The sequence below is a fragment of the Halichoerus grypus genome, chromosome 15 (assembly GCF_964656455.1).
Source record: "Halichoerus grypus chromosome 15, mHalGry1.hap1.1, whole genome shotgun sequence".
NCBI lineage: Eukaryota > Metazoa > Chordata > Mammalia > Carnivora > Phocidae > Halichoerus > Halichoerus grypus.
The window spans coordinates 25693365-25754312 of NC_135726.1; the positions used below are offsets into that span (position 1 = coordinate 25693365).

General features: G+C 44.9%; 1 protein-coding gene, 1 non-coding gene and 1 pseudogene across 5 annotated transcripts; 2 read left to right on the top strand and 1 right to left on the bottom strand.

The window, feature by feature from the left end:
* Positions 1-36519: 36519 nt before the first annotated feature.
* GINS3 (GINS complex subunit 3) lies at positions 36520-53773 on the bottom strand. 4 transcript variants are annotated; one of them, XM_078063817.1, is made up of 6 exons: positions 53714-53773; positions 50622-50731; positions 48692-48733; positions 45945-46198; positions 39618-39851; positions 36520-38017 (listed from the first exon to the last, which is right to left on the bottom strand). In XM_078063817.1, the coding sequence occupies exons 4-6, from the start codon at positions 46128-46130 to the stop codon at positions 37787-37789; spliced, it is 651 nt and encodes a 216-aa protein (XP_077919943.1). In that variant the 5' UTR covers positions 46131-46198; positions 48692-48733; positions 50622-50731; positions 53714-53773; the 3' UTR covers positions 36520-37786. The 4 variants fall into 4 exon arrangements, with proteins under 4 accessions (XP_077919943.1, XP_077919946.1, XP_077919944.1 ...); XM_078063820.1 differs by lacking the exon at positions 50622-50731 and having other exon boundaries at positions 53714-53771; XM_078063818.1 differs by lacking the exon at positions 53714-53773 and having other exon boundaries at positions 50622-50785.
* LOC118555879 (U6 spliceosomal RNA) lies at positions 53465-53564 on the top strand. The gene has a single exon (XR_004927195.1). It is a non-coding gene; the product is annotated as a U6 spliceosomal RNA (small nuclear RNA).
* Positions 53774-59732: 5959 nt separating the features above from the next.
* On the top strand, positions 59733-60531 carry LOC118555852 (transmembrane protein 126A pseudogene; annotated as a pseudogene).
* Positions 60532-60948: the final 417 nt, after the last annotated feature.

The following is a 60948-nucleotide window of genomic DNA, read 5'->3' on the forward strand; positions in this document are numbered from 1 at the left end:
TGTTCCTATTATGTTTTTCATGCAACAAATATGGATTGAGTTTTGCCCAGTGCCAGGCAATGCTCTAGGCTCATAGGATTCAGGAATGAATGGGGATGGATCCCTAGCCTTGAGCAGGTCCTAGTCTTGGAAGGAGACAGTTGTGCCAACAGCAGCTGGTAGGATAAGTGTTCTGGGAAGGCATCAGGAAAGCTCAAACGAGGCAGTCCTTTTCTCTGCCTGAGAAAATCAAGGGAGGTTTCAAAGAGGAGGTGACTGACACTCAGAATAGTTTAGCAGGAGGAGAAGGTGGGAAGATAATCCAGACAAAGGGAAGAGGATGTGCAGGGTCACCTGGTTATATGAGGGGATGGTAGGAAAGCTAGAATTGTGTTCACAAAATAGCCAGTTGCTGACTGTGATCACAATGTAGGGTAGTAGTATGTGTTTGGATGCACTAGTTGGATGGCAAAGAGCCTTGGGTGACAGGCTAAGAAGTTTATCTGGTTGGAGATGGGGAGCTGTTAAAAAGTTTTAAGCAGCAAAATGGCTTAAATATTTGCTTTTTAGAATGGCTGCTCAGTGGATGTGGAGGTCCACATGGGAGACAGAAACCACATCAGTTATTTGAATAGAAAGAATTTAAGAAAAGAATTAACTAGGTGTATCTAGCTATCCATCCATCCATCCATCTAGCCTGCCTTCTTCCTTCCATCCTTCCATCCATTCTTCCTTCCATCCATTCATCCTTCCATCATCCTTCCATCCATCTATCCATCCTTCCATCTATCCATCCTTCCATCCATCTAGCTATCCATCCATCCTTCCATCCATCCTTCCAGCCATCCATCCTTCCTTCCATCCATCTTTCCTTCCATCCATCCATCTAGCTATCCATCCATCCATCTAGCTATCCTTCCTTTCTTCCTTCCTTCCTTCCATCCTTCCTTCCGTCCATCCATCCATCCACCCATCTAGTTATCCATCCATCCATCCATCTAGCCATCCATCCATGTTCTTTCTTTACTGTCCTTCAAGGGAAACTGTGGGCATCAGTGTGATCCCCTTCACACTGCCGCATGCATGTCATTAATTACACTTCACTTTTTTTCCTGGTTTTTTAATGTAAACTTTACAATGAAATGCAAAAATGTTCAGCATATGTTTGCTGAATTTTGACAGATGATACACTTGTGTAACCCCAATTGCTGTCAAAATACAAGACATTATCATCAGCCTAGAAAATTCCTTCATGCCCAGCCTCAGGCAATCCCTGTCTCCATCTCCCAGAGACAACCACTGTTCTGATTTTGAATTCAGTTGAGGCTTCTCAACCTCAGGGCCATTGAGATTTTGGTCCAAGTAACTCTGTTATTGGAGGTTGTCCTGTGCTTTATCTAGCCTCTCTGAGACCTTCATGTCATTGGAATATATTCTTTTTCTTTTGGCTTCTTCCATTTAACATGTTTATGAGATTCATCCACATTGTTCTGTGCATCACTGTTTGTGCCTCTTTTATTGCTGAGCAGTATCCCATTGTCTGGCTACCCCACACTCAATCCACTCTCCTGTTGATGGATACTTGGGCCATTTCCAGTTTTGGGGTTATTATGAAGAAAGCTGCTTCATAATAACAATTGTACAATTTTGTGAGCATGTCTTCATTTCTCTTGGCTAAGTAGCTAAGAGGAATTGCTGAGTCATAGAGTAGGTACATAATTAGGTTTTTAAGACACCATCTCATTCTGTTTTCCTAAGTGGTTGAACCACTTTACATTCCCGCAAACTAGTCATCAGAGCCATGCTAGCTCCACATCCTTGCCAACATTTGGTCTTGTCAGTCTTTTGAATTTTAGCCTTTTTGGCAAGGATTAGCTTTTTGCTGTGGTTTGAATGTGCATGACCCTGATGAATGATGATGCTGAGCACTTGTACTGTTGGCCATTTGTGCATCTTCTTTTGCAAAGGCTCTGTTCAAGTCTTTTGCCTATTTCACATGGGACCATCTGTCTATGACTTCCTGCCTGCCTGAGAAAGGAGCCACCATGAGCTGGCCTGGGATTGAGCTGAGGTGGTGAGAGTTTCCCGAGGGCTTCGCAGTATGCTGTTGAAGCCCCGGGCACCCTGGGCCAGGGGAGGCTTTGCTCTGCCTCACCTCTGACCCCCCCCCCAATACCATGTACCTCCCTGGAGAGCAGTGATCTGTCTCCTGGGCCACCTTTGTGTCCTTTGTTATGGGCTGGATTGTGTCCTCCCCAAAATTCATATGTTAAAGTCCTAACCCCCAGGACCTCAGAATGTGAGTGTCTTTAAAGAAGTGATTAAGGGGTGCCTGGGCAGCTCAGTTGGTTAAATATCTGCCCCCAGCTCAGGTCATGATCGCAGGGTCCTGGGACCGAATCCCACTTCGGGCTCCTGGCTTGGCAGAGAGCCTGCTTCTCCCTCTGCCTTCTGCTCCCCCTGGTTGTGCTCACTCTCTCTCTCTCTGTCAAATAAATAAAATCTTAAAAAAAAATAAAGAAGAGGGCGCCTGGGTGGCTCAGTTGGTTAAGCGACTGCCTTCGGCTCAGGTCATGATCCTGGAGTCCTGGGATCGAGTCCCGCATCGGGCTCCCTGCTCGGCAGGGAGTCTGCTTCTCCCTCTGACCCTCCCCCCTCTCATGTGTTCTCTCTCATTCTCTCTCTCTCAAATAAATAAATAAAATCTTAAAAAAAAAAAAAATAAAGAAGTGATTAAGTTAAAATGAGGTCATTAGAGTGGGCTCTAATCCAGTAAGGGTGGGGTCCTTATAAGAAGAGGACATGTGGACAAAGGCAGAAGGAAGATGGTGTGAGGACACAGGGAGGAGGCGGCTGTTTACAAGCCAAGGAGAGAGGCCTCAGGAGAAACCAAACTTGCAGATGCCTGGATTTTGGACTTCCAGCCTCCAGCACTGTAAGAAGTAAATCTCTGTTGTTTAAGCCCTTGGGTCTGTGGTACTGGCTCTGGCAGCTTTGACACACAGATATGGCCTCTCCGGAGAGAGGCGGGCCTCTGCTGCCGCCACCGTCCACCTTGGCGGGTGCTGTTCTCGGGCGCTCGCCTCGGCGACAGAATCAGGATACCCCCCTCGAACGAGTGCAGGGCTGAATGATGATCCTTCCTATTTTATGATTAAGCCTCAGGTGCATCTGTTCCACTTTCTGATCCGTCTTGGTGTGAGCCAGATCCAGGGGCAGAGGGGCCTCCTGGGTGGGCATGTAGGTGCCTTCCAGCCCCCATCGCCCATCCCCTGTCCCCAGAGCCGCACAGGAGGCTTTGCCTCAGGATGCTCTCAGGCAGGGCCATGGTCTTCCTGCTTCCGCTTCCGCTTCCCCATCAGTGAAGTAGGATTAACCATAGAGCCAACCCGGAAGGTGGCGGGGAGGCCTCATGAGGTAAGGCTGTGCGGCTCTGGGCTCTGGCTCACAGCACTCCCCAGCGTGTGGCCCGTTTACTGCCTCCTTGAGGAGGTCCTGCATCCCGGGTGGGGTTACCGTTGTCAGTTCCTGGTACAAGTGAGGAAACCCACACCCAGAGACGTGGGGCTGAACTTCAAAGTGTAGAGGGGAAAAAATCTTTGTAAAACGCTGTGCTGTATCATCCCACAGGCTCTCCTTGCTCCCCAGAATGCCACGGACAAATTAAGCCTGGAAGAATATTTGAGGTTTGACTCCATAGGCAAAAGAAACCAAGCCAGAATCAGAGACATGGTTTCCTGCAGCAAGAGGAGAGATTCCCCATGAATGAGAAAGGCCCTGGAGGAGCGGACAGACGGGGTCAGGGACAAACCAAGGCTGGTGGTCCCAGGCCTCTTGCAACTCAGAGATGTGCTTATTTATTCCTGCAGTGTTTACTTAAAAAAAAAAATTGCAAACGTTTAAAAATCCTAGATTCTCTCTCCTTCTCTCTCTCTCTTACACACACACACACACCCACCCACCCACCACGGGGTCTAGGTATCTATCGGTCTTCTCCTGAAGGCTCAGAAGATCGGGCAATACTGGGTAGCCACTGGCTGGGCCTGAAAGCAACTGGCCTTTGTGGGGCATGAGTCCCATAGCCCCACCCTTGCTGTCCTTCACACTTGGCTCATTTCCCTCACCAACGTCGCCTGCCTGCCCCTCAAAGGCACTGGGTTTGGGATCTCTGACTCTCAGGTATTAACGCTGCCTTTTACATTTGAGGGGGCGGTTCTCAGATAGGATTCTCAATCTGGCAGCCCTGGGTCAAATTCATGGGGCCTGTGAATTTGGATGGGTGTATTAGTGAGGTATTCCTGATGTTTTAACATCTGGGGACTTGCTGAGCTTCTAGAGAGACTGCCCCTCCCAGGGCTAGCTAATTCCTAGAGATGGTAAATATGTGGCCTGTGAGTACATCTTTCAATCGAAAACCACCTAAATCTAAAACTATACCCAACCACCTCTTTCTTGGGTTCTTGCCCTCTGGGTCACTATTCCCATGCCTTCATTTCCCCAGGCCAGGCAGACAACTAGAGACGGCTCCTACAGCTCAGAGCTGCTGAAATGACTCAAACCAGCTGATCGTAAGCCTGTCTACACTGCCTCACTGCCTCCTTCCACCGAAACCACAACACAGGCTCTTGACTACAGTTTCGTCCTGCTCCCTCTGCCTCCCGACTGACCCCAGTGCCTCCCCGTGTGACCCCTCCTCTTGAAATCTGGAACAAACTACCCCTCCAGGGGCCATCATCTCGTAATCTTTTGGCTTTATTATACTGAATAATAAAGTCTACATTTTAAGCCAATGAGCAAAAAAGATTACACCTTTCTTTTCACGAACCTCTAAGTGCAACTGATTGTAGGCACACACCCCGTGTCAAGAGCACCAACACCTCTGTTCCAGGGACAACAGACATTTTCATACCACATTACGGTTGTTATAGATGATTTGAAATATTGTTTTTGTTCATCGCTACTTTGAAATAATGGTAGCTAATAAGGCTGTAGCAAGATGGGGAGCTGGACAGGAGGGCTCTGAGCGACCCAGCCTGGACTCCAAGCCCCGGCCGGCTGCCTGTGAATCAAGCAGAGAAATCGAGGACCAGGACCTCAACCTAAAGAGGGAGGAGACAGTCCTGAAGGGCAGCCCAGAGGGGCGGCAGGACGGATCACTAGAGCATCGGGAGGTCCCAGCCTGGAGACCGCAAGCCACGGATTTGCCGTGTCCTCCATTCCCGTGCTTCTATGTCCCCACAGCCCACAGCACACACCTCGTAGGACGCACAAGATGTACAAGATGGTTTTAAGCGGCGCTAAATCTCATGGGAAGTTACTCTTTTCAGTGCTGATCATACAAAGAGAAAGTCTGTTTGGTGCTGGTGGTCTTTAAAACCTCTCTAGCTTGTCAATCGTTCTTAATAAAGAGACTGGCCCTTGGCTTAGAATTATTGCCTCCGTGTTGTATAGGCACTTGCCATAGCACATTTAAGTTTTAAAAAGCGGGTTACTTGAAACAAAACTGGTGGCATGCAAATGTGGCAAAAAATCTGAATGAGAAATTTGAGACACACTAGGCCAAATGATGTCCCAAGGTCTTTTGAGGTCTTGGGAAATTCCCTGTATAATAACCACCTCCACACTCCGCTCTGCTGGGAGGTCTGCTCGCTCATTCATTCATTTCTTTGGAAATACCAGTTTAAGGAGCACCTGCGGGTGCCAGGCCCCGTGAGTTGACAGAGATCGAGCAGCTTCCTGCCACTCCCCATCTGGACACAGAATCCCTTTTGCTGCTTTGCTAGCTTCCCTCTAAAAATGTACCTCTCCTGGTCCCTCTCTTGATCTGAGAATCCCATTCCCGGACAAGTAGAATATGTTAATCCTGGGGTCAGTGAGCCTGCCTGGAGCTGGGACCATCCCAGGCTATTGGGGTGGGGGCTGCAGGTAGCCATGGAGGAACCAGTCCGCCTGGGAGGGCCCCTCACCAGAGGGGAAAAGGTCAGGCTTTCGCTGGTATCCACAGACCACTTAGGTGAGCAGCTTTTCTGCCGACCTCAGATATTCTCCAAGCTGATCCCAAACCACTAGTCCCCACCAACCCCGAGGCATCAGGCACAACCTGGAATACTGTGGTCTTGTCCGTACTACAATTTTAGAAATCTGCGATTGGTTTGGGTACGTGTATGTGTTACAACAGTTCTATGTGACAGAAACCTAACAAATGGGCCTCTAAAAAATAATTTAAGGGGCGCCTGGGCAGCTCAGTTGGTTAAGTGTCTGGCTCTGGATTTCGGCTCAGGTCATGATCTTGGGGTCGTGAGATCGAGCCCTGCGTTGGGCTCTGCGCTCAGCGGGGTGTCTGCTAGAGATTCTCGCTCTCTAAAATAAATAAATCTTTAAAAATAACTTAAAGAAGCCATTATTCTGCTCATTGAGCTGGGAGGTGGGGGTGCCGCTTGCCCAGGCCCGGCTAACCTGGGGCCATCAGGCCTTGGTTTCTCCTCCTCTCTAGCTCTCACTTCTCCTGTGTTCACTTTCCTTCTGGGTTTTGTTTAGTGGCCAGATGGACACAGGAGTTCTGGCCCCTACCTCCTCTCTGGTCTCAGGTCCGGCAGGAACTCGGCACACCCAGGGCTGCATCCAGGGCTCAGACTCGGCTGTGCACCCGCTCCTGTCATGGTTAGGGGACTGGGAGGCGTGGACTGGTTTGGGCCAAGGAGGATCCTGTGCTCTTCCCTGGAACTGGGCTCAAAATAGGCTTCTCTGGGACCATGGGAGTCAAAGGGGTGGTTTCCCGGAGGGCAACAGAGGTAGAGAATGGTGACAGAAAACAACGGATGTTCTTGGCTTCTCGTGGATGGTAAGTCAGGGAGTGAGGCTTAGCATCCCAGAGCCCCTCTGTTCCCCCACCGCCCCCTGCCTGGCAAAGAGCCACCACTTAACCCCTGCACAGTGAGTACCTTCCCTGTGGCCATACTCTGCTCCCCTGCCTGGTGGGAGACCCTCTTTCTATGGACAGCCACCCAATGCCTGGCTTCTCACCTTCTAGAAATGGGTTCTGTCCTAAAGGTGAGTCCCTCTCAACTTCCCTGCTGCTTTTGTAGCAAAGCTTGGTCTGGAGTTAAATGTCAGGAAAAGAACCCAGCCTCTTGTGTTATGGGGGGACGGACACACACACACACACACACCCCTGCAGGTTCTAAACATCCTTTAGACTTCGGCGGGGGGAGCAGTGGGAAGGGCCTGGGGGTGGTGCCAGATCCCTGGGCGCCCTGCAGCAGGCTTCCCCTGGAGCAGGGCTCGTCGGAACAGTAACCTGGCACCAAGCCCACCCGCTCAGGGCCATGCACAGGGAATCGGATGCCAAGTGGCAGGTGAGCTGGGTGCTCAGGTTGGAGTGCAGAGGGGCCTGCGGTGCCAGTCACGGGCCCCGGGGAAACACGGACAGCGGTTGCAGCTCCCTGGCTGACCGGTACCCAGTCCTGAACCTACTGGAAGAAATGAGCCAGAGGCTGTGGAAGTGCGTGCTGTCCCCATGCCTGGAGCAGGGCCAGCGTAGCGCAGGCTGCCGTAGCAAAATACCGGAGACCGGGCGGCTTCAACAGAAGTGTACATTCTGCCACGTCTGGAGGCCAGAAGTCCAAGATCAAGGTCCTGGCCGGGTAGGTTTCATTCTGAGACCTCTCCTCTGGGCTTGGAGGTGGCCACCGTTTTGCTGCGGGCTCACAGATCCTCTTCTTTGAGTGCGCGTGAAGAGGGAGGGAGGAGGGAAGCGAAGAGAGACACAAGCTCTAGCTTCCATTAGGGCACAAATCTCATCACGAGGGCCGCCCTCATGACCTCCTCAAAACCTAACTACCTCCCACGGACCCCACCTCCAAATGCCATCGCACTGGGGGGCAGCACTTTGACATATGAACTTAGGGGACGCTTTCAGTCCGTGTGCATGCGGAGTTCCTCCTGTCCCTTGTCCAGCCTCGCCTGCACGGCCCCCTGCGCTATTTTGCAGACGGGGTTGCTAAAACCCAGAGGGGCTCGGGATAGGCCCGGAGCTCAGAGCCTGTGCTGACAGAGCCAGGATTCGAACCTGGGCTCACCTGGCTGCAAGCCCACACATTGAGTTCTTGGGCTCTGCAGTCCTTCCTCCGAGGGCCAGAAATCCGCACAGACGGTGGTGGCTTGTGGAAGCCAGACCTGCCGCAGGGAAGCAAGACTGGGGCCAAGGGCCACCATCACCTTACTGTCTGTCTGAGACGGGAAAACACGCAGCAGGGACTCCAAACTTAAAGAAAAAAAAAAAAAGAGAGAGAAATGCTTTGATCTCCTTTGTTGGTGACAGGCCTAGGGGTTCCTGCCCTGGATCATTGCATTTCTAGTGACTCTCAGCATGAGGCACAGGCTCGGAGCTTGGTGGATGTGGGGGAGGAGAAGGGAAGGGCGGGGAGCACCTCTGATTTGGACAAACCCTTTAATGTTCCCTGGGCCCAGCCGAGAGTCCTTTAACTCATGCTTAAGGTCCAGACAGTTGTTTTTCTTTTCTTTTTTTTTTTTCTTTTAACCTTTTCTTCCCACATTCAATTCAAACACTTGCGGACCATGGCTGTTAGCCTTTGCAGTTGTTTTTCCTTCCAGTCTTGCTTTCTTAAAATTATAAAAGCAGCAGGTAAGCATTAACATAGGTATTCTACATATGCTCCACGTTTGAAGATAAGTTGTCATTTGCAGTGATGGTCTTTTAATTCGGTACATCTCGTCCAGGGTCAAGTGCAGGGCTTTGTCCTCACATCCTGAGTCTGCTTCTCTGCGACATGCAGCGGGGCAGAGAGAGCGGAAGCCCAGGTCCTGGGAGCAGCCGGGGTCCCAGGGGTAAACACAAGGGGGCAACTCATGCTCTTTGGGTTCCGATCCTCATTTTACAGATTAGGAAAGTGAGGCTCAGACGAGTGAAGGGCTATGTTCCGGGCGCTCCATCTGGTTTTACACTGCAATGCTATGTGCCCGATGCTGGCCCGGGACTTGGTGGTTCTTCATTTGCCTCTCCAGACCTGCTGTCCTCCGCTCCCCAGCTTGCTCTGCGCCCTGGCCGGCAGACCCCTGCATCCTCCACCACCCAGCTTCCCTTGCTCTGTGGTTACAGCCAACAGGAAGGCTGGCAGGGGAGTGGAGGGAGGACGCAGAGGGAGGTGGGACTCTCCTCCTGATGCCTTGCCTTCCAGGTCTTGGTTTGGCGGGGCCGAGTCCTCTCCTGCAGGGCTTCCTGGTTCCGGGTCTGGGGTCCGCTCCTTGACCTTTCAGCCAGGAGAGGTACTGGCGTCCCGGTGGGGCTAATCCTGGCTGCATCCCCATGCCCACACCTCTGTAGGGCCCCTCACCAATTCCCTGCCCTCGCCCCTTTGGGTGGGCCAGGTCTGGGTGCAGCCGACTGCAGTACAGGCTAAGTACGGCCCCTCTTGCTCCTTGCCTGGGCTGCCATTGTATTCGCTTCCCGCCCTGATCACTCTCTGAAATTAACTTAGGTGCTTACTCTTTGAGTTCTTGCTCCTCCCCATGGACCGTGAGCTCCCTGAGGCCAGGGACCTTGTCTGCTGTGTTCACCACCATAGCTCCTGCAGAGGGGTAACCCAATCCAGAATCATTGGATGATTATGTAATATAATGGCAAAGTCATTGAACTTGAGTCTTGCCACTACTAATTCAGCGTTCTTCCACCTCCTTATGTTCTAGAAGGGAAATGAACCAGAGAGTCTGAAATCAGACCTGTCCTGAGGTTTATTATTCTAGTAGAATATAATGACTATACAATCATAATGTCAAGATACTTACCATTTACTAGCTGCTGGTCTAGTTCCAGCTACTAACCCCCCTTTTCCATCTCCTGTGGACCTTCATGACCACACTAGGAGATGGGGACTGTTGTGATCCCTATTGACAGAGGAGGAACTGAGCCTGAGGATCAGGGACTTGCTTGCTCTTCCTGGCCAGGTCGGCTGCAGGCTCAAGGGCCTCAACAGCAGTGAGAGGAAAAGCTCTAGGAAGGAGGAGCTCTCCCGTCCACCGCTGTGGCCCACAGCAGAGCCTAGTGCATGCCTGGCTGGCTCCCACTTAGCATGGGATAGATGAATGAATGTTCAATGGATGGAGAAACCAAGAAATTACTATACTGGCAGGTGGGGGGAAGCCCTATGAGTTTGTATAGGTCCTTCTACAGCCATTTTGGTAAAGCAGCAGAGGATTTCTCCTTCTCTGTAGGCTGCTTGAGCCCCCAAACTCTGGTCATGTCTTGGCACATCTGTGTGCTGGTTGGGGGTATGGGTGCTGCAAACAGTGGCGAGGGTGAGCTGCGTCCAAGGCCAGTCTGGCCAGCCTGGCTCACTTGTCTGAGGTCACAAGGCCAATACCAAAGAAGAACCAGGACTCGAACCTAGGGTGGATTGTAGAGCCCTGATCCTTACCTACCCTTGCTTCAGAATAGACACAACCAGGGGCCTCTGGGTAGCACAGTAATTATGAAAACTGTCACTTATTTGTAATCTCATGCTTATGGCCCCTGAGAAGGACCCACTCAGACTTCCTTCCTTCCTCCTGGCCATTGTGGCCCTTGTGGTCCATGGAGTACTGGGGGGGGGGGGTGAGGGTGTCTGCCATTCTGAGGTCAAATGGAGAAAGGCACAAGGCTAGGAGCATGTTAGGCTGGCTTTCCTGTGAAGCTTTGCCATATAAATCACATCTTAGGCCCTGAAGTTGAGTCATTTTTTTTTTTTTTTATATATAGAAGCTTTTACCTACTCTATTATTTATGATGTTGCCTCTATTAGCTTCCTTTCTCTGAGATTTAAGGGGCCAAATCTACCTGCTCTTTCCTTACTCCAAAAGCACACGGAATTGAAATGGCAACAAAGAACTCGTCAGTAGTGTGATGCAGGAGATTCTAATATTTCACTGTATATTTAGACAACATGGAGTTTAGGAGGAATCAAAGTCAAGTCCTGCCCCAAAGTCAAAAAACAGACCAAGGACTCAAGAACGGGACAGAAGAGATGTGACGAAGTTTTACGTGTTCAGTTCATTTCCAGCTTGATGAGCATCATTTAATATGAGATTTCCAGATGTGCCGATCAAATCTAGCAAAATGCTTACTTTGCTCCAGTCAGCAGGGTCTGGAGTGATGGGTCATTCTGGGATTGACTTGTGTTTTTTTTTTGGATTGACATTTTGAGAAGGACACAGATACCTTAGGAATTATCTGGAAGGCAGGGCCTGGAATGGAAACCATGGGTACATGAAGGACGATAAATGAATGGAAAAATGACCTTTTTTTTTTTTTTTAAGATTTTATTTATTTATTTGACAGAGAGAGCGAGAGCAGGAATACAAGCAGGGGGAGTGGGAGAGGGAGAAGCAGGCTTCCCGACGAGCAGGGAGCCCAATGTGGGACTCGATCCCAGGACCCCGGGACCATGACCCGAGCCGAAGGCAGACGCTTAACGACTGAGCCACCCAGGCACCCAAAAATGACTTTATCTTTTGAACCAGCAAGGTCGTTTCAGGTCTCCTGTTGAATTATTTTCTCATTGCTGCTATAACAAATTACTACAAACTAGGTCGATTAAAACAATACCTATTAAGAGGACTCTGGAAAGATGGTGGAGAAGGAAGCACCTGAAGTAGGTCTTCCCACCTAGACAACAGTGGCCTTGGCAGAATCTGTCTGATGTGTTTTGGAACTCTGGAGACTATTGAAGGCTTGTAACTTCCAGGGGACATGTTTGGACAGGTAAATTGCAGTTAATTTGGTCAGTTTCAGCTCTGAGCTCAGAAGCACCCATCCCCTATCTGCACGGTAGACCATTGTGCCCATATTGCGGGAATAGTTTATATAAGCTTTTGGGGGCTAGAGTGGGTGAAAAAGGACCTTGTCCTCCGAGTATCAGAGACCCGTGCTCTGATTGCTGATTACTGCTTTTGATCACAGAGGTGTAGACAAAGGGGCAGAGAGCCATGGTTGTGGCACCCCATTCTGTTGCTGCAACCCCTCTGCCTCCAGCTGAAGTGATTTCCAAGGGATTTAAAGGCCCAGCACACTTCCTCCCACCCCCCTTCATTTTTACCTTGTTCTACTCTTGGGAGGCAGATATTAAGACTGGGACATTGTATTAGTCGCGTTCTCCAAAGAAAAAGAACCAGTATGTTACATGTAGCTATAATAAATCTATATATGTGGGGCGCCTGGGTGGCTCAGTTGGTTAAGCAACTGCCTTCGGCTCAGGTCATGATCCTGGAGTCCCGGGATCGAGTCCCACATCAGGCTCCCTGCTCAGCAGGGAGTCTGCTTCTCCCTCTGACCCTCCTCCCTCTCATGCTGTCTCTCATTGTCTCTCTCGCAAATAAATAAAATCTTAAAAAAAAAAATTAAAAAAAAAATCTATATATGTGTATCTAAGAATTACCTCATGCTATGGGGGTTTAGAAGTCCAATTATCTCTGTCTATAAACTGGAGAATCTGGAAAGCCACTGGTCTAATTCAGTCTGAGGCTGAACGCCTAAGAACCAGGGAGGTGGGGGGCTGCTGGTGTGAGTCCTTGAGTCTGAAGTCCCAAGAACCAGAAGGGCTAATATCTGAGGGCAGGAGAGGGCAGGCATCCCAGCTCAAGAGAGAATTTGCTTTCTGTTACCTATTTGTTCTATTTGGATCCCCAATAGATTGGATGATGCCTGCTCACATTGGTGAGGCCGGATCTTCTTTACTCAGTCTACTGATCCTTTTCTAATCTCTTTTGAAAACACCCTCACAAACACACCCAGAAATAATGTATACCATTACTATTTGGGCATCCCTTATTACAGTCAAGTTGACACATAGAATTAACCAATCACAGACGTTCAAAAACAACTGCATATTTGGGGAAAAATGGAAAATGACCATGCATACCCAAGAAAAGGCTAAAAAAGACCCAAGACCTTAAATTTACACTTTAGGCTGATCCTTAGCACAGAGACAGTCTATAATGATTAAAGAGAAAAGAGTTATAAACAAAAGTTAACAAAACACCAGCAAACCCTGGGGAAGGGGGAGCATCTGATCTCCATAATTACCACATTATTAAATTCAAATGTCCAGATTTTTTCCAAAAAATTACAAAACCTACAAAGAAACAGAAAAGTACAGTCCATCTAAAGGAAAAAAGTATATCAACACAGTCTCTGACAAAGACCTGGTGGCAGATAGACTAGATAAAACAACAGTCTTAAAACACTTTAAAAATAACTTTCTTAAAGATGCTCAAAGAACTAAAAGGAAGATGTGGAGAAATTTAAGAAAACGATGTATGAACAAAATCCAAACATCAATAAGATAGAAAGCCTAAGAAGAAAAAAAAATTTGAGCTGTAAAGTACAATAATTGAAGTGAAAAATTCACTAGAGGGATTCAAAGGCAGATTTGATCAGGCAGAAGAACCTTTTTTAAAAAAAGATTTTATTTATTTGACAGAGAGAGATACAGCGAGAGAGGAAACACAAGCAGGGGGAGAGGGAGAAGCAGGGAGCTGAGCAGGGAGCCCGATGCAGGGCTCCATCCCAGGACCCTGGGATCATGACCTGAGCCGAAGGCAGATGCTTAACGACTGAGCCACCCAGGTGCCCCCAGGCAGAAGAATCTTGAATGGTCTTGAAGATAGGACAAAGGAAATGATCAAGTCTGAGGAACAGAAAGAGATTGAAGAAAAGTGAATGGAGGCTGAGGAACCTGCGGGATACCATCAAGTGGACACACATTGTGGGAGTCCCAGAAGGAAGAGCCAGCATGAAAAGGAGAAAAAGAATGGGGGGAGGTGCGAGGAGGGCAGAGAGAACATTCAAAGAAATAATGGATGGAAACTTCCCAAATTTTATGAAAGGCATGAATATAAACATCCAAGAAGCTGAACAAACTAAGTAAAATGAATTCAAAGAGACCCACACAAAGACACATCAACTATCAAAAGACAAAGACAATCTCAAAAACAGCAGGAGAGAAAAGCTACTTGTCATGTACAAGGGATCCTCGATAAGAATGTCTGCAGATTTCTCACCAGAAACTTTTGGAGGCCAGACAGCAGTGAGCATATATATTCAAAGTGTTAAAAGAAAAAACTGCCAACCAAGACTCCTAGCAAAACTGTCCTTCAAAAGTGAAAGAGAAATGAAGACTTTCCCAGATAAACACAAGTGGAAGGAGTCTGTGACCTGTCCTGTCAGAAATGCTGAAGGAAGTCCTACCTGGCGAAATGAAGGGATGCTAAACAGTAACTTGAAGCCATATGAAGAAACAAAGATCTCAAAGGTAAATACCTGGCCAATTATAAAAGCTAATATTATTGTAACAATGGCTTGTAACTCCACTGTTTTCTGTGTGATTTAAGATACCAATACATTAAAAATAATTATTAGTTTACATTCTGGGGTATATAATGTATAAAGGTATCATTTTGTGATAACATCAAGGGTGGAGTTGTAAAGGAGTTTTTGTTTATTATAGAAGCTGGTATAAATTCAAAGTAGAGTGTTATAACTTTAGGATGTCAAGTGTAATCTTCACTGTAACCACAAAGAAAATAGTTGTACACAAAAGGGGTGCCTGGTGGCCCAGGTGGATAAGCCTCTGACTCTTGATTTCTGTTCAGGTCATAATCTCAGAGTCCTGAGATTGAGCCCCGTGTCAGGCTCTGCCCTCAGCACAGAGTCTGCTTGGGACTCTCTCTCTCCCTCCCTCTCCCTCTCTCCTTGCTTGTGCTCTCTATCTCTCTCTAAAATAAATAAAATCTTTTTTTTTTTTTAGTGTCTTTTTTTTTTTAAGATTTTATTTATTTGACAGAGAGAGACACAGCGAGAGAGGGAACACAAGCAGGGGGAGTGGGAGAGGGAGAAGCAGGCTTCCTGCTAAGCGGGGAGCCCGATGCGGGGCTCGATCCCAGGACCCTGAGATCATGACCTGAGCCGAAGGCAGACGCTTAATGACTGAGCCACCCAGGCGCCCCATAAATAAAATCTTTTAAAAAATGGTTGTAAGAAACAAAGAAGGACAATAGAAAATAGAAAGAGGCAGCCTGGCTGGCTCAGTCAGTAGAGCATGAGGCTCTTGATCTCAGGGTTGTGAGTTTGAGCCCCACAATGGCTGTAGAGATTACCAAAATAATAATAATAATAATAATAATAATAAAATCTTAAAAAAGGAAATAGAAAAATAGTAGGGAGGAGGGAAAAAAAAAATCAACAAAACCAAGTTGGTTCTTTGAGCAACAAAATTGACAAACCTTTAGGTAGATGGACTAAGAGAAAAGACAAATGACTAAAATCAGAACTGAAAGAAGGGGGACATTACTACTGATTTTACAGAGATAAGGAGGACTCAGGGAGTACTATGAACAATTGCAGGCCAACAAATTGGAAAACCTAGATGAAATGGACAAATTCCTAGAAACACAAAACCTACCAAGACTCAATAAGGAAGAAATAGAAAATCTGAACAGACTTGTACCTAGTAAGGAGACTAAATCAGTAATCAAAAATCTCCCAAAAGAAAAGCCTAGACCTGGACCTGATGGTTTCACTTGTGAGTTCTACCAAACATTTAAAGAACTATCAGTCTTCCTCAAGCTTCTCCAAAAAAACTGAAGAGGGGCGCCTGGGTGGTTCAGTCGTTAAGCATCTGCCTTCGGCTCAGGTCATGATCCCAGGGTCCTGGGATCGAGCCCCGCATTGGGCTCCCTGCTCCGCGGGAAGCCTGCTTCTCCTTCTCCCACTCCCCCTGCTTGTGTTCCTGCTTTCGCTCTCTCTCTCTCAGTCTGTCAAATAAATAAATAAAATCTTAAAAAAAAAAAAATTGAAGAGAAGGGAGTATCTCCTAAGCCATTGTAGGAGGTTGGCATTGCCTGGATACTGAAGCCAGAGACACTACAAGCAAAAAAATAAAAATCAGAAAACCAAAACCAAAACTATAGAATTGCCCTTATGAACATTGGTGGAAAAATCCTCAACAAAATACTAGCAAGCTGAATTCAGCAGCACAGTAAAAGGATTATACACCATGACCAAGCAGGATTTATTCTTCCAAGGCAAGAATGGTTCAACATACAAAAATTGATCAATGTAATACACATTAACAGAATGGAGGTGGGAAGGGAACCACATGATCATTTCAATCGTTGCTAAAGAAGCATTTGACAAAATCCAACACCCTTTCATGATAGAAACATTTAAATAGAAGGAAACTACCTCAACATAGTAAAAGCCATGTATGCAAAACCCACAGCCAAGCAACATACTCAATGGTGGAAGACTGAAAGCTTTTCTTCTAAAAGTAGGAACAAGACAGAGATGTCCACCCTCACTACTTCTATTCAATGTGGTACCGAGAGTTCCAGCCAGAGGTATTAGGCAAGAAAAAGAAATAAAGGGCATCCAAATTGGAAAGGAAGTAAAACAATCTCTGTTCACAGATAATAGGACTTTATATGTGAGAATCACTAAATACTGCACAAGGGAAAAAAAAAACTGTTAGAATAAGTGAACTCAGCAAAGTAGCAGGATATAAAGTCAACACATAAAAGTACAGTTGCATTTCTGTACGTTAACAATGAACAATCTGAAATTATAAAAATTCCATTTATGATAGCATCTGAAAGAATACCATACTTGGGAACTAACCGAGGAGGTGAAAGATTTGTACAATGAAAATTACAAAACACTGCTGAAAGAAATTTAAAGGAGACATGAATATAAACACATCCTATGTTCATGGATTAAAATACTTAATACCGCTAAGAGGTCATTACCACCCAGTGTGATCTGCAGATTCGTTGCAATCCTTTGAAGTCCCAGTGATGTTTCCACAGAGATAGAAAACCCTATTCTAAGATTCATATGAAATCTCAAGGGACCTGGAATAGCTAACACATTATTGAAAAAGGAGATCAAACCTGGAGGACTCACACTTTGTGATTTCAAAACTTACTACAAAGCTATAGTAATCAAAACAGTGTGGCATTGGCATAAAGACAGACATACAGAACAATAGAATAGTATAGAAAGCCCAGAAATAAACCCTCAAAAGTCAAAAGACTTTTGACAAGGGTGACAAGACTATTCAATAGGAAAAGGACAATTTTTTCTAACAATGTTGGGAAAACTGGATGTCCACATGCAAAAGGATGAAGTTGGGCCCTTACCTAACATCACATACAAAAATTAACTCAAAATGGATCAAAGACCTAAATGTAAGATCTAAAACTCTAAGACTCTTAGAAGACAAACAGGACAAAGCTTCAGGAGACTGGATTTAGCAATGATGTCCTGGATAAGACACCAAAAGTATAGTCAACAAAAGGAAAAATAGATAAACTGAACTTCATGAAAGTTAAATTTTGTGCATCAAAAGACACCATCAATAGAGTAGAAAGCTGACCCACAAGAATGGGAGAAACTATTTGCAAATTATACATAGGATTAAGGTTTAATACTCAGAATATATAGAGAAAATAACAAGAACAACAAAACCTGATTTAAAAATGGGCAAAGGACGGGGCGCCTGGGTGGCTCAGTTGTTGGGCGTCTGCCTTCGGCTCGGGTCATGATCCCGGGGTCCTGGGATCGAGCCCCGCATCGGGTTCCCTGCTCTGCGGGAGGCCTGCTTCTCCCTCTTCTATTCCCCCTGCTTGTGTTCCCTCTCTCGCTGTGTCTCTGTCAAATAAATAAATAAAATCTTTAAAAAAAATGAAAAATAAAAATGGGCAAAGGACTTGAATAGACATTTCTCCAAAGATGATACAGGTCCCCCCACCCCCACCAGGAAGTAGAGCCTTCCTATGAAACCTTTCAGAAGCCAATGTGGTGTAAAGCGAAGAAGCAGTTACCATTAATTTATATGGAAAATTTTTTGAGCATTCCCAAACTCAAAATATAATGCCCCTTAGCTTTTAGGACACATCTTGCCAATGGATGCACAAAATAAATGGAGGGAAAGCACAGATGCTCAGAGACACAGTGCAAAGCTATGGCAGCTTGATGGTGAGTATGGTTCCCCTCGAAGGAGTTTGGCGGGGCCCCTCCGAGCTGTCCAGGCTGCATGGTGCCTTTATAAAGGCTCACCGCAAAACAAATGCCGAACGCTATTTCCACTTTTTGCCTTTTTTCATAAAAGTGAAAATCCTCTTCACATTTCTTTCGGTTAGTGAGAATAGGTACTAATGTAGGTCTTTCATAAAAGAAAAGTGGCGTAACACGAACTTTTGAAAAGCAGGGGATACTTGTAAACACACGGCCAAAAAGCACATGAAAAGATGCTCAACACTACCAATCGTTAGGGAGGTGCTAATCAAAACTACAATGAGACCTCACCCCACACCCATTAAGATGGCTACTACCAAAAAACAGGAAACAACAAGTGTTGGTGAAGATGTGGAGAAATTGGAGCCCTTGTGCGTTTGCTGGTGGGAACGTAAAATGGCATAGCCATTTCCTCAACACATTTCCTCAGGTTGCTCAACACATTTAAACTAAATTTACCGCATGACCCAGCAATTCCACTTCTGGATATATACCCCCAAAGAATTGAGAGCAGGGTCTCAAAGAGATATTTGTAGACCCATGTTCATAGCAGCATTATTCACAATCACTAAAACAGAAGAAACCCAAATGTCCATTGACAGATAAGTGGATAATTTTAAAACTGAAAAAAAATTTTTTTAAAGCACAGCAATGAAAAGAATCCACAACTACCAAAATCTGTAGAACATCTGTGGGAAGGGGCTACTTTTTCTGAACTGCTTAAAGCTTCTCTAGGATTTTACACACTAGTTTTTGACCCACCGAGAGCACAGAATTTCTCATGTATGTTTGTGTCTCCAGTGGCCTGTAGAACCCCTAGTAGTTACCCGCTTGTTTTTTTAGAATTCTACATCAAGTCAGCTTTGATCTAGCCCACTTATAAAAAAAAACAGAACTAAAAACAGACTTGATTTCCTTCTGAAATCTGTTATAAACCTTTTTGTTAAAATTAAATATCACAAGTTAGATAAAATTGTCAGTTTTTTTTTCGTGGATATCCTTTACATTGTTAGCTGATTCACATTTGTTGATACATTGTCAGCTGGTTTTTCTGCTTGGAATCAGCTGCCACCTCTTGGTGTCTCAGCTAAGAACAGCTGACTCAGTTCCCCCTGGAAATCCACCACCACACCATGGAATATCATTCAGCCTTAAAAAGGAAGGAAACTCTGACCCCTGCTACAACATGCATGAACCTTGAGGACTTATATTAAGTGAACTAAGTGAGCCCCCAAAGACAAATACTGTAGGATTCCACTATGTGAGATTCTTAAAGTAGTAAAATCAGAGAGATGGAAAAATGTTGGTTGACAGTGGGGAAGGGGGAAGAGGGAGGGAAGAAGGGGGGAGAAGGAAGGTATAGAGTTTCTGGTTTTTTTTGTTTTGTTTTTTAAGATTTTATTTATTCATTTGACAGAGACACAGCGAGAGAGAGAACACAAGCAGGGGGAGTGGGAGAGGGAGAAGCAGGCTTCCCGGGGAGCAGGGAGCCCGATGTGGGGCACCCAGGCGCCCCTAGAGTTTCAGTTTTACAAGCCAAAGAGTTCTGGTGATGGATGGTGTTGATGGTTGCACAACATTATGAAAGTATTTAATGCCACTGAACGGTATCCCTAAAACACGGTTAAGATAGTAAATTTTATGTTACACATATTTTACCACAGGAAAAAAATCTGAAAAAAAAAAATCCACAAACTGATTATCTTACAGTTCTGGAGGTCAGAAGTCCAAACTAGCCTTGCAAGGCTGCATTCTTTCTGGAAGCTCTAGAGGAGAAGCCATTTCCCCACCTTTCCCAGCTTCTAGAGGCTGTCCGTGTTCTCCGGCTTGTGGCCTCCTTCCAGCAAGGCCAATCCTCCAACCCGTTTCCTCTCCTCTCACCTGCCATAACTCTTCTCCTAAGGAGCCCTGTGATTATATGGGGCCCACCTGCTAATCCAGGATACACGCCCCATTTTAGGAGCCTTAACTCCTCACACCTGCAAGTCCTTTGCCAGGTAAGGAAACAGATCCCCAGGTGCTGAGGATTTGAATATTGAAAACACACAGCCTGATGTCTGGTTCAACAACAGTGCACACTGTTAAAAGTGTAAAGAATGAGCTAGGGGCGCTTGGGTGGCTCAGTCATTAAGCGTCTGCCTTCGGCTCAGGTCATGATCCCAGAGTCCTGGGATTGAGCCCCACATCGGGATCCCTGCTTGTCAGGAAGCCTGCTTCTCCCTCCCACTCCCCCTGTTTGTGTTCCCTCTCTCGCTATGTCTCTGTCAAATAAATAAAATCTTAAAAAAAAAAAAAATGAGCTAGATGACATGGACAGATGTCCATGGTGCACATTTGAGTGAGAGAGACAAATTTCAGAAATTGAAAATTCATTTGTTCCACAAGTATTTTCAGTGTCCACCATGTGCCAGGAGCTGGGAACACAGCAGTAAATTAAACAGGAGGACTTCATAGTCCCTTTCTGTATGAAAACGATGTACCGAAACAGGTGTATGCATGGGGAAAAAAAATGTCTGGAAAGTAAACACTAAATTGTTAACAGTAACTTGGGAGAGGAAAAGCAGGGAGTGAATGCAATGAAGATTTGCTCTTTCTATTTGGATGTTTTCACAGTTTTCTTCTTTACAAGCATTTATTATTTCTGCTGAAACATTAAACTAAGATACAGTTTAGAGGACAAGTTTCTTCTGTCTAATCCCATTTCATCATGATAAAAACCATACTGTCTGCAAAACAGAAAGAAGGAGGAGGGAGGGAAGGTAGAGAGACAATGGGGGGGAGAAAAAGAAAGGAGGGAAGGAAAGGGGGAGAAAAAGAACAAAAGCTGCTTGGTGTTCACTTGCAGCAGGTCAGGCTCGTGGGGCGCTGAGCCAAGCACCTCGTGGAGCAGAGCGTCCCCCCTCCCCTGGCGGGAATTGGCAGCTCCCAAAGGCGCAGTCCCTCATAGCCCTCCGATGGCACCCGGCCGTGTGCCTGTCCGCGGTAGGCGATGGGTGACATACCGGCGACAAGCCAGGTCGAGCGCCCGTCAAGGTGTAGATGAAGCCTGAACAGCACAAGCGAGCATCCTGCCAGGGCTTGGCTTTGACCCCACGTGGCAACAGGCACCTCCACCAGCCTCAGTTCCACACCAAGATTCGAGATCCGTCTCCCCTCCTTTATAACCGTTTCAGCCCAGCGCCTGGTCCTGCCCAGGCCCCCGGGATGTTCTCGTTCACCCCAAGCGGAGGCTCTGCAGTTCGAGGAAGTGGGTGGAAATTCAAGGTCACGATTTCAGCCGTGGTGGTCCCCACCATGGACGTGTGTGGCTCGCTACTTCTTTGCCCTGAACTGCAGCCTCCACGGAGCCGGCCTTCCCCCCCTCTGCATGTGTCCCTGGGGCTGGTGCTTCGTGGGGTGCAGGGAAAACAGGAGGGGGAAGGCCTGGGGCCCAGGGCCCCTCGACCCTGGCAATGTCATCTCAGGCTCACGGCCCTAAATTCCCCTGGTGACTATTGTCTCCAAGTCGCGCACCTGGGAAATGGGCTGTCCGGGAACTCAGCCCAGGAACAAACCAAACTCGCTTGTGTCTTTTCGTTTTTCTTGTGGTTCTCACTGTTCTAGGAAAAAGAGACTGGACTTGAGTATCTGAAACATGCACGGGTTTTACTCAGCAAACAAGGAACTTCTGATTTTCTTGAGGGGGGACAGTGAGAATTACCACTTCCTTTCAGCATAGACTGCCAACAAGAGAAACATAATTTCAATTTGTTCTAAATGTCTCCTTGAACACCTACCTCATCTTTCCTAGACCTCCAGTTGCACAAAAGCAAAATTGCTCCCAAAATCCAGCCATCTGTGACATGTCCCTGTCCTCTCTCCTTCCAGGTCCCCCTGGCACCTTCCTGCCCCAGGCCCTTTGTACTTACTATTCCCTCTGCCTGGACACTGCTCCCCGAGTTGTCCTCATGTTTGCGTCCTGCTTTTGGGTCTCTGCTCCAGTGTCTCTTTTCAGGGAGCTTCCCTGACCCCCCTCTTGAGAATTGCAACCCCCACCCTGTCCCAGCTTTACCAACTGCCAACTGCCAACCCTGCTTAATTTCTCTCCATAGTATTTGTTACTTTCAAATAGGTTACTTTTTTAAAAAAATATTTTATTTATTTATTTGAGAGTGAGCAAGTGGGGGGAGGGGCAGAGGGAGAGACAGGCAGGATCACGACCTGAGCCGAGGCAGATGCTTAACAGACTGAACCACCCAGGTGCCCTCAAATAGGTTCCTTCTTTATTTTGTTTATTGTCTACCCACCTTTTAATGCAAGCCCCACCGGGGCAGGGAGTTTGGTCCGTTTGCTTACCATTGTAAACCCAGTCATAGAATCATTACTGAATCTGAATCTTTAATAGAGGAGTTTTGCGTTATGTATCTCAAATCTTATAAATATGCTAATCCCACCCAGCTAGTCCCTATCTAGAAATTTATCCCTGGGAAGTAATCACAGATGTGTGCAAAGATATACTTAGAAATGTTGCAAAAAGCAAAACACTGGAAATAATAAGAGCTGACATTTAATTAGCACGTACCATGTGCCAGACCCTGTTCTAAACATCTTAGGCGTATGAACGCTTCAAGCCTCACAACTACCCTATAACCCACCTGTTACTGTCTGGATTTTACAAGCCAGGACCCAGGCAGACAGAGGGACCGAGGAATGTGAAATAGAGCCAGCACGTGACGTGGTGTCTGACTCAAGGGCCCGTATTCTTAGCTACTCTATGGGTTAAATAATCAATACTCCACCCATACCGAGGCAGTCAGTGCAAGCATTTAAAATGATGGGGTAGGGGCACCTGGGTGACTCAGTCGGTTAAATGTCCGACTCTTGAATTCGGCTCGGGTCACGATCTCAGGGTCCTGGGATCGAGCCCTGCATTGGGCTCAGTGCTGAGTATGAAGCCTGCTTAAGAGACTTTCTCTCCCACTCCCCCTCCCTCGCTCACGTGCTCCCTCTCTCTTTCTCTAAGAAAAAAAATTATATATATATAATAAAACAAAATAAAATGATAGTGTAGACTAGGGATTTTTTGGTGGGGGGAGGATGGACCTCTGAAATTACATACAAATTATGTGCTCATACACATTGCAAGGAAGAAAACAGCTTTACTAGATTCTCAAAGATGCCCAAGAACCAGGGTTGTAGACTAATTTTCCTACATAAACATATTCATGTGAATATATCCTACACATGGGTTGTCAATATTGTTTTTAGCACAGCCTCTCAAAAAAATTCTTTTTAGCTTCCCTCCTTCCACATAAGCTTTGCTTTTCTTGCCCCCAAACCATGTTAGCAATCTCGAATGTCACCAACGAAGAATCTCGAATGACTTGGAAAGATGTTTGTGGTATATAGTTAACTGCAAAAGGCAGGTTTCTAAGAAGGGTATCTATTATGACCACATTTTCATAACAATTCATGCGTCCATAGAGGCACGGTAAAAGGACTCAAATAGATCATATGTTCACATTTGTCATTTCTGGGTAATGGGATGGTGAGTGTTTTAAAATTTATTTTCCAGTCTTGTTTATATTCTTTATAGTTTTTATAAGAACTTAGATTATTTTTGAAATTAAGGAGACTTTTTTTTTAAAGGAAAAGACAACTTTGGGGAAGATTAACGGGTAGTAGGTACCCAAATTTTAGGTGTACATCCCCTTTGATGGAGCAATTCCATTTCCAGGAATGTGCTCTACAGAAATCTTTGCAGGTGAGTCTGAATTCAGGTCCAGTGACACACTGCACTGTTAAAGAGGAAAAAAAAAAAAAAAAGCCTAAGTAGATAGATCTCTGATGTGGATCAATAGGTCAAGAAGGGAAGGAGCAGAACAGGGTGTAAGATGAGGTCCAGCATGCGGTGAGGACCCCCGGGAGGGTGTCAGGTTGCTGCCGGGGCCTGGCCGAAAGCCATCTGTTTGTTGACGACCGCTTATCTCTGGGGAGGCTCCCCGGAGCTGGGCGTGGGGTGTGGGAGGTGGTGGAGAAGCGGACCGTGTGTTTTGTTCTGCATGATTTGAATCTCTCACGAGTCTGTAGATGCATGAACACGTAGTATTTATGTAATCCGGCAAAAAGCACACGGTTAAACTATGAAATCGTTTTAAAATACAAAAGCCTCCAAACTCCCAAATGCCCCACCACTGGCTGCTCGAGAGCCCCATGCGCGAGCCGACGGGAAGTCTCAGGAAGGAGGCCTGAGACCTTGGTTACTTTCAGGACCAGAAACATGCTCTGTCGCCGGCAAGGGGTGAAGGGTTTTCTAAAAGGTGCTGCAGTGGGGCCGTGTGGAAACCAAGTGACAAAAGTCAAGTGGGACACGGCACAGCCAGGGAGAACGGAGAGGGGCCGCAGCGGCTTTGAGAACCCAATGGGATCCTATTATCTCAGCCCAAACCTGTTTCCTTCTGGGGCTTTCTCGAACCTGCTGGTCGGCTGGACTCCACTGGTCTCTCACTCCCCACAGTCAGTGGTCACACATCCTCCTCACTTCTTCTCGCCCCCCCCCAGCGCCCCCCACTGCTCCTCTGGCCCCTTCGCCTCTCACTCCATTAGCACAGGGGCCTCCTACCCCGTGTCTTCTGTTCCCGAAGGCCCGCCCTCCTGCCCGTTGTTCCCGCCCGGCCAGCAGCCAGCTTGGCCTTCAGCCTCGGCAAAGGGCCACTTCCCTGGTTCCCCGGTGCTTCTAGAATCCAAAGCCTTGCATGGTCTCACTCCGTCCCATGTCTACAAGCGCCTCTCACCCCTTCCCTTCCACCATCGTGTTCCAGCCGGGCTGCCTGTCCGTGCTCCTGCCCTGCACGGGGGACTGCATTCCCTGCTTCCCGGCCTCCCCTGACCATGACCGCTGCTCTTTCAACTCCCCGAGGGAGGGCCCCTCTGGAGCATCCCTCCCTGCCCCCCCCCCCCCCCGGGATCTGTCACATCAGCCTGCTCATCTCCTTCACGGGTCCCTGCTTACCTGACATCTTCGTGTCTCCTTCGGTTCCCAATCTCCCCACCAGCCAGCATGATTCCAGAGCCTCCCCTGTGCTGGGCGCCGCAGACAACCCATTTCGTGTTCCTCAAAACCCTACAAGGTAAGTACAACTATGAGCCCATTTTACAGAGGAAGAAAGTGAGGCACAGCGGTGAGGACTTGCCCCCAAGTCGGGCAGCAAAAAACTGGCAAAGCAGGGATCCGAACCCAGGCGGCCTCAGCCCAGAGCTGGGGCCCTTCACTACTAAACGACCCTGCCCCAAACCACGAATGAGATCAAAACTGACCCCTTCTCTACTTTGTGAAGATTTGAATTGGCTGGAGGAGCAGCTGCAGGGCTACACGTTGCTGGGGAGCTGGGCGCACGGCTCACAGGACCGCCACCCCGAAGCTTTCACTGCCTGTGGTGATTTGAGGGACATGGTTTGACCTGCATGTGCCCGAATCTAGGACAGGACAGGCCGTAGGGTTCTACTGTTGGTTGACTCTCAGTGTACTGAATCCATGAACTCATTCTCTTTCTGTGACTCTCCACAGGCTCAGGCTGCCAAAGGGGGACCAGCCCTAATACCTGTGGAACCCGAACCCGGCAGCACCTCTGCTTGCAAAACTAGGGGACTCCACGCCTATTTGGGTTCTATTTTTATATAAAACCCCATTAACTTGTGTCTATTGGAGCACTTAAGGTGTCGAGGCCTGATGCTCTGCATCGCTGGGGGCGAGGTGTGCCTTTATTTTTTTAAAGATTTTATTTATTTGACAGAGACACAGCAAGAGAGGGGACACAAGAAGGGGGGAGTGGGAGAGAGAGAAGCAGGCTTCCCGCGGAGCAGGGAGCCCGATGCGGGGCTCGATCCCAGAGTCCTGGGATCGTGACCTGAGCCGAAGGCAGACACTTAACGACTGAGCCACCCAGGCGCCCCTCAAGGCGGGTTGTCTTAGCAGGTAATCTGGCAACGTCGTCTGCCGCTGGTCTTGAGTTAACGGAGGTTGAGCACAACATCATTTCCCTTCTGCTTTTTTTTTTTTGCCTGCTTTTTGTAACTTGAAACCGGTTTAAAGGCTTCCAACCAGTGGCAGCAAATGTTCATTCCTTTCACACCTTGTAAAAGTTTAAGCACCGCCCCAGGGCCCCAGGAGGCCAAGTGTGAAGTTTCACTTGGCAAAGCTATAGAGATGCATTTCGTCTCTATGTTTGCACCTCTAAGTCAGCTACACCCGCGTGGGCCCAGCCCTGTCCTCATCCCACACGGGGTGGGTGCGACCTGGCTGGTGCGCGGTGCCCACCACACTTCCGTGTCTTAACATAGGAGCACCTTCTGGAACTGGACGGCTTGCGATTCAAGCGTTCCGTAACAGAGCCCTTACAGGGTACAAGGTTCTTTTTTAATTAAGATTTTATTTATTTAGGGGCGCCTGGGTGGCTCAGTTGGTTAAGCGACTGCCTTCGGCTCAGGTCATGATCCTGGAGTCCCGGGATCGAGTCCCGCATCGGGCTCCCTGCTCGGCAGGGAGTCTGCTTCTCCCTCTGACCCTCCTCCCTCTCATGCTCTCTGTCTCTCATTCTCTATCAAATAAATAAATAAAAATCTTAAAAAAAAAAAAAAAGATTTTATTTATTTATTTGACAGAGAGAGACACACAGCGAGAGAGGGAACACTAGCAGGGGGAGTGGGAGAGGGAGAAGCAGGCTTCCTGCTGAGCAGGGAGCCCGATGCGGGCGCTCAATCCCAGGACCCCGGGATCAAGACCTGAGCAGAAGGCAGATGCTTAACGACTGAGCCACCCAGGCGCCCCGGGGTACAAGGTTCTGTGTTTTGTGTTCTGGGGGTTTCGGTGGGTCCGGGGTGGGGCCTGAGAATTTTCATTTCTAATGAATGCACAGGTGGTGCTGATCCTCTTGGTCAGGAACCACACTTTGAGAACTTTGCTTTAGGATTTTGCTTAAATGTCACTCCCCCTGAGACACACACTGACTTGGGAAGATGCTCCTGCCGTAGGTTCTTAGGCAATCTGTATGGCTTCTCCTGGGCTCTTGCTTGTGATGATTTAGTAATGTGCCCCCACCCCCTACCTATCAGTTCCATGCACAAGGTGGGGTTTCTTGTATTTACCCCTCAAAAGATCTGGCCACTATTTCCTACCCCTTACCTTCCACACTCCTGCCACCCAGGCCTGCTTTTTTCCTCAGAATAGGCCGAGCTACAGACCTCACACTTTCCTGCCCCAGGACCTCGGCACTTGCTACATTCACGGCCTGGAACGTTCTTCTCTGGGCTCTTCATTTGGCAGGCTCCACATCCTTCCTCAGAGAGGCCTGCCTTGAATATATTATTTAAAGAAGTTCCCTCCAGCTCTTCCGCTAACCCCCCAAGAGCCAGCACGGGTGACATTCTACTCCCCACTGTGGACCCAGGTTCCAGCACAGGCCCAGAGTGGATCCTCATCAGAGAGGCAAATGAACGGGGTTTCTGCTCTCAGTGAAATCCTCATTGGAAGAGGCCAGAAATCAGCTAGCCTTGCCCTGTGGGCTCTTCTTTCTGTCAACCTCCCTTCCATCAGGCCGATCACCCAGCACTTAGTTTTGAGCAAGGCACTGGGGCAGGGACGGAGGGGAGGGGAGTTTCAGGAACAGCCAAAGTTGCAGATCAGACACCTACGATCAGATGCAGAGGGCTGCACTGTGTTCTGCCAAGTGAGATACCAAGGGCCCCTGAGGCAAGACGCCATGCAAAATATCTTTTCAAAAATAGCTTGCAATCTCAGGAATGAGCATGAATTGTCAAAGACATGAGCAGTGTTTTGAAACAGCAAGAGGAGTCCTATTTATATTGCAGAGAGTGGTGGTGCGACATAGGCCGATGTTGGGCCGATTTCCCCAGAGGAGATGCTCCGGAGCAGCGGGGCACGGAGATGCGTGCAGAAGCGGTGCTGGAAGGACCACGGCTGAAGAAGAAGACACCTGGCGGTGTGCAGGGAAGAGGGCCTCCCTGGGCGCCTGGCCTAGCTCTGCTGCCCACGGGACAACACAGCAGAGCAGTGAAGAGCTCAACCTTTGGACGCAGCTGGACCTGGCTTCCAGCCCTGGGCTCGGCACTGTCGCTGTGCGACACTGAGCAGTGACTTAACCTCACTGAGCCACTTTCCCAGGAAAATGAGAGGAAGTAGTGATTTATCCCTCACGGTTGTTGTGAAGAGTCAATGAGATGTCACAGGGCCTGGCACAGAGTAAACGCTCAATAAATGAGAGCTATTATTAGTTATAACATTTAAAAATTTAAAAAAATTTAAATTGTGGTTAAAAATATATAGCATAAAACTTACCATCTTAACCACTTTTAAGTGTATAGTTCAGGAGTGCTAGTATATTCACACTGTTGTGCAACCAATCTCTAGAACTCTTTAATCTTGCAAAACTGAAACTCTGTACCCTCAAACAACTCCCCATTCCTTCTGCCCCCGGCCCCTGACAACCACCATTCTACTTTCGAAGTGTTTGACTATTTCATTTTATTTTTAAATTTTTAAAAAAGATTTTATTTATTTTGAGAGAGAGAGAAGGAGAGAGACAGTGAGAAAGAATGAGTGGGGGGAGGGGCACAGGGAGAAGCAGACTCCCCGCTTAGCAGGGAGCCCCATAGCGGGGCCCAATCCCAGGACCCTGAGATCATGACCTGAGCCAAAGTCAGATGCCCAACCAACTGAGCCACCCAGGCGCCCCCGAGTTTGACTATTTTAGATACCTCATATAAGTATTTGTCTATCTGTGACTGGCTTATTTCACTCACCATGATGTCCTCGAGGTTCATCCATGTTGTAGCAGGTGTCAGAATTTCCTTTGTTTTTAAGGCTGGATAACATTCCACTGTATGCATAAACCACATTTTATTTACCCATCCATCCACAGATGGACACTTGGGTTTCTTCTAGCTCTTGGCTATTGGGAACAATGCTGCGATGAACATGAGTATGCAAGTATCTCTTCAAACTCCTGCTTTCAGTTCTTTTGGGTGTACACCCAGAAGTAGGATTATTGGATCATGAGGTAGTTCCATTTTTAATTTTTTGAGGAAACTTCATAATGTTTTCCACAGTGGCTGCATCATTTTACATTCACACCAACAGCACACAAGAGTTCCAATTTCTCCACATGCTCGCCAACAATTGTTGTTTTCTGTTTTTTTGTTTTTGTTTTGTTTTGTTTTTTTTGGATAGTAGCCATCCTAATGAGTGTGAGGTGGTATCTCACTGTGGTTTTGATTAGCATTTCCCTAATGATTAGGGATGTTGAGCATCTTTTCATGTTTGTTGGCCATGTGTATGTCATCTTTAGAGAAAAGGCTATGCAGTCCTTTGCCCAACTTTTATTTTTTTTTTTTTTTTTTTTTTTTTTTAAAGATTTTATTTATTTATTTGAGAGAGAGAATGAGAGACAGAGAGCATGAGAGGGAGGAGGGTCAGAGGGAGAAGCAGACTCCCTGCCGAGCAGGGAGCCCGATGCGGGACTCGATCCCGGGACTCCAGGATCATGACCTGAGCCGAAGGCAGTCGCTTAACCAACTGAGCCACCCAGGTGCCCCCTTTGCCCAACTTTTAATCAGGTTGGTTTGTTGTTGTTGAGTTGTAGGAGTTGGTTATATATTCTGAACATTAACTCCATCTCAGATACATGATTTGCAAATATTTTCTCCCATTCTGTGTTTTCCTTTTCATGCTGTTGTATCCTTTGATGTGCAGAAATGCTTCATGTTTGATGTAGTCCCATTTGCCGATTTTTGCTTCTGTTACCTGGGCTTTTGGTGTCAGATCCAAGAAATCATTACCACATCCAATATCATGAAGATTTTCCCTATATTTTTTTCCTAGGAGTTTTATACTTTTAGGTCTTATGTTTAGATTTTTTTTTTAAGATTTTTATTTATTTGACAGAGAGAGAGCCAAATAGGCAGAGCAGGCAGAGGGAGAGGGAGAAGCAGGCTTTCCACTGAGCAGGGAGCCTGACGTGGAGCTCGATCCCAGGACACTGGGATCATGACCTGAGCCGAAGGCAGCTGCTTTAGCCGATTGAGGCACCCAGGTGCTCCTTATGTTTAGATTTTTAATCCATTTTGAGTTAAATTTTGTATACGGTGTTAGGTAAGGGTCCAACTTCATTCTTCTGTAGTAACACTTTTATATTGAGGAATTCCTATCACCTCTTTGTGCCTATTCTCTCTTCTATTAAAAAAGTAGGTGAAGAACATTTCTATGCATCAACAGTACAACAAAGAAAATTAAAAGACAAGCCACAAACTGGGAGATATTTTTGCAACACGGATAACCGACAAAGGATCAGTATCCAGAACAGTCCTATAGATCAGTAAGGAGAAGACAAACAACCTAGTAGAAAAATAGGCAAGACACCTAAAAAAACATTTCAGAGAAGGAGCATGAACAGCCAGTGAACATATTAAAAAAAAAAAAATCAGCCTCATTAGTGAGGCAAATCATTAGATCAGCAAAATGCAAATCAGCATCACGAAGAGTTACTTTATACCCACTAAATGGGCAAAAGTTAAGAACTCTAATAATGGGGACTCTTAAACACAGCTGATCAGAGAACAGATCGGTACCTTTCTGTACTATCTTGTGAGGTCAAGCATCCACAGAGCCAACAAGCCAGCAATTTCACTCTTGGGTGAAACTCACCCCAGAGAAACTCTCAAATAAATGACCCAGATGTGTCGAAGAATGTGCACGGTGACAATGTTTGTGGGACGTGAACCAAATCTCCAGTGATGAGAGAAGGCTTCTGGAAAACATGGCATGTTCCTATCAATAGGTTATCGTTTAGCAGTAAAAAGGAGCTGCACTAGGGTGGTTGGAAGTTCAAACATAAAATTGAGTAAAAGAGGCAAGACGCAGGCAGCGTGGCATTTGACAAATTTCGAAACCAAACCAAAACAATATATTCATTAGATATATAAATATGCAAGGGGGTCATAAACATAAAATCCAGGATAGGGGCTACTCTGTGGGTGGGGGGCGGCAGGGACACCATGCAGAAGGAACCCAGAAGCATTGATTATGTTCCAGAACTTAAATGAGTAGACGTCCACAGGTGTTCATGTTGTGATGAACATGTGCCATAAAGTTAGGGCACATACATTCTTTTAAACGTATTGACATGTATACAACATGATAAAAAGTATTTTTTACAGGGGTGCCTGGCTGGCTCAGTCGGTAGAGCGTTCAACTATTGATCTCAGGGTCATGAGTTCGAGCCCCAGGTTGGGTATAGAGATTACTTAAAAAGAAAGCAAGTATTTTTTACAGCCTGTACTAGTTAATCCTCGAGGGCCCCTTCGGCTCTAAGCTACAGCATCACAGCTGCTAGATTAGCGAGATCTGATAAGAAACACTCCAATATTCCAATATCTGCTTATTTGGGGGAAGAATTTGGAGAGAGCAGGCGTGTACTGCCTCCAAAACAAATTCTGGGCACCGAACCCAGAGTGGAGGCTGGAGGCTGGTAAGAGGAGGCACCAGGAAAGACCCTGGGGCAGGAGGAAAGAGCCAGACGGCGAACTGCACCTGACCCAGCGCCCCCACTGCCCCCAGGATCGCGAGAACTCTTTAGCCTGCACCTTCCTGCACTTTGGCCCAAGTCAGACAGAGAATGAGGGGGTCATCAGGCAGCCATCTACCAACCACTACATTTCTGGGAAGGAATGGGGATGGAATCACTAAACAAAGGGGTCCCATGGAAAATACTATCAAGAAGCCACCCCTAGATGAGTTCTCTTTCTTTGGCTTCCCTGAAGACATCACGCCTTTCCTGAGAGATCTGTTGTGCGGTGCAGGTCCCCACAGAACCCTCATGGGCGACATGGAAGGAGGTGAGTATGCTTCAGCTGTAATTAAGCAAGGCAATTCCCTCATCTCCATGTAACTCAGCTGGCACCCTGTTCTCTCAACAAATACAAATACATAACTCAACACATTTTCCCCTATGCTTTATCTTAGTGCAGTGGCAGAAAAGCCTTTTAAAATCACAACAGTCTATGAAGATAACTAGTCTTTCAAAATGGAGTGAGGTTTGTCAGTTTTTATTAATGTCTTTTGAAAAATGCCTTAAATATTGCAGAACTTAATTTGCACTGCTGGCCAGACATAAACATGATGTATCAGGTTATACGGACAGCTCCCCCTAAAGATCTTTGAAATGATTTGGACATTCAGCCAGGAGAATCCTCTGAAATGTGGATCAAGGCCTGAGCTTGAGAAAACCTCTCTTGGACTTCTCAGTGATTTGAAAAGAGGCACATTACTTAATATTTATCTGGAATCTTGGATAAAGACATGACCATGAAATGCTAAATTTGCAAAATGACAGTGTCTTTTGAAAAGTTTTGTGAAGTGCTTTGCTCCTGAGCCTACAAGATAGCCGAGCGCCAAGCCTTCTTATTCCCATTAAGATAAGGCCACTCTCTGGGGACAACTGTTGTCACCTCTCCCAACCTATGGTTCTGGCACATGCCGACTCTTATTACTGGTTTCTGTCTCCGGTCTTCAAGCGTCACCATTCATCTTCACCACATGTTCCCTTCAATAAATCACACCCCCATTCTCTGACCTGTCTCACTGGTGGCATTTGAATCTCTAATCCTTAGCCACTCATTTGCTTTTCTGCATCCAAAGAAAAGAAACTATCCTCAGGGAAGAATGTTCATTGCACAAAGGGAGTCATGGAAATTGTGTGGGAATCAAATACTCTCAAGGGTGATACAGGAGCAGAGAAGGTCATAAAGACCTAAAACTCTGGAATTTCTTTTTTTTTTTTTTTAATTGGGCATAAGTGGGAGATGTTTGCAAGGATTAGCTGGTTCTGTGCGCTCCCTTTATGGATTCTGAAACGCTAGCAGTTCCCAGGACTATTTTCAGAGCTGTCCTGACACTTGTTAATAATGTTGGTGTATAAAGCTGTGCTCTTTTTAAACTCATTTAAACACAAAGAAAATTAGCTCCTACGTGCCAGAAGGGAAAGGGGAGAAAATCTTGTTATTGCTGTCAGAGAGAGAACGCGAAAAGCTTTAAGTAAAATCAGAGACTTTTTCCCGTCAGATCCAAGTACTGCGGAGTGACATTTTCAGGTGAAAAGCAAATACTCTGCCTTCTTGATGAGCTGACCAGCAGCTTGCTCCTGGGCTAGGCCTAACAGGCCCCTAGTTGACCGCCCTGACCTACATCAATGCAGTGAAACCTTTCCAATAAGCTAAGCTGAAATTAACATAGGGAAGAGTCTGATGTTCTTTTTTGCTTTCAAACACGATTGCCCCCTAAATGCAGCGGAGGATTTTTAAATTGCATCCTGGAACAGGAAAAGGGCATTTGTGGAAAAACTGGTGAAATGTGAATAAAGCCTGTGGCTTAGTTAGCAGAGTTTAATAAATGCACACAGTTACGTAAGCTGTGGGGGAACGCTGGGTGAAGGATACAGGGCGCCTCTCTATACTATCTTCACAGACTGTCGTAGAAATCTATACTACTCCCAAATACAGAAGGTTTAGTGGAATGGTGCCCCGTTAGTACACTTGACTCTGATCTCCGAAGAGTAGACACACAAAGGAGACCTCTGGCTTCGGGGGAGGGGGTCAGCCCCATTTGTACCTTCCCCTAAACCACAGCACAGGCAACGGGACAGGGTACCCTGGAAGGAGAATGCTCCTGTCCTAAGGAAGGTTGCCAGGCAAGTGAGCTGGGTCTCACTCAGTGTCTCCGTGCTAGACAGAAATGCACAAGCCTGGAAAAATCAACAAAATGAGCTCAAACAAAAGCAGGCTGGGCCTGTCACTTTTGTTAATCATTTGCTCTTAGTAGGAGAGCATGGTTCTACATTGTCTCAGGCTTCCCCTTGATTCATATACATTTTAGTCACTATTCATTAAGGATGGGAGGTTTACTGCTCATTCAAAATAGTGATATCAAGAGTGAGCAACAGAACTCCAAATTCAGACACTTTTCTTTAGGTTTTAGGGTATTTAATTGTCTTTTAGGAATTATCTGTATCTAAATTAAAAATTTCAGCTTACCCATACTAGGTAAGGATTTTAAGATTAAGGTTCTTATAGTTAAGCATCTATCCTACATTTTGTTCAACAAGTTACTCAAGTATATGTATGGAGATTAACATAACAATAAAAAAAATTAAAAAAAAAAAGTTACTCAAGTATAGATTTTTCTTTTAAACACAAAGATATCTGCTTTCAGAAACACACAGGCCTCTGCACAGTTATTTTCCTTTGCTAAGATGTGTAAAATATTATATTTTCATTTAAGCACAACTGTTTCATGCATAAAGATGAAAAGCTCTTTTGGGGTTTCTTGAAGGATGGGGGAACAGAAGATAACAGACAGATTCACAGTGGGACTGACCTGAGCAAGTCACTCAATACTTCCGCATTCTGATTGCACTACTCCAGATGCAGTGTTCCAGAAACTTCTCAGGTCCAGTGGTGCTGAGAGATTAATGAGAAACTCTGCAAGATACTGAGAAATCTCTTAGGCAGAATGTGAAATTTTTATTTAAAATAAGAAACAAATTACTTCTGCTACAGAAACATTTTTTTTAAAGATTTTATTTATTTATTTGACAGAGACAGCGAGAGCAGGAACACAAGCAGGGGGAGTGGGAGAGGGAGAAGCAGGCTTCCCACCGAGCAGGGAGCCCGATGTGGGACTCGATCCCAGGACTCTGGGATCATAACCTGAGCCGAAGGCAGACGCTTAACGACTGAGCCACCCAGGCGCCCTTTGCTACAGAAACATTAAAAAATTTCTACACCAGGGGAGCCTGGGTGACTCAGTCGGTTAAGCGTCATACTCTTGATTTCAGCTCAGGTCATGATTTCGGGGTCTTGAGATTGAGCCCTACATCGGGCTCCATGCTCAGTGGGGATTCTGCTGGAGATTCTCTCCTTCTGCCCCTCTTCCTGCTCACCCTCTCTCTCTAATAAGTAAATCTTTAAAAAAATAAATTTAAAAAATTTCTATACCATATCACTGGGATTAAGTGACCTTCTTAACAAAAGGGGCTGGGATGGCAGAATGACCTTTTTCTTGGAGATGGGAGGGTTTTGAGCTGAGAATGAGTAAGATCTGATTTATTTTTGAACAAGACCACTCTGGCTGCTACAGTGGTAAGTCTCAGGGTGGGGTGGAGGGTGGATGCAGGGGGGCAGTTGGGAGGCGACCACAACCATCCAGTGCAAGACTGGAGGTGGGAAAGACGTGGTTAGACTGTGCAGGTGATTTGAAGGTAGACCCAAAAGACATGGAGAGGAAGGGCAGGGCCAAGGACGCACCCAGGTTTTTGTCCTGTGCAACAGGGAAGGATGGCATTGTCAGAAACAGAGAAGAGAAAGATTATAGGAGGAGCAGACTGAGGAAGATCAGCTCCATTTCAGCCATGTTAGGTCAGATGTTGAAATAGAAATGTCAAGCAGGTGGCTGGATCCAAGTCTGGAGTTGGAGGGAGGGGTCTGAGCTGGAGATCAAATTTTGGGCAGTCAACAGCACAGATGGTATTTAAAGCTTGAGATGGGATAAGATGCTCTTGGAAGTGAGAACGGCTAGGAGAGACCCGAGGACTGAGCCTGGGGCTGTCCAAAGTTCAGAGGTCAAAGAGAGCAGGAGGGATGGACTCAGGAGACCAAGACTTGCCCCACTCCCCTGGCAGCCCAGATGATCCCAGGGAAAAACCTGAATATGGTGAGGTCTTTGCATATAACTAAGACCAGAGTTACCCGGGAACAGAGCCTTAGGGGGAAAGTATACACATTTCCCCACTTGATTTTAATAGCAATTTGCTATTTGAGTCATTTGTGGACTCGTTTTGAAAAATTCACCTCTTTGAAGGGATCAAATAGTAATCTATAAGCCTAATTTGGGGAGGACTGCAGGGTAGAGGGGCAGTAATTGAAAGACTTAAAGGCAACCTTGTAACTGGAAATAGGTTTCAAAAGCTACTTATAATAATCTGTTCAAAATGTAAAACGGAATAAATTCTGCACATGCATACCCACTTATTCCCGGCATGTGACTCCTGCACAATTTTTTTTTCCCAATAAGAGAAAAAAATGGCAGCAGCCTTAGGATAGACTTTAAATACAAAGCTATCTGTGAAAACAGTGAATCCAAAAATGAAATAATACGCTTTTCTCATTCTGACTATGAATCGTGCCCAGGGCCCTGGCTATATGTCAATGCTGTGCTAGCGATGGAAGGCCCACCTTTCTGGAACACATCTCATTCCTACAGAGAACGTCCCTCATATTCATGAGTCTGGTGCAAACAAAAGAGCAGCCACTAAAACACGGATTTAGTTGTGCATTATTGCCGGATACGATCAAAGACAAAATTCTCTGATCACTTTTGTCTGATCATCTGTAGTACTCGAGTTACAGAAATAGTACTTGTACAGAATGTATTCATGTGCAAAACGATCATTTATTTAGCACCAAAATCAAATTATAAAAACATTGGTTCCATCTTGAAACATGCACTTTAAAAATTCTAAGTTTGCAGGGAGACATCTGCACAATCCGGATCCCCAAAGCCCTCTGTAATTTCTAATGACAAAGACAACTGGCACTCATTGTGGGAAGTCAACGCGGAGACAACGACCCTTCGAACGGGGTGGCCTACAGGGAATGATGCTTCTTCTCAGCCCCAGGTTTCTGCCTTGATCTCCAGGGAAGAGCTCTGTGCTTGCTGAAACAGATCCTCAGTAAATGGTGAGGAATCCTCCAGGTAATAACGCTGCTGAATTTACTGAAGAGGAAAAACATCGTCAAGGTCTGCTGCCTCCTTACATTTGCCACGTGAAGCTTCTCAAACGGGGCCCTTCCTAACCAGCCACCCTAAAGTCCAGCTTTCAGTGTAAGAAGGGCTGGTTAACACCCTTTAATAACTACTTTGCGATTCCAAATGACTCCCTGGCAGCTTTTCTAGGGAGGGAAGGAACTGCTGTGCAGGTGGCTCTGAAGATCTCCAGACAAAAGCCAGGCTTGGGTTAACCACTTCCCATCCAGGCTGACTGCAGAGATCTGTGACGTCCAGACCCCAAAGCCCCGATGACAGACGAGGAAAGCAATACTTTCCCTTTAGTAGAAGCCTCGCCACTCATCTGCCTTCTCCTTTTCCTTCTTTATTCTTGGCAACTGTCTTTGGAAATTGGGGTAACTCCCCACAGGCAGGGGACACAAGTAAGACCGGCATCCTGGGAGTGCTATCCTCTGAGCACCCACGAGGAAGATGGAGCAGTTAAGCTCCAGAGAACATTTGTGAGCAGGCGGAGATGGCCCATTTGTACCTGTCCTTTGGAGCTAGTGAAACTGGACATTGGAGGCTGTCACACTCCCGGGTACAAGAGATCCCAGTTCCAACTGTACTTCGATGCATGTATTAACCATCCTTCTTTATGAAGGACTTTGGTGTCTCCACGGCTGGGGGTTCATGGGGTAAGTAGGCCTGGGCTGTGGGTCAGCGGTGGGACAGTCTCGTGTGCCTTATAGGCCAGGGACATCCTCCGGCATGTCCTTCCCCAACCAGATGGTACCACTTCCGGGACTGCTGCGGGAAATAAGTCATGACATGGGACATGGTTCTGGTCCTATACAAGGTCAATGAGGCTCCTATCAAGGACACACAGGGTGTTTCCCTCCAGTGGGAGCACTTCTGTGTTCTTCTGGCCTTCAGTCGTCCATGTCAGTGAGTTTTCTCTTCTTATAGTTCTGAACGAGGCTGGAGGCTGTGATCTGAGAAGCCTGCCCCTTCTCCCAACACTGGAAGTCGTTCAGTCCTTTCTGTCCTGTTTGAAACAAGCCCCTCTCCATCTCGTCCAGCCTGGCCACCAGTGCCGAAGTGTCTTCATTGTAAGCGTTCTGGGAGGAGTCCATGATGCGGCGAAAGCGTCCAATGAATGTCTGAAGGAGAAGGGAGTGAGAGAGTTCAGATCCGTTCTTACCCCTGAACCTTTTCGTTTTAAAGATTTTACTTCTAAGTAATCTCTACACCAAGTTCAAGTGGGGCTCGCTCGATCTCACAACCCTGAGATCAAGAGTCGCACGCTCCACCGACTGAGCCAGCCAGGCGCACCATCCCTGAACACTTAGATGTCACGAAGGGAAAGACTTTGGTGTAGGACTCAGTCGGAAGGAGGTCTGAGGCGCCTTTACCACTCGAGGAAGTTATTTCACGTCACCACGCCTCGATTTCCCTGTCTGTGAAATGGACTGTTAGGAAAATCCAAGGGGTTGTTAGGGAAACCAATGAAGGAACACATGTAGAGCATCTTGCAAATGGCTGGCAAGAGGAAGCTCCTTGAAAAGCATTACGCGTTATTGTTATTAGTGACAAAGGCCATAATAATGTACTGTGACAGGTGCAGGTTTCAACAGAGAAGACTCCTAATCTAATTGAACGCATTTTCTACTTTTTTCAGTCTGAGAGCAGGACAGAGACACATGTGATCTAGGGGTGTCACTCTACCCCAGGGCTCCGAGACCAAGCCATGAGCCCCGGCTTCAGTTTCTTCCACTGCCTCATGGTGATGTCACCTTATGTATAAGCAACTTTATAGGACTTCAAAGCAGTGATGGGAAAAGAAAACATGGAACTCACTAGCAAAGGGCAGTGTTCCAGTTCAAGAACATGTCCTGGAGACATTGTAAGACAAATGGGTCTTTCTTATTTTTAGCTTTCTGCTCACAAGAGTTTCCTAAGCTCCAACGGTCTATAGTCTGTGTATTGGCTTCTTTATCTGAATGGAGAGCAATGAAGTTTTTCTTAACTACCCACATTAAAAACAGCACCGGTACACGTTAGCCCAAATAAGCCTTGAGCCTGATGGAAAGCATGTGCACGGTCTGGGGAGAATATGTGTCTTCAGCCACCAGTGCTTATAAAGCTAGAAATGAGGGAGTAAAACAGGTAGAAAAGGTGGTTTCTTCTCATATTAACAGAATAAAAAGTTAAAATAAGGTCATATCGTAAAGGATGGTACTATGTGTATAACACAGTCTTGTCCATGGAACATAACAGTAATAGATACCATTTATGAAATAGCACAACATAATCTCACTGTGGTGCGATAATTTTGGCACTATTATATCTCCACTTAACAGGTGAAAAATTGAGAAGCCTAGAGAGGTCAAGCAGCTTGACCAAATGACACACGTCTTAACCCCAGAGCAAGCAACATGCGCATTCCTGACAGGAGCCCTCAGGCCAGTCCCGGGGCTGGGCTGGTGCATTTGTGTGCCCGTCCCCTGTGCTCAACCATCATCCCTTTCTTATTTCTAGGACTTCCTGTTGGTTCCAACTCTAAACAAGCAAATATGAAGAGCCGCAGACCAATCATTTTTAAGTATGTATAAACCCAGTCTAATTGTCGGCTGATGTGGAAAAACGAATAAACTAATTGTATAAATGATACTCTTCCCTGGGGAACAGTGAAGTCTGCTGGCTGCCACATGGGCTCCTGGCACACGTGCAGGGCCCTAGGTTTTCAGGTCAATCACTTGCCTGCAGGAGAGACTGGGAAATGTCTGCATTCTCTGGACTGTCGAAATGCAGGAGCTGGGAGCCAAACCCATAGAAATGGGGCCCCAGCTTGTGGAGGTCCACCACATTGGCATCAGCACTGAACACCGTCCTCCAACCTTGTTGGTAGATCTTGGGAAGTTCCACAGAAAGGATCCGCCGCTTGTTGTCAAAAAGTCCCTTTGTCAGCCACAAGGGGAGTTCAAGCTTTGAGCCCTGCGTCAGACAAGAATGCCGGTTTTAACAATAAATCACATAGTAAATGTGTGCGGCAGAAAGGAAATACACACGCCCTGGGCAAATATCAGTGGTGCCTATTCTATTTGGGGGCAGGGCTATCACACGCAGAAGATCTAGTTGTGAGCTGAAAAACTGAAGTTTTATGTCATGATGGAATGGTGAGAGAAATGGATTTATTCAACAAAAGCATAGTACAGAACAAAAATGTGGTATAAAGGGAAAGTTTTCTAACTCACATAAATAAAAACTTCCAATTGCAGACACTTCAGAAATATAATAAACATTTCTGCTTTCTTTGAATATTCAATATCTATTCCTCATATACACTTATTGGGGGCCTACTATGTGCTAAGAAGCACCACCCTGGGTGCTGGGGGCTATAAGGAAAAACAGGATCAGCTTGAGCTCAGACCACAGCTCCTCTGTATCCCGCTTCAGAGATGGCAGAAAAGATAAATCTCTCTATATTTTTAAAGCCTTAACAGAATTGGAAAATATGGTGAGGTAGCCACGACCAACCAGAAATTAAGAGAAATATCCAAAAAAATAAAAGTCAAACCTAACTAAGTTGAAAGAGGTAACAACCGCATAGAACTCTCACAGAGCAGAACTGTCACAAAAGGTGGACTCGGCTTTGCAGTGTGTGTGAGCAGAGCTTTTAGCCAACCTCCCAGGGCTGGGGAGACAAATGTTGAGCTCAAGGCTGCCAAAGCAGCCAGAACATAAGGGACCAAGATTTGAAAAAAAAAAAAAGGACAGAGAGACAATTAAGTCCAATTTCTGTACTAAATATCAAGAGTAATTAGGTACCAACTTTAAAATAAATTAAAAAAAAAAAAAATCAAATGGAAATTCCAGATCTGGGAAATCCAAGAATTGAACTTTAAGAACTCAATGCGGGGGAGGGGCACCTGGGTGGCTCAGTCGGTTAAGCATCTGACTCTTGATTTCGGCTCAGGTCATGATCTCAGGGTCGTGAGACTGAGCCGCCCATTGGGATTCTCTCTCTCCCTCTGCCCCTCCCCACTTAAAAAAAAGAAGAACTCAATAGATTAAGTCACATTTGACTGGCTTACCAGATTTGACACAGATAGAGGGTCATGAATTGAAAGAAGGGTGAATAGAAAATATCCAATTGAAGCATAGAAAGAAAATACAGAAAAGAGCATGAGAAATCGACTATGGAATATGGAAGAAAGGAAAGAAAGGAAAGAAAGGAAAGAAAGAAAGAAAGAAATGGAGTCTAACCTGCATGTAATTTGAAGCCCAGAAAGAGAGGAGGAATAGATTGAATAGTATGTGAAAAGACAATGGCCATGGATTTTCCAAAATTAAAGAGATATCACATCACAGACTCTAGGAACATTATGAACACCGAGTAGGAAAAATACTAATAAAACCACAACTCAGCACATCTTACTCAAATTGCTGGAAGATGAAGACCTAGAGAAAATCTCAGAAAGCACTGCTGGTGGGGGTGAGAACACATCTCCTTTACAAAAAGAGCTAAAAGAGTTAAAGCCAACCCCTCAACTGAAATGATGGAAGACACAAAACAATGAAAATGGAACAACATCTTCTATTTATTTATTTTTTAAAAGATTTTATTTATTTGAGAGATAGAGAGCACAAGCAGAGGGAGCAGCAGTCAGAGGGAGAGGGAGAAGCAGACTCCCCACTGAGCAGGGAGCCCGATGTGGGGCTTGATCCCAGGACCCCGGGATCATGACCTGAGCCGAAGGCAGACACTTAACCGACTGAGCCACCCAGGTGCCCTAGAATGACATCTTTTAAAAAGGCCTGAAATAACTGCAAATCTAAAATTCTATACCCAGTGAAAATATCCTTCAAAAGCAAAGGGGAAATAAAGGCATTTTCACACAGGAAATGTGCAGAAAGTTAACAGAGCAAGCCCAAGACTGCCCTCCTTAGAAGGGTCTGCTTGCAAGGTTGGTCCTTGGTGGGTGTCCTGGAACCTGGGTTTCAGGAGGGTTCCCACTATTCTCAGAATGGATACGAGTGTCTCATTGTGCTTAAACAGTTTGCACAATGTGGTTTATGTGGAATACCTGCTTTTCTTCTGGGAGCCTGGACTCTTGGTATATGTTAGGTAGAGTGCCTATGTAACTAGCTCTCAATAAGACCTTGGGTACTGAGTCTCTAATGAGCTTCCCTGGTACACTAATATTTCACACATGTGGTCATAATGCATTATTGGAGAAATTCAGTGCATCCTGTGTCTCCACTGGGACAGGACTCTTGGAAGCTTGTGTCCAGCTTTCTGCAAACTTCATCCCACATACCCTTTCCCTTTGCTGATTTTACTCTGTATCCTTTTATTGTATTAAAACTTAAACATAAGAATGACTGTATGCTGAGTCCTTTGAGTTCTCTTAGTGAATCATCAAACCTGGGGTTGGTCTTGGGGACCCCTTGTACAGACAGAAATGGAGAATTTATCACCAGAAGACACAGAGTAAGGAAATCTTGAAGGGAGAATGAAAATGATCCCAGGAAGAAATAAGGAAATGCAGGACACAAAGTAAAAAATAGGAAGGCAAAAGTAAACATAAATATATCAATAATTAAATTAAATGTAAACAAATTAAATACACCAATTGGAAAATTGTCTAACCGAATAAAACCAAAACCCAACTATATGCTGCTTAAAAGAGATATATCTTAAATATAAAGAAACAGAAAGGTTGAAAAAATGCCATGCAAATAGTAGTCAAAAGAAAGGAGCATACTAGAGATAAAGGGGACATCTGACAATAACAAAAGGATCGTCATATCCACAAGAAAAAGATAGGTATCTGTCTAAACTGACAGAAGTAAAAGGAGAAACAGACGAATCCATAATCATAGCGGGAGACTTTGGCATATCTCTTTAGATAAATAATAGCAAAAAAACCCCAGTAAAATTATAGAAGACCTCAACAAAACAAATAGCAAACTTGACCTAACTTACATTATTTATCACACACCATGACTTCATAACACACATCTGTTCAAGTGCATATAGAATGGCTAAATGGATTTTATGCTGCAGTATAAAACAAGCCTTAACTTTCAAATGACTGAAATTTTTCAGACTACATTCTCTGGCCATAGTGGAATGAATTAAACTAGAAATCAAAAATAAAAAGATGAAGAGCGAAATCCCAACATGTTTGGAATTAAGCACTGGTCTTCTAAATAATCATGAGTCAAAGAAGAAATCACAATGGAAATTAGAAATTATTTTGAACTCACTGATATGAAAATAAAACATAACAAATCAAAACTTGTGGAATGCAGTTAAAGCTGTGCTCAGAGGAAATGTAGAGCTAAAAAATGCATAAAGGAAGGCTGAAAAATCAATGACCCGGGGACCCATCTCAAAATGCATGGGCAGGATTGTGGGGGGTGGGAAACAATACAAAATTAAGCCCAAAGAAAGTAGCAGGAAAGAACTAATTATAAGAACTTAATGACTTAGAAAACAAAGGTACAAAGAAGAAAACTGACAGAGCTATAAGTTAGTTCTTTTAAAAGACTAATAAAACAGATGAACATATGGGAGGGGGAAAAAAAGAGAGAGAAGGAAACAAACCAAAACAGATTCTTAACGACAGGGAACAAACTGAGGGTTGATGGAGGGAGGTAGGTGGGGGGGTGGGCTAGATGGGGGATGGGCATTAAGGAGGGCACTTGTTGTGACGAGCACCGGGTACTGTATGTAAGTGATGAATCACTGAATTCTACTCCTGAAACTAATATTGCACTGTGTGTTAACTAACTAGAATTTAAATAAAATTTTGAAGAAAAAAAGTAAAAGACTAATGCATTTGATACACTCCTAGCAAGGCTAATGAAAGGAGCATAATTTCTCCATATCAAGAATAAAAACCAAGACACCAATATAATCCTACAGATTAAAGAAAGATAGTAAAAGGATATTTTGAACATTATACTGTTACATTTGGAAATTTATATGAAATCGTCAAATTCCTAGGGGAGAAAACAATGTACCAAGAGAAACACAGGAAGAAACAGAAAATCTGAATAGTCCTACATCTAGGAATGAAATTAAATATATCATTAAAAACCTTCCTACACAAATCTCCCACACAGAAGAATTCCAAATAATTTATGTAGACACTCTGCCCTCAAAGAAATAGAGCCTAACTCCCCATTCCTTATGTGAGGCTGTGCATAATGACTCCCTCCCAAAGAGAACAGTATGGAAAGGTGGAAAAAAGTAACTTTTTTTTTTTTTTTTTTTGCGAAGGAGAGAGCAGGGGAGAAAGAGAGACAGAGGTGGGGAGGGGCAGAGGGAGAGGGAGAGAATCCTAAGCAGGCTCCACTCCGAGCACAGAGCCCAGCTCTGGGCTCAATCCCATGACCCTGAGATCATGATCTGAGCCGAAATCAAGAGTTGGATGCTTAACCAGCTGAGCCACCCAAGCGCCCTGGAAAAAAGTAACTTTATGGTGAAGAATCCTGACAAACACTACCTCAGCCAGGTGATCGAGGTTCCTATCAATGTGATAAGCCATGCCGACAGTATGCGCCCTTGATATGATGCCATAAAAATGGCACTTTACCTCTGTGATCTTCCTCAAAAACCGTCACTGCAGTCTGACCATGATGGAAACATCAGACAAATCCCAACTGAGGAACATTCCACAAATTATCTGACCAGCACCCCACAAAACTGTCATGGTCATTAAAAACAAGGAAAATCTGATGAACTGTCACAGCCAAGAGCAGCCTAAGGAGATGGGATACTAAATGCAATGGGGTGGCCTGGATGGAATCCCGGAACACAAAAAGGACATTTGGTAAAACGAAGGCAATATGAATAAAGTATGCGCAGCACATCTCTGTTCAGCAGTATGTACGAGAACAAAATCCTTATCTACTATAATGCAAAGCCCAGAAATGATGTCTTAATTTTTTAAGACAAGAAAACAAGCTTAAGACTATTATTTAGAAACACAGAGGCAAATCCTAAAGAAACTATTTAAAAAGTCGACAGACTGGGTGGAGCAAGGAAAAGTGGGGGAAAGCAAGGCAGGGCCCACTATTTTTTGTTATACATTTGTTGGTACCATTTGACCTTTAAAACTTTGTATATGCAGGGGCGCCTGGGTGGCTCAGTCGTTAAGCGTGTGCCTTCGGCTCAGGTCATGATCCCGGGGTCCTGGGGTCCTGGGATGGAGCCCCGCATCGGGCTCCCTGCTCAGCGGGAAGCCTGCTTCTCCCTCTCCCACTCCCCCTGCTCGTGTTCCCTCTCTCGCTGTGTCTCTCTCTGTCAAATAAATAAATAAAATCTTAAAAAAAAAACACTTTGTACATGCATTACTTTGATAAAAACTAAAACAAACACGCCAAACTAACACACCCTTCCAAACAAAATGTAGGTTAAAGAGGAGGTAACAAAATAACCATGACGAGCCCGTTCCTGGGACCGACGTGCGTGTGAAGTCCCACAGCTCCAGGCTCCAATCCCAAGCTCACCATTTGCAGTGGGACCCTGGGCAAGGTACACAACCTTTCTGAGCTTCAGATTCCTAGTGCGTAACCCTATCTAACTATAGGGTCGTTGAAGGATTAAAGGGGTAACAGATGGGAAAATTTCCTCCCCCACCCCATCCACGCCGGCACTAAAGCCCTCGGTAGACAGTTGCCGATACCGTCATCATTGCGCAGGAATCAATCTAGCAATTTGCGGTTCCCAGACGTATCAGAAGCCAAACAGGCTCAGAACCCCGATCCTGAAGCGGTCAGTAGTAGCCAATCCTTAAGCCTTCGACACAGGACGGGGCGGCTGGGGGCACTGTTCAATTTGGACAGTTTCAAAAATGAAATGAGACCACCTAGCATAAATTTGGTTTCACACAGGAGGCGAAAGCTAAGAAACCACTTCAGCGCGCTGAGACCCGCCAATAAAACTCGTGTGTGCGTACATCCCAGCTTCCCCCTAAAACGACAAATCCCAAGAGGCAGCGCGGGTCGGGCGCGGCCGCGAGGCCCACCGGGAATTGTAGTGTTTTCAGGTGGAACCCGCGCCTAAAGGATTACCTGAGGGATCGCGTGGTCAGTCTCGGCCCCTCCGCTCCGCTCCAGGAAGAAAGCGCCGAGGCGAGGCATGGGGGTCTCTGTGCGCACCGGGAGCTTCTCGTGGGACATCAGGATGTCGTCCAAGGACAGAAAGTTTTCCTCAGGCCCCAGCGCACCCGACTCCACCCGGAAATAAGCCTCGGACATGGCAGCGGCGGCGGCTTGAACTTCTCCGCTTCCACTAGTGGGATGCCGGGAGTCCGGGATGTAAAAGCCTGAAAAAGCGGACGCAGGTCAGGGTTGTGAAAGGTGTGGGGTTTGCTGCGGCCGCCAGGCTGGATTGAAAATTTTCCCGCTCCGGGGACGGGCCAGACCGGAGCAATCGATCCCGGAGGGTTTGCCCAGGCAGAAGCAATCGACAACCTGCGGACTTGGTCCCACGTGATTAGGGGCGGGGCGCAGTACCCCACCCGCCCCCGGAAGATTTCTTCCGCGCGGAGTGTGAGCTCAGTGTGGGAGCCTTAATTAAAGGAGCTGGAAATGCCCATTGAAGTTGCTGGATGCATTTGTACTAGATTGTTTATGTGGTCCTTTAAATGTTTACATGAAGTTAAAAACACTGCAACACATTTGGGGTCTCATAAAAGGGCATCATTGTGGTCTCCGTCTAAGGCTTGATCAAGTCAGACCTATTTTCTACAAAACAAAACCTCCAGCACTAGACCCAGAGAGTTATGGACTATTTGTAGTATTTTGGCATGGGTAAGGGATGGAGTAGGAGGAGAGAGGGGGAAAGCACTGGGCTATGTCTGGCTCACGAAGGTCCTGAGTTTACTTCAGGGCCTCCCAGTTCACCTTACCATCCGCTGGAAATCTCCTTTCATGGCCTTAATTTGAACCTTAAAAGAGGAAATCTGATTGGCCCAGTTTGTCTTTTTGAAGAAGGTCGTAACAGTCATATGTTGCCTGCTACCCTATAGATTGGATGGGTTCCCGTGTCAGGTGCAATCGCTTGTCTAGTTGGGGGAAAGGGGTAGGGAAGGGATCATGGTTATGTAAAAATTAATAAAGAGAAACCTCACTAAGATGGAGTTGGGAGATTCAGCAGGGGGAGCTCTCATGCCCTACCACTCTTTGCCAATTACAAATCCAACAGGGAGAGAAGGACCTTGCACATGGATACAATTTTACTACCTTAGCAAGAGGAAGAAAGGTTTTCTTTCCTCCAAAGGCCCAGCCAATGAGAAACAGCCACAACTCAGCCAATGAGAAGCCACTGTACGTTGAACTCCTGTTTTACTCTAATGGACTTCTTGTTTATAACAGCTTCCCCAAGTGCCCCTCTCCTCCATAAATGAGCCAAGTCTCATGTGTTCTCTGATCTTGTCTTTGGTTTTGCCATAGGTTGCTTGCGCTGGATGGCCATTCTCTGCTATTTCCAAATAAACCTATTTTTGCTGGTAAAATAACTGGCAGTTTTATGTTTACGGTTTATAGTTACATGCTACCAGACTTGGTAGCTCTTCATTCACAGGTGTGGGCAGTGGCAGTGTTGAGAGATGCGCTGTAGAACTTCATACAGAAGGGCATTTTCTGGGGTTAGTAGAGCTATGAGCAAAGGGTTCATGGGAAGGGAGATGTGTATTAATCATGTTTCTTATTCCCTGCTTTTTAAGATGCTGTGACATCTTGGGGATTTAGCCCCCCCCCCCCCCCCGGGCCCAGGAGCTGTCCTCTTTGGGTGAGCTAATTCCTAGAGTAACAAACAACTTGTCTGTGAACACACTTTCCGTTAACCAAACAGTCAAAAGCAATACCTGGCAACTAATTGGATATAGGAAGTGAAGGGCAGAGAGGGGTCAAAGGTGATTCAAGTTTTTAACCTGGTTGACCAAGTGGATGGAGATGTCACTAACAGAAATACAGAGCACAGGAATATGGGCAATTTGGGGTAACAGATGAGTTGGTATGGCACTTACGATGGAGTCTAGGAGCCTCTAGACAGGTAGGTCTGCAGCCCTGCGGAGAAACCACCTTGAACCTTCAGTTAAGGTTCTATTTAGAGGTAGTTACAGGAGAGCCTTTAAATTTATCATATTTTAAATGTTCAGTTTGCTACACTATCCGATGTAAAAGTAAACATAATTCATAGTCAATATTTATAATTTCATGAAATGACTGTAGGGTCAATACAGTGAATATGTTAATTTGTCTAATTGAAGGCAATGCAGGTTATTTACTGACAAGGCCAGTAAGCTATTTTTGATGTTGAAACCGTTAAGATGGATGATTAATGATTTATCAGTGCCAAGAAAGGCATTATTTTTGTACAGAGACCATTGGCTCTAAACCAAAAAATACCACAGCTATTTTAATACTAAAGTAACAGGCCAGTGTTTAAGATAAAACCAGATTACCTTGTTTTTCTTCCATGATGTCTTGGCTCACCATGAAACTCATTCACTGCTTGTGTATTTTTGCTCTGTTTAATCTATCCTCTTTTTGAACTACTGAGTAAGCCAGAAAAAGTGAAATTAAAGTTTGAGCTTATGATGCTAAACAATTGCATTAATTCACTTGACACAAGTGGTACATAGTTTGTCAAATATAGATCTGTTTATAGCCTATATTTTAAGAGCCAGGAATGTTTCTTTTCTCTCCGAAAGCTTATGTTCCTTACTACCCAGCCAATCAATCTATGAACCAGAATTGCACTAGACAGAATTTCAGCATATTTATGATATTCAGAGTGTGTTCAATGTATTTACCTTATACAGAATTTCAGTATTCCAAAGGTGTCTGCTGGATTCCTGAAAAAAAAAAAAAAAAAAAAACAATACTAACTTTCCCAGTGTCATCAAGATTGCAGAGTCCTAGAACCGTGGGACACACACAGACTTTAGATCAGCAAAACCAAAAGCAACTTTAAATCTTTTTTTTTTAATATACTGGTTCTTTCTAAATTTCTTCCTCTGAGTGGGGAGACTGTGACGCAAGTGACAGAAATCCAGATCCGGGGGATGGGGGAGGATCTATGGAGGGATTAAAAAAAAAGAAGAAGAAATATATTGGACTCCATCCTTCCAGCTGCTTCCTAGGTCAAAAGTTCTAGGGTTTTTCTTTATTCATCTCCTCTTATACTCTATAACTGGTCCATCAGCAATCTGATTATTTCTCATCACTGTGGTCCACACCAACATCATCTCTTGCATGGATTTTTGCAACAGTTTCCTGTCTAGTCTTGCCTCTGCCCATGACCTCCTTATGGTTGAAAGCTGCAGGCACACTGATTTCTCAGGGCTTGGCACTGTCTGTTTCCACCCCCTGGATTGCCTTTCTCTTGGATTTCCACGTGGGTGGTCCCTTTCAGGTCTTTGTATTCAAAAGTCACCTTCTCAGTGAGGCCTCCCTCACCACCTTATCCAAAATTTTAGCCCTCCCTGACTGACCCTCTCTCTCTCTCTCTTTTTTTTTTCCCTTTAGGACTATCACTCTCTTATGTTCTATATATATTACTTTTTTAACTTGTTTCTTATCCGTCACCCCTACTTGAACATTAGCTCCACGAGGGCAGGGATTCCTGGGGTGTATTTTTTTTTTAATTTTTTTTTTAAAGATTTTATTTATTTATTTGAGAGAGAGAGAATGAGAGACAGAGAGCATGAGAGGGAGGAGGGTCAGAGGGAGAAGCAGACTCCCTGCCGAGCAGGGAGCCCGATGCGGGACTCGATCCTGGGACTCCAGGATCATGACCTGAGCCAAAGGCAGTCGCTTAACCAACTGAGCCACCCAGGCGCCCCTGAGGTGTATTTTTAATTACTATATCCCTACTTCCTCGTGCATATTACGCACTTCATAAATATTTGTTGAATGAATTAGTGGTTCTTTATTTAGAGTGGTGATATTATTTTCCTTTAAAACATTAAGCAAAAAACAATGAATCAATCTTAAGTAAATAATAGTACATGTGGTATGCACATATTATGAAAGTCACAAAGGGTAGTAGTGAAACACGGAGAACACTGAATTAAAGTGGTAAAAAAAAATAGGGGTGCCTGGGTGGCTCAGTCAGTTAAGCATCCGACTCTTGATTTTGGCTCAGGTCGTGATCTCCCCAAATCGGGCTCCATGCTCAGCAGGGAGTCTGCTTGAGATTCTCTCGCTCTCCCGCTGCCCCTCTCCCCACTCATGCACACACACTTTCTCTCTAAAATAAATAATCTTTTTTTAAAAAAAATGGTAAAAATAGGGGCGCCTGGGTGGCTCAGTCGTTAAGCGTCTGCCTTCGGCTCAGGTCATGATCCCAGGGTCCTGGGATCGAGCCCCACATCGGGCTCCCTGCTCCGCGGGAAGCCTGCTTCTCCCTCTCCCACTCCCCCTGCTTGTGTTCCCTCTCTCGCTGTGTCTCTCTGTCAAATAAATAAAATCTTAAAAAAAAAAAAAAAGAAAAAAAATGGTAAAAATAGTTTGCCAAGGTACAGATTAGGTTGCATAATCTTCTAGATTCGTGAACTTAAGTTGAAACTCATTGGTTGAGCTCCCCTGATTTAAAGTTGTTGAAGTTTTGGTAGAACTATACTGAATTTTACCTTCACGCCAACTGTAAATATGGAATGTGTAAGCAAAAGGAGCGAACAGGACTTAAAATGGCTTAGCCCCCTACCCATGGAACATTTCCAGCAACCGTTTATACTTAACTGCTGTGTGACTTCTGGAATCCAACAGGCCTGGATAGAGTCCTACTTGCACCACTTCAGTTGGCTTTGTGACCTTGGAGAAGTTACCTATCTGAAGCTTAGTTTTTGCACCTGTAAAATGGGGACAATAATGGTAGGAGTGGAATGAATGAGCCAATATACGCAGAGCACTTAGCTCAGGGCCTGGCCCATACATAGCAAGGGCTCAGTAAATGTCCTTCTCACCATCATTATTCAGATGTGTCTGTTCACTGCTGTGTCCTCTGCACCTCAAATAACACCTGGCACATAGCACACACTCTGAGGCTCAAGGCTATCATCATTCATTATTATCCTCATCGATCTAGGCTTGGCTACACTTGCCTCCCCGGCAATTCACATTTCCAAATGGACTTGTAGAGGAAGATCGGTATTCTTCAACTTTTTTCCGCGAAGATTCAGATACAACTTATCTCCTCTGAGTTCAAATTATTAAAGGGTTTTTTTTTTTTCGTATTTTGAAATTACAGTACTATGTTTGAAATTTTATTATGTAAGGTTAATGGATTTAAATCACTGGAGCTCATTTTTACATAATTTAAATGTTCTTTTGGTTGAGCTATTTCTTGAGCACTGCTCCAAAACGCCTTCAATGAGATCAAAATAAACTGATAGGCATGATGCGAACTTATGTGTGGGTAGTGCCAATTTTAGATTCTTCCCACAGTCTTCAGCAGTACTAGGAGACATTGTAAACCCATCTCATATATCCAGAGAGATTCAGTGTGTGTGTCACCCTCCTAACTTGGCAAAGGAGCAGTGATCACATCGTTATAATTGAGGTACTTGTTTTATCCAACTTTTCTTTTTCTGTATTCCCAGCTCCATAAAAATACCCCTTCCTCACGTTCCTATATTTTCAACTTTTTTTATATATAATTTAATCCATGATCTCATAGCCAGAGTTCCCCTCAGTCCAAAGTGGGTGGAGTGGCAGGTAAATTCATTAGTATGAGAAGAATATGGGGAAGAAGAGCTATCATTTATTCATCGAGATGCTCGGAGGCTGCAGGGCTACTGGTGTGGACATGAAGAAGAATATGACGTGTCCTGGACTGTCTAGGAGGTTGGCGCCCAGTGGAGGAAATAGTAACATGAGTTGATAAAAAGCTATGATAGAACTGTGTCCAAAATATTATGGAATCTCAGAAAGAGTGGTGAATTCTGACCTGGACAGAATAGGGGTTCACGAAGGCTTTACAAAGGAAGGTGCCTAAGAATGGGGCCTCTGGGTGTGAGGAGGACTTTTTTAGCAGGCCCACAGATGTGAGAAGGGGGTCATTCCAGACCCAAGGATCAACTCTGAGCGAAGAGGTAAGATTGTGAAGGTTCAAGATGAAAGTTCTTTCCTTTCAAAGGGGCCCCTCCTTTTGCCTTGCATATTCGAGTTAATGGCTCCACCATTCACCTGATTACCTGTATCTATCTGGCAAGGAACAGCAAAATTCAATTCAAACCGGCTTAAACATCAGGGGATTTCTAGACTCCATAACTGGAGAGCCCAGGACTTCATGGTCAGTTGATCCAACAGCCCAAGGGTGTCTCTGGGGATCTATCTTTGCTTTGCTCTGCCTATAGTCAGCTCCAGTGTATGGCTCATTCCCCTGGGGTCACAAAATGTTTGCCAGTTAAGTCAGGCCTACAAGCTTCCTTGTTCTTGTTCAGTTGGGGAGAGCATTCAGTCTGAGCCTTCCAATTGAGAGTTCTGACATTCCCCTTCATTGCCATGTTTAGACCACATGCTCACTCCTGAACCCAAAACTATAGCCAGACCAATGGAATGTGCTAATTAGTATAAGTCAGTCCAAGCCCACCATTAGTGGAGATAGGGTGAGCTTCCCCAAAGCACATGGGCTGCACAATAGGGAAGGTTTGGGGTCAATTCTGGAGTGTTCTTAGGATGGGGGAGGCTGGGTAGGAAACAAATAAATGTGTACTACAATCACTACCCAATCAGGAACCTGGGAGAATTCAGTATTGCTTCCTTTCTTGCTTCCCCATGTCCAACTGGTCAATACATTCTGCTGATTCTACCTTCTTACCATTGCTTTGTCTGTCCAATGGCTTTTGTTCAAGTCCTCATCATTTCTCACCCATACTCTTAAAATCCCTCCTGACTGTTTTTTTCTCTGTCTCTACTCTCTCCTTGCTCCAAAGTTCCTTTGTGCTTCTCTGGCAGTGATCTTCCTGTCCAAAAGATCTGATCCTGTTACTCCCAGCTTACAACCCAAATCACCCCCTGTTGGTTACAGAATAAATTCTAAATTCCTCGTTAAGTCTTAGGTGTCTTCTAAGAACTGTGTATGAGTTTGCTAGGACCACCATAACAAAATACTGCAGACTGGATGGCTTAACCAACAGAAATTTTTCTCATAGGCCTGGAGGCTATAAGTCTAAGATCAAGGTGTCAGCAGGGTTGGTTTCTCCTGAGGCTCTTCTCCTTGGTTTGCAGATGGCCACCTTCTTGCTGTGTCCTCACATGGCTTTTCCTCTGTGCATGCACTCCTTGCTGTCTCTTCCTCTTCTTCTTTTAGTTAAAGATTTTATTTATTTATTTGAGAGAGAGAAAGAGAGAGAGAGAAGAGGAACAGAGGGAGAGGGACAAGCAGACTCCATGGCGAACATGGAGCCTGATGAGGGGCTCGATCTCACGACTCTGAGATCATGACCTGAGCTGAAATCAAGAGTTGGATGCTTAACTGACTGAGCCACCCAGGCGCCCCTCTCTTCCTCCTCTTATACGGATGCCAGTACTATTGGATTAGGGCCCCACCCCTATGACTTTATTTAACCTTAAAGGCCAGGGCTTACTTGCAGAGCACAGAGTAAAATTGGGAGGATGTCAGAAAGATTAGCATGGACCCTTACAAGGATGATGTGAATTTGTGAGGCATTCCATATTTTTCACAGTATTACCCCGTATATTACACGCTAATCACAAAGAGGAAAAGGAACTTTTACAGTGGAGAGATCTGCTAGTCACCACCATACGGAAGGGCTCAAACCTAACATACGAACAGTGGGACAATCTCTGCAGTATGTGTACTGACTCACCTATGATACCAACCTGAATCCAAGCAAGCGTCTAGACGTCACGGGAAATATGGGAGTTGGGTTGGGGGTGGGGGCGCTGTGAGAAAGATACCAAGAGGAAACAAGTAGACAAAGTCAGAATGTGGACCATTCTACAAGGGCACCAACCAATAAAACACTGTTTGGAGGAATCTGGTACCTGACTGTAAGATGTATGTTTATGACCTCAGAAACACAAGATGGTTCTTTGTAATCCACTCAGGTGTACAAAAAGCTCTCTGAGAGTCTTAAGGGCATGATTTATAGCTCCTCTCAGCTAGACAGCAGTGCTTCTAATACAGGTATACCTCATTTTATTGTGCTTTGCAGAGATTGTTGTTTGTTTGTTTTTTTGCAAACTGAAGATTTATGGCAACCCTGCATTAAGCAAGTCTGTTGGTGCCATTCTCCCAACAGCATTTGCTCACTTCATGTCTCTGTGTCACATATTGGTAATTATCACAATATTTCAAATTTTTTCGTTATTATTATATTTGTTACAGTGATCTGTGATCAGTGATTGTGACTTGCTGAAAGCTCAGATGATGGTCAGTATTTTTTAGCAATAAAGTATTTTTTAATTAATACATTCTTTAGATAATGCTATTACACATTTAATAGACTACAGTATAGTGTAAATATAAATGTTCTATGCACTGGGTAACCAAAAAATTCATTTGACTCGCTCTTTTGGGGTGGTCAGAACTGAACCTGTAATATCTCGGAGGTATGCTTCTACTCCTAAGGATGTGGTCCAACAGAAGCTTCACAAGTCACCGAGGATAAGGAAAGGCATCTCTTGAAGAACCTGATCCTGATGTCATAATGGGATGAGATTTTGCAGAAGTCCTGGAAAAGGGTGCGTGTCTTTTGCAAGTGAAAGAAAAGTAAATAATTTGTGGCTGGAGGGCCCAATGGTCTCATGGCAACTTTTAAGACATAGCTTCAACTTTTTAAAATATGGTAGGGCTTTGTGACTAGTTCAAGCAATATGTGATGGAAGTGATGCTCTGTGACTCTGAAGCAAGGTCATAAAAAGTAATGCAGCCTCTGTCCTGTTTACCTAAACACTTGCTTTCAGATGATGAGCATTATATCAGAAAACGGACCACTTTGAGCCATTGTGGTAGAAAGACTCCATGGACATGCTCTGGTGGGCACTCCCAGCTGAGCTCAGCCTTCCAGCCACCCCAACCCAGGTGCTCAGCAGACATGACCATGAAGCCAACTTGGACCCTCCAAACCAGTCCATCTGTCAGCTGAATACCAGCCAGCGACTTCTGTCAACGTTATAGGAAACAGAAGAATTGCTTGACTAGGTCCTGTCTGAATTCGTGATTCACAAAACTGAGATACAAATTGTTGTTTTAAGGGATACCTGGCTGGCTTGGTCAGTAGAGCGTGTGACTCTTGATCTCAGGGTTGTGAGTTCAAGCCCCACGTTGGATGTAGAGATTACTTAAAAATAAATCTTTAAAAAAATTAAAATTAAAAAAATATTTGTTTAAGCTACTAAGGTTTTAGAATATTTTAAAATTTCTTTCTAGGGGCGCCTGGGTGCCTCAGTCAGTTAAATGTCTGCCTTCGGCTCAGATCATGATCTCAGGGTCCTGGGATCAAGCCCCACATTGGGCTCCCTGCTCAGCGGAGAGCCTGCTTCTCCCTCTCCCTCTGTGTGCATGCTCTCTCTCTCAAAATAATAAATAAATAAAATCTTAAAAAAATAAATAAAAAATAAAGTACTTAGGGTAGTCAAATTCATAGACAAAGCAAGTCAAATGGTGGTGGCCAGGAGCTAAGGGGAGGGGAGAATGGGGAGTTAATGTTTAATGGGTATAGAGACTCGGTTTGGAAAGATAAAGTTGTGGAGCTGGATGGTGGTGATGGTTGTACACCATGAATGTACTTAATCCCACTGACAGTCCTCTGAAAAATGGTAAATTTTGGGGTGCCTGGGTAGCTCAGTCATTAAGCATCTGCCTTGGGCTCAGGTCATGGTCCTGGGGTCCTGGGATCGAGCCCCGCATTGGACTCCCTTCTCCGCGGGAAGCCTGCTTCTCCCTCTCCCACTCCCCCTGCTTATGTTCCCTCTCTCACTGTGTCTCTCTCTGTCAAATAGATAAATAAAAGCTTTTTTTTTTTTTTTTAAATTTTTTTTTATTGTTATGTTAATCCCCATACATTACATCATTAGTTTTAGATATAGTGTTCCATGATTCATTGTTTGTGCATAACACCCAGTGCTCCATGCAGAACGTGCCCTCCTCAATACCCATCACCAGGCTAACCCATCCTCCCACCCCCCTCCCCTCTAGAACCCTCAGTTTGTTTTTCAGAGTCCATCGTCTCTCATGGTTCTTCTCCCAAATAAAAGCTTTTTAAAAATGGTAAATTTTATGTCATGTCTCATTTACCACAGTTTGAATAGAAAAATTTAATGTTGGATGGCTGGTGTGGTAATCAGAATATTGACACCCCCCCCCCAAACACATCAAGACCTAATTCCTGGAAACTGGAAATATGTTCCATGGCAAGGGGGAAATAAGGTTGTCAATCAACTGACCTTGAGATAGGGAGATTATGCTGGATGATTCAGGCCAACCCAGTGCAAACACAAGGATCTTCATAAGTGACGTAGCGAGGCCACAGAGAGTGTCAGAGATTTCAAGATGCTGCTCTGTTGGCTCTTTAAGTGGGAGAAGGGGTGATGAGCTAAGGAATGCAGAAGCTGGAAACCCAAGGAAACAGATTCTCCTTTTGAGCCTTCAGAAGGAACAGGGTCCAGCTGACATCTTGGCTCTAACCCTATGGGACCCGTTTCAGACTTGTGTCCTCCAGAACTGAAACATAACAGGCTTGGTGTAGTTGTAAGCCGCTAGGTTTGTGGTGGTTTTTAATACAAAGGGCAAGGACATAATTAGAAGAAATGTTAAGGCATAACCACATTTGGTCTCTAGTACTATGAAATATTTTAGGCATTCCCAAAAAGGCGTAATGATCTGACTACCTGTATATCCAGGTTTGCACAACACGGAAAGAGTAAGCAATGAAAATGCAAATCTGATCATTTTCTCCTTACAGCCATCAGTGGTTCCTATAACCTGTAGGAGAAAGCTTAAATCTTTGCTTCTAACTGGGCTCCTGCTTGAGGTTTTGGCCTAATCCTCTGCCTGGCCCTCTAGAAATGCTGAATTTCTGGTATTCTCACTCCCCAAGCTTGTTTGCTCATGCCTCAATGTCTTTGCCTATGCCGTTCCCTCTGCTTAGAGTGCCATACCCTCCTCGCTGTACCCGGCCTAGCCTCCACTCCTTATTTACTTCTCACCTCAGCTCAAAGCCTTCTCTAACCTCCAGGTGCAGCTTAGCTCCTTTTTTTTCAATCTTTACTACAGAGAGCATCCATGGGAAACAGTGATACCTACCATAGTACAATGAAATTATTTGGAACCCGACTGCTAGACCACAAGCTACTTGAAGACAGTAGCTTGACTCATTGGCATATACCATTTGCTGAAGTCTTTCAGCTAAAGCTCCCTCCATATACATGAAAGAATTGTGTAATGAGCCCTTTGTTGTTTTAAAAATAACAGCCTGGAGCATTGACTTGCATAAAAGATAGTAATATTATCTGATTTTGATATATGAAAAGATCATGTAGTACTCTTCTATTTTTGGAAAGTCACTTTTCAGTTGTATAAATTTGATTTCATTTTTTAAAAAACATTTTTTTAATTTATTTGAGAGAGACAGAGCACGAGAGAGCACGAGTGGTGGGATGGGTAGGACAGAGGGAGAGGGAGAAGCAGACTTGCTGCTGAGCAGGGAGGCCGATGTGGGGCTCAATCCCAGGACCCTGGGATCATGACCTAAGCCGAAGGCAGACGCTTAACCGACTGAGCCACCCAGGCACCCCTAAATTTTATTTCATTTTAAGCAAAGTTTAAACTCATCTTAAAAGTCAGCAACTACGACAAACAAAATCCCTTTTTTACCTATCAGATTGGCAAAGATTTTAAAAATTTGAGAAGACACTGTGTTGAATATGACTATAAATTGGTTCAACCTCTTTGGAGGATAATTCAGCCACTATCAAGATATAAAGTGAATATAGTTTTTAATGTAATAATTCTATTTCTAGGATTTTTTTCCTGTAGTTTCCTGTGCATGTGTGAAAAGATATGTACAAAGACATTTATTGAAGTGTTGTTCCTAATAATAGTAAAAGATTAGAGTCAAGTAAAAGCCTATTGGTAGGACACTGGTAAAATAAATTAAGGCGATTTTACCATGGAACACTATGGAACCATTAAAAAGAATGAGGCAGATCCATATTACTGATTGACAGGATATCCAAGTTTTATTCTTTAAACCATTGATGATTTTATTGATAAAGATAATGCTAATTGATAAAGAATGCAAGCCAAATGTATACTTCTGAAATGATTAAATTTTATTTACTTGACACTATTCTAGGTGAGAGATTAAGTAAAATTAGTGATATAAGCCAAATGATGCAGGAATCAAATTCAGTGTGTATAATGCTCTTCATAGCATCAAAGGAATTAAGAAATTCTTTGAAGAAAACCAATGATAATGTTTATCGAACACTGGTCACTGATGCTAGAGAAATTGCAGAACCTCTTGATTTTGACACCAACTTTTCCCCATTAAAAAAAAAGTAGAAAATAAAAAGGAGGAAAATCCTCAGCTGGAAAATCTCATGACTTGAAAGTTATGTTCTTTTTAAAATTTTTTTAAAGATTTATTTATTTATTTTAGAGAGAGAGAAAGCGGTGGTGGGGCAGAGGGAGAGAGAGAGAGAATCCTCAAGCAGACTCCTCACTCAGCGCAGAGCCCAACACGGGGCTCAATCTCACAACCCACATATCATGACCTGTGCTGAAATCAAGAGTCAGACGCTTATCCAACTGAGCCACCCAGGTACCCCCTGAAAGTTATGTTCTTAAGTGAAGCAACAACAACAACAACAACACTGTAAAAAGGCAAGAAAAAGAAACAGAAGACATATAGCTTAGAAAGGAAGCAATAAAACTCCCTATATGCAGAAAAAGTAATGACAAACACCAAATGCTGGCGAGGATGCAAAGAAACTGGGTTGCCGATGGAAATGTAAAGTGGTTAAAATAGAAGTTTGGCAATTTCTTTTATTTATTTATTTATTTTTTTAAAGATTTTATTTATTTATTTGAGAGAGAGAATGAGACAGAGAGAGAGAGAGCATGAGAGGGGGGAGGATCAGAGGGAGAAGCAGACTCCCTGCTGAGCAGGGAGTCCGAGAAGTTTGGCAATTTCTTATAAAATAAACATAAAATTACCATATGGCCCAACAATCATACTCTTGGGCATTTACCCAAAAGAAATGAAAACGTATGTTGACACAAAAACTTGTGCATGAATGTTCATAGCAGCTTGATTGATAAGAGCCCCACACTGAAAACTACCCAGACGTCTTCCAACAGGTTAACAGCTAAGTAAACTGTGGTACATCCATACTGGGGGAGACTGCTCAGCAATAAAAAGGAACAAATTGGGGTGCCTGGGTGGTTCAGTCAGGTTAAGCTATGAACTCTTGATGTCGGCTCAGGTCATGATATCAGGGTCAGAAGATCGAGTCTTGCATTGGGCTCAACACTCAGTGGGGAGTCTGCTTGTCCCTCTCCTCTGCCCCTCCTATCTCCCCCCCACCCACGTGCTCTTTTTCTCTCTCAAATAAATAAATATATAAATAAAACCTTAAAAAAAAAAAAAAAGGAATGAACTGCTCAGACATACAACACTTTAGATGAATCTCCAGGAAATTATGCTTGGAGAAAAAGAGCCAATACCAAAGGTTACTTACTGTATGCTTCCACTTACATAACATTTTTGAAAAGACAAAATTTTGGGGGCACCTGGCTGGTTTAGTCAGTAGAGCATGCAACTCTTGATCTCGGGGTTGTGAGTTCGAGCCCCACACTGGGTGTAGAGATTGCTTTAAAAAATTAAAATTAAAATTAAAAGAAAAGAGGACTCGAGTCACGTGTCAGCCAGAGATGGCTGCACTCAGGGTAGGTGAGCAAAGGTTGGAGCGAGCCCCATCGTGGTCGCCGAGGCCGGGTGGAGGCACCGACTGCTGCGAGGAGAGCATAAGGTACCGGCGTCCCGGAAAAAAAGGTGTCTATTATTGAAAAATATTTTAAGGCTCAAGATGGAAAATCATGAACCGGATGATCCTGTCAAGGAAGACTTAATTTTCAATATCATAACCAGAAAAATTAACCAACTCCCAGAAGCAGAAAGGAATCTGTTTGAACATGGATCAACATATGTTGGACTTAATGCTGGTCTCTGTGGTCTAATAGCAAATAGTCTTTTTCAACGCATCCTAAATGTGACAGGCTCATATAGCCGCTGGCTTACCAAGGGCAGTGATCCCATTTGTGACTGCGCTCATATCTTACAAAGGTTTTATAAGTTTACCTTTGAATACAGGTGATTTGAATTGTGAAACCTGTACCATAACACGGGGTGGATTGGTTGGTCTCATTTCTGGTGCTCTGTACCCTGTTATCTTGGCTATACCTATGAATGGTGACCTAGCAGCCAGATACAAGTCAGCCCCGCTACCAGAGAAAGGAAACATCTTGACTTACTGGACTAGAATTTCTAAGCCTGTCTTTAGAAAGAGGTTATTTCCCATTTTGCTCCAGACTATGTTTGCAGCATACCTTGGATCTAGACAATATAAGCTAATTATAAAGGCCCTTCAGTTACCCGAACCTGGCCTAGAAATTCAGTGACTGAATGTATACACAAAAATAGAATTGTAATGTATGAAAAAAATAAAACCAAAAGAAAAGACAAAATATTAGAAATGGAGAATGGATTTGTAGTTTGCCAGGGGTTCAGGATGAGGAAGGGGCTGGGAGGGAGATGGGTATGGTTATAAAAGCATCCCCAAAAGATATGTTTGTGGTGACGGAGCTGTTCTGTCTTGACTGTGGCGGTGAATATATGAATCTGCACATGTGGTAAGATTGTTCAGAGCTGAATACACATAAAGGAGCACAAGGAAAAGTGAAATCTGAATTATGTGGATGAAATGTATCGATGTCCATATCCTGGTTGCAATAGCATAGAACAGTTTTGCAAGATGTTACCACTGGGGAGAACTGGGTAAAGGGTACATGGATCTCTCTGGGTTGTTTCTTATAATT

Coding starts and splice junctions, on each gene's coding strand:
- GINS3 (XM_078063817.1), bottom strand. CDS start 46,130: ATGTCCGAGGCTTATTTCCGGGTGGAGTCGGGTGCGCTGGGGCCTGAG. Junction 39,852..45,944: donor CTGACCACGCGATCCCTCAG/GTAATCCTTTAG, acceptor TGTCTGACGCAG/GGCTCAAAGCTTGAACTCCC. Junction 38,018..39,617: donor TTTCCCAGTCTCTCCTGCAG/GCAAGTGATTGA, acceptor CTTCTCCTTCAG/ACATTCATTGGACGCTTTCG.